The sequence below is a fragment of the Bombina bombina genome, chromosome 12, assembly GCF_027579735.1.
Source record: "Bombina bombina isolate aBomBom1 chromosome 12, aBomBom1.pri, whole genome shotgun sequence".
In the NCBI taxonomy this organism is placed as follows: domain Eukaryota; kingdom Metazoa; phylum Chordata; class Amphibia; order Anura; family Bombinatoridae; genus Bombina; species Bombina bombina.
This window is the reverse complement of record NC_069510.1, coordinates 36,707,502-36,779,590: the sequence shown is the minus strand read 5'-3', so window position 1 is coordinate 36,779,590 and position 72,089 is coordinate 36,707,502. Positions and strand designations below refer to the sequence as shown.

Here is a 72,089-nt window from a genome sequence, read left to right as displayed (position 1 = left end):
ATCCGTCCAGAAAACAACATTCCTATTAGAAAACTGTTGTCCCCATAGCTCGATCGCCATGACTATGGGGAACAATTCCAGGAGTGTGAGATTACGGGTTAAACCCCTACTCTTCCAATCTGCAGGCCAAGGGCCCGCACTCCACTCCCCCTGAAAGTATGCCCCATAACCACCGGATCCCGTGGCATCAGTGAACAGGTGAAGTAGCTGACTCGAGATAGGTTCTGAGCGCCAGAAACGAATGCCGTTAAAATGCTGCAGAAAAGACTCCCACACCTTTAGGTCGGCAGTCATTCCCCCTGAAATATATATTTTCCCCGTTGGTTTGGTCCTGCCACATAATTTACTTTCGAGCCTGCGATTAAATACCCTCCCCATGGGAATAACACGGCAAGCAAAATTCAATAGGCCAAGGATTGACTGCAACTGTTTCAGAGTAATGTATTTTGAAGACACGGCCGCTTTAACCGCTTCTAACATGCTCTGCACCTTGTCAATGGGCAACCTGCAAATCATTTGCACCGTGTCAATCTCTATGCCAAGGAAGGTTAAGCAAGTAACTGGACCTTGGGTTTTTTCCTCGGCAAGAGGAACCCCCAAAAAAGCCATAAGCTTTCGCATTATGTTCATTGCTTCTAAGCAATCCTACAATCAAGAAGTCATCCAGATAGTGCGCAATGCAATCCCTACCCACTCTATGAGCTACGGCCCAGTGCAAAACGTGCTGAATTTCTCAAATAAGGCACAAGAAATGGCACAGCCCGTAGGCAGGCATCGATCAACATAGAAACCACCCTGGAACTTACAACCCATCAGCGGGAAGGTAGAAGGATGTAGGGGCAACAAACGAAATGCGGATTCAATATCTAATTTCGCCAATAAAGCACCTCCACCACACCCCTGGACCAGCTCAAGAGCGCTATCAAAAGATTGATACCGCACTGAGCTAAGCTCAGGATCAATAGCATTATTCACTGAGCTTCCTTTAGGGTAGGAAAGGTGCTGTATCAGCCGAAATTTTCCCGGCTCTTTTTTTGGTACTATCCCTAATGGCGAGATGACCATGTTAAGAAATGGAGGGGACTGGAAGGGCCCTATCATGCGTCCAAGGCGTATTTCCTTGTCTAATTTTTCTTGTACTACTTGTGGGTAATCATATACTGAGCGTAGGTTTCTATGTTTGACTGACCCCCTAACAATCGCATTAACTGGAATAACGAAGCCGCTGCTGAAACCATCTCTTAATAAATTTGCAGCTTCGCGATCGGGGTAACAACGCAGCCATAGATCAAGCGCGTGGGCCCTCACTGGGGAGTGAGCATTTTTGGCCAGCAAGGGTTCTATTTTGGGATCTGCTAACTGTGGTATCTTTCCCTAGTGTTACTGACTCACTATATGTATACCAACGCTTATTATCGCACCTATTTAACTTTGATGTTGGTTATATAATTCTAATAACCCAGGTGTCACAATATATGTGGCTACTTTGAACAACCAAGGCATAAGCAGCCTCTCATACGGTTTTGTGAGGCTAACCTCGATGTAGCCGCTGGTGGTTAATGTGTAGAAAATCAAACAGACTGTGGCAGTACTACTACAGACATACCCTACAGGGTGTCATATTATAGCCTGTTTTACTCACAAATTTATCTGGAAATATAACCCAACCACACGACTATAGATTTAAGCCACATAGCAATTGGTTTTTGTTCCCCTCCAGTGACCAATCTTATAAGAGATGATGCAATAGTTCCTCATAAATAGCTAATAGCAAACTTGCAAAAACATTGTGCTTGATTTGGAGAGAAAGGTGGTTTCAACAACAACACATACAAAAACATTTTGGAAACTATAAATCAATTCGGTTGATGAATTAGATACACATTCCAAACTGTTATTAACCCTATGAGATACTACTCAAATATTTGATGATAAGATACCCAAGTATGCACCAAACACACTGACTGGTAAATTTGTTATGTTATTTTGTAACTACCTCTAAATTCAGAGGGTGCGAACGCATCCAAATTTAGTAATGACATCTTACCATTTTTGGAATACATAATAAATAATTGTAGACCGTTAAGTTTGGTACCGGGTTGAATAAATAATTACAAATTTAGCACCAAATCAATATGAAACTCATTATGCTGATTCTTTAAATCCACGTGTCACTAGACACTATAATACTAGTATAACCTCATAGAGGTATAATATTATTGCCTCTATTAGAGGGCTAATAATTAACCACTAGTAGTGGAAAACTTAGAATTACCCGATTGATTCTGTGCTCATATCCATTCAGAACACGGAATATTGAATACCCAGGTATCATCATACCTAGTATACCTTTATATTTTGCTACTTAATTCCACAATTAAGGAATAAATTACGTATCTCATCACCCTACTATGAGTTTTTTGTTTTTAATTTGCACATCCCTAAATTTTAACTCTGATTTTATGTGTATATAATAAAAGTTATGTTTTATTAATTCTAATGAGACCTCTCTAACCATTTGGTGTTCACTTTGAACACAGTTACCTCATGTTCCACATGCCTACTAAGAGTGCTAATAGTGTATTCTAAGATGGGTTCTTAACCCATCATACTTTGGTTGTGGTTTCTTTCCTCATGCAATCGCAACCTGGGTGCAACCCCCCCGCAGAACTTGCAATTATGCTTAAATCCGCAAGCGCTTCCTTTTTCGCATTTGTTATCTTGAAAGGCCCAACAGAATCCACCCCTACGCTTTCCTTTCTGGTTCCGAAAGGACTGAGGCACTGCAGAGGTGGACGTGGAGGAAGAACACTGCGGGCCCAGGCGCTGCCAAAGATGGGAATCCGTACAATCAAATTTAAGCACTGGATTACCCGCCATTTTGCGCCTGAACTCAGAGTCATAGTCCCGCCATGCCCCCTCACTGAATTTCCTTTGAATCCAGTGGATTGAGTCTGTGTATTTTAGAATGGCGAGGTTTTGATTCGGGTATATCTCTAGATAACAGGAAGAAAACACTCTAAAACAAATGAGCCACTCCTCAAAAGTTTCGGGGAGTTTAAACCTCTTAGGGCCAGTTCCATCAGAGCTTTTCTCCTTCTGCCTATAAGCCTCAGAGGATAGTTAAAAAATATTGACGTATTTCCCCTGCTGTATTTTTTTAACAATTTTGGGCTTTAAATGGGCATGCAGCGAAGGCATATACGAGGGTATAGTGTCCCCATGCACTGCAACCTTTCTCTCTGGGATAATAGTAAATGGGGAATTCTGCAACTGACTACCCTGCGGAGCTGACTACCTGAGTTTGATTCGGATAAGGATGAGTCAGCCGAATCAGATCTATCATGTGTGAATGTAGGTGTACTATGCTCATTATATACATTTGCACATGACTTACCGGTGGCAGAGGAGCATGGTGGAAGCTGAGGTGATGTTTGCTCCGAAGCCGCTTGAACTGGAGCAGTAGTTGCAGCATGCTGAATTTGAGTAGAGCTCGGCGCTGTAGAGCTTGCCACAGACCCTGATCCCTGCTGCGAGGTGGAAGGCAGGATAGATGTTTCCTGAAGAGAACTCCTGCCTGACTCCTGGTTTTGCGGTTGCATGACCCCCTGTAAGAGAGAAAATAACTTGCGAGCATTGCGAACTTGTGGCATGGCAGGAGCTGCTAATGGTACATTTTGTGAAACTTGCTGCCCATGCATACGATGATCATGAATTATGGGTATGTATGATGAATGATTATTGACATTACCAACATCACTCACCCTGCTAGGGTTAGCTGACACATTCACCCCCCCCAGTGTTATCAGTCACATTCATTCCAGAACAATGAGCCTGTGAAGCATTCTGCAAAACATTCACTCTAGAACAATGAGCCTGTGAAGCATTCTGCAAAACATTCACTCTAGAACAATGAGCCTGTGAAGCATTCTGCAAAACATTCACTCTAGAACAATGAGCCTGTGCAGCATTCTGCAAAACATTCACTCTAGAACAATGAGCCTGTGAAGCATTCTGCAAAACATTCACTCTAGAACAATGAGCCTGTGAAGCATTCTGCAAAACATTCACTCTAGAACAATGAGCCTGTGAAGCATTCTGCAAAACATTCACTCTAGAACAATGAGCCTGTGAAGCATTCTGCAAAACATTCACTCTAGAACAATGAGCCTGCGAAACATTCTGTAAAACGTTAGCTGCTTGTGCTTGAATCAGAGTTGCTGAATTAGCCCTACTATGCTGCAAATTCATAGCTACATGTGCAGATCCCTGCCCATCTATTATTCTATGCTGCGTATTCATAGCTACATGTGCAGATCCCTGCCCATCTATTATTCTATGCTGCGTATTCATAGCTACATGTGCAGATCCCTGCCCATCTATTATTCTATGCTGCGTATTCATAGCTACATGTGCAGATCCCTGCCCATCTATTATTCTATGCTGCGTATTCATAGCTACATGTGCAGATCCCTGCCCATCTATTATTCTATGCTGCGTATTCATAGCTACATGTGCAGATCCCTGCCCATCTATTATGTGCTGCATAGCGCTAATGTTATGCGCTGCAGTGTGCTGACCATCCCTGTTATGTTGTATATTATGCGCTGCAGTGTGCTGTGCATCCCTGCTATGTTGCACATTAATGGCCATCAAACCCTGCGCATCTACTGAATTTGCGTGTCCCTGTGCATTTATTGATTGTTGCATATCGCCAACATTAAGTGCTGCAGTGTGCTGCGTAGCTCCTGTATAGTGTGGCATATTATTATTAGGCCCAGGCCTCTTGCCCTGTGTTTTTCGCAGCGGCGCTTTTCCTTTGTCAATTTTTTTCCCAGTAAGCTGCCTAGTTGCGCCACGCCCTCTGGCCAAAACTCTATTTCCAATATGCCCCCGTGAAGCAAATACCCCCCTAACAATATTGGCCCTGAAGCGACATTGCCCCGTTGCATATTTGCCCCTGATTGCCCAGGTCCTACCAGGCCCAAAGCTCTCTCGTGATGCTCACTTGCAATCCGAGGAGTGATGGACCGTTCACGGCGAGGACCGCTTGCCAAATGACTTCCGGTGACGTAACCGTAAGGGGTGGGACGCGCGATGACGACGACTTCCGGTATCGCGTGTGGACCAACCGGAATGGAGGACGAGGACGCCATTGCTGGAGTGGAAGATGAAGAGGCCATCGCTGCTGCAACCGACGCTAGGAAAGCCGAAACCGCCGACGCTGCTGATGGAGGTACAGACACAAAGAGGGATTCGACCGAGGAGGCAGGTAAGACAGGGGGCAGTGGAGGGGGCTGCAAGCTAGGCCCTGAACCACCAATGACGTCACTGGGCTGATACGTGCCCTGTACAGAGTGGGAAATGGCGGATTGAATGCGGGGGAAGCCAGACATTTGTGCCCTCACATTTTGCTCTGCGCCACCAATGTTTTGTACACTGATAGTAGCAGCACTACCCTGCGCCAAATTTGAAGGCCCTGCAATACACGGCGCCATATTTGAAGGCCCCGCATTTACCCTGATGGTATTAGCACTACCCGGCGCCAAATTTGGAGGCCCTGCAATACCCGGCGCCATATTTGAAGGCCCAGCATTTACACTGCTAGTAGCAGCACTACTGGCGCCATATTTCAAGGCCCTGCCATGCCGTTTGCGCAAATATGGATGTGACAGACCCTTCTGTCAGGACTGAAGGAGTTAACTGTGTTTAGCTTTAAGAATCTAATTTCTAAAGACAGGTTTTCTGGCCTCAGCTATTGTGTGCTATAATTACATTTAAGTAATAAACAGGCCATTGTTTAATCACCCTCAGAGAGCAGACGCTAGGTGATAAGACAAGCCAAATGTGTTTAAGTTGTTATCTGCCTAAGTAAAGTATTTAAGTAATGTAATTCTACTGTTTCATAAAAGGGCGTCTTTCCCTTTTTATCTAATGTACAAGAGTCTTTCAACCCCCCCATCTGGGGTCAAAACCTGTATAAATACTAGGCATCTAGCCTTTAATAAATGACATTCTGTTTTAAACCTGAAACTGGCTGGGTTGTGAATTGCTGATTCCCTATGCAGGACATTGTTCATCTGGTATTAAACCTTGGTACACTGTTGGTACCGTAACATTGGTGGCAAGCGACGGAATGAACCTTATCGCCCAGAAGAGCAACTACACAAGCCAGTAACCTCAGGAAGAGGGGGATTATTACAATACTGACTAAGATGGAAAGAGTACCAGGGACAGAAGGAACCAATGGGCCCAGCATAGCAGACAGAACCCCCGCAGAAGCAAGCTTTGATCGGGCGGTTAAAATAAGACTGGCACATTATGGCCCCAACCCATCTGCGGAAATTATCGACCGGGTCATAGCAGCTGTGGAGGCCAACCTACTTCGCCAAAGCGGCGCTGCAGCAAACCCAGTGGAAAAGAGAAAAGTAAATTTTGCAGCTTTTAAAAACTTCCTGGAAACAGAAGGAGAGATTGATGGGTACCTTGCGGATTTTGAGAGGCAATGTGCACTACACAAGGTACCCGCAGAGGACTGGGTCATGATATTATCCGGAAAATTATCCGGCCGGGCCAGTGAGGCTTTTCGGGCCATTCCAGATGAGGAAGTCGGGGATTATAATACTGTAAAAGAGGCTCTGCTCTCCAGGTATGCGGTTACACCGGAGGCATACCGGAGGCGGTTCAGAGACACTGTTAAATTAACTGGAGATTCCTACCTTGAGTGGGCATGTAAGGTGCACCACACAGCAGCTCACTGGATAGCGGGGTGCCAAGCCGTGGCTGGGGAAGAGGTGCTGCAGCTATTCCTGTTGGAACATTGCTTCGACAAGTTACCCGCAGGAGTTCGAGAGTGGGTTCGGGACCATAAACCCTCCACCCTGCATGAAGCGGCTCGCTTGGCAGATGAGTATACGGATGCCCGCAAACTGGACACTTCTACCACTAAGCCCCCTGCTAGAGTGGAGTACAGACCCCCAGTCACCCCAGCAGCTGCCAGTTACCAACCCCCGGCGCACCGCTATACCACACGGCCTCTGGCCACGAACTACCCTCAGAGAGCCCGGTTCAATTCGCGGGGCTACTCACAACCGATTCGGTGCTTTGGATGTAAGCAACTAGGGCACAAAAGACCAGAGTGTCCCCTAAATGCAGCGAACCAAGCACAGTCCTGGAGAAGACCTGCCGGCGGAATCACACGTAACCCTCAGCCTGCGGCCCGCTACGTAGAGGCGCAAGAATGCTGGGGCATCCTACATGAGGCAGACCTTGTGCAAGCTGCCCACCGGAATAACCGGCAACTGGTTAAAGTGAATGGGAAGGAGGTCAGTGGTCTACGGGATACTGGTGCTACCATGACCTTGCTTCGAAAGAACTTGGTGTCTGAGAAACAGCACACAGGAGACACTGTGGCTGTGAGGGTAGCAGGGGGCACTGTGTTCCGCCTACCTGTTGCCAGGGTGCATTTGGATTGGGGAGGGGGCGCTAGACCTGTGAATGTGGGGGTCATGAAGGATTTACCAGCTGATGTTCTCCTTGGAAATACCTTGGTCCCCCTTGTTTCTGCCTATGCTCCCATGGGTCCCGCTGATGTTAACCCTGTGACTACCCGTGCTCAGATCCGTGCAGCAGAGACTGACCCCCCTGCTGCTAAGCCCCAGGATGCTGAGCTCAGTAAATCTCTATCCGCTATTGATACGTGGAAGTCCCGTTACAATGCGCTGATGAAGGAGAAGAGTCACGTAGAGGATGAAATGGTCACGTTAAATAATCATGTAACAGTGCTAGCAGGAGAGAAGAGGAGTGCAGAGGAAAAAGCACGTTTAGAACAGGAATCTCTGCTAGACAGGCTGCACCGACAGACTGCAGAAAACACCAGCTTGAGAGTGGAACATGAAACATTAAAGACAAACTTAGTGACACTGGAGGAGAAGCTGACGCTGGCTCATAGTGAGGTGCAGCAACTCAAGGGCACCCTATGTCAGTATGAAGGGATTGTGGATACCTATAAAGAGCAGGTACAGAAAACTCGTAAAGAAGCTGATGAGATTTTGAAGGACTGTTTAGCCCTAGTCTGGGCACTGAGGAAGTTGAACCCTTGTTTGTATGGACAGGAATTCTCTCTCATAACGGGAATACAGATGGATTGTCCTGGCAAACTGACATGCCTACCACCTCCTAGTCCGGTCATCCCCAGGTTGACCCGCAAAAGGGTCAAGCCGGGTCTGCCGGAGTGTTCCACAAGGGGGGAGCTATGTGACAGACCCTTCTGTCAGGACTGAAGGAGTTAACTGTGTTTAGCTTTAAGAATCTAATTTCTAAAGACAGGTTTTCTGGCCTCAGCTATTGTGTGCTATAATTACATTTAAGTAATAAACAGGCCATTGTTTAATCACCCTCAGAGAGCAGACGCTAGGTGATAAGACAAGCCAAATGTGTTTAAGTTGTTATCTGCTTAAGTAAAGTATTTAAGTAATGTAATTCTACTGTTTCATAAAAGGGCGTCTTTCCCTTTTTATCTAATGTACAAGAGTCTTTCAACCCCCCCATCTGGGGTCAAAACCTGTATAAATACTAGGCATCTAGCCTTTAATAAATGACATTCTGTTTTAAACCTGAAACTGGCTGGGTTGTGAATTGCTGATTCCCTATGCAGGACATTGTTCATCTGGTATTAACCCTTGGTACACTGTTGGTACCGTAACAATGGAAAGGGGCCATGCCAGGATGCCCCAATTCCCCTGACCCTGAACCATCAATGCATAAATTATCAGCCATACTGGTGACTATGGCTGCACTAAAACACAGACCTACTGACATACAGACCTACTGACCTACTGATATACTGACATACTGACATAATGACCTACTGACATACTGACATACAGAAATACAGACCTACTGACATAATGCCCTACTGACATACTGACATACTGACCTACTGACATACTGACAAGCTGCTAGAGAGACCAGTAGAGTTGTAATACCCTGATCATTGTACCTGAGGCTCAAAGCAAGTCCTCCCTCCAGCTTCCCCTCTAGACTATTCCCAGCCTACACCTATAAAAAAAAATATAATAATCCCACCAGTTCATATAATGCAAACTAAGAAATAAGGATCTTTGGGAAAATGAATCTATGCTTCCCAATCCAAGCTTGAGTCTGCAGACAACAAGGCTAGCCACAGTCATTTTGTTAGTATAAAATGCATTTGTTCTGGAGTGATCAGTTAAATCCATTTACTGACTGATATGAAGCCAGGTTAGCCTTGAGATGTGAACAGAGAGTTTTCCAGTTCTGAGAAATAGAAAGGTCACAATTTTCAGAGCTAAATTACATGAAAATGAGGCAAAGTCAATAATGAAAGTGAATTGCAAGTTGCAAGTTGTTTTACTATTTATAACTAAACATTTTATATATTAATATCTCAAGGTGTTTATTGTCCCTTTAATAACTGAATGGGACAATCTTTTTCCAAAGCCGGTTAAACCTATCCAGAGAGTGACAATAATTACACAAGACTGTGCTTCTCTTTAAACAGTGATTTTATTAGCAGAATATAACCATGTAAATTAATACATCATTCATTTCAGTGCAAGTCATGTGATGTGAAACCATTTGTTTTAAATTCTCTACCAATCCTATTTGGTCTGGGTTAAATTTACACATATTACCGGGATACATGTGATTGGATAATGGCTAACAAGACATGTTGTCATGGTAACACAACTTATCACAACTTATTTAGGAAACTAGAACTTTCATTAATTTCCCTAAATGTTGACATTAATTGTACTATTTATTTTTAGTGATCTTTCTAAAAACTTTGGTAACAAATGTACTAAAGTCCTTTTTCATGATTTTTATACAAAGAGTTATTAAAGTCCTGTCAATCAATATGTTGTTTGAGATAGAAGCTTTAATTATAATAAATATTGTACATTGTTGCTGCTACATCCCCTGATCTCAGTAACATTAAAAGCTGCAGAATGTTTTATGAATATCAGGAAATTCAGAACAAACTTGTAAAATGAGACACAGTAAACTAATTAATCCAATGCAGAATAATATGCAATATTTTTATTTTTTCTATAACAAACTGAAGTTACTACTTTGGAAAAAAGTTACATTATTTTGTAAGTAGAATTGGGAGAAGAAATCCTTACTTGTGAAGTCTCTGCCGATAATAAAAAACCCAAACAGGATAAAGGCATAGAAGCCACTTATGGAAGGCTGAGAAAAGTGACAGAGGCAGCAATGCTTTTGGTGCTTTAAAGGGCAGAATGTAAGAACTTTTCAGCCAAGTAAGCACCTTTTTTTTTTACAATAGATCTTTGTATTATAGGAACATTTCTATTTATTTAATAGTTTACATTTACATTCCAGGGTTCTGGTAGTAAAAGTCTCACTGACAGTGGTGTCACCATCCTACTTCTGCAAGTCTCAGCAGTGAGGCAGCAACTAACTAATGCTATGAGCCAGCACCAGGTAAGCAGTGTCAGCAATTGTGTGCATGTCAGTGGGTTGCCTCCATTACATGAGCTGCACACTGAGATCAGCATGTATCCTGTGCTGTTGCTGGAAGTCTGCATGTGAGGTTATCCAGCAACAGTGCAGTAACAGCCAGTCACAGACTTAAAGGGACACTGAACCCAAATTTTTTTCTTTCGTAATTTAGATAGAGCATGACATTTTAAGCAACTTTCTAATTTTCTCCTATTATCAAATTTTCTTCATTCTCTTGGTATCTTTTGTTTGAAATGCAAGAATGTAAGTTTAGATGCCAGCCCAATATTGGTGAACAACCTGGGTTGTCCTTGCTGATTGGTGGATAAATTCATGCACCAATAAAAAAGTGCTGTCCAGAGTGTGAACTAATAAAAAAGCTTAGATGCCTTCTTTTTCAAATAAAGATAGCAAGAGAACAAAGAAAATGTGATAATAGGAGTAAATTAGAAAGTTGCTTAAAATTGCATGCTCTATCTGAATCACAAAAGAAACAATGTGGGTCCAGTGTCCCTTTAAAATGGAACTACATACTGGCTTGCTGCGATTCTTGCTGGATCAGGCTCAGTGGGCTGTCACTAGAACTTCAGGAGGGAGGGAGACCAATAAATAATAATATAGAGAGGGAGTTGATGACCAATAAAGTGTCCCCATGGCCATATGTAAACAATGGCTTATTTTGACAACTCCCGTTCTCTCCCTGTCAGCACCTATGACTTACAAATAGTTCAAATTTATTTTTATTTTTTTTATTTTTTTTAAATAATTTTTATTGAGGTTAACTACACATTACAATACAGCTGTGATACATCAAGATATGCATGAATATAACACAATATGTACATGTGGAACACATAAAGTCTTTTCTGTTTCATCACAGAGTAATCCGATCAAATAAGAAATAAACTGAACCTCTTTTTTTTTTTTTCAATTTTAGAACAGAATAGAGTATAAAAGTACTGACGTATGAGAATGGACAAATGAACAGTCTAAATTGTTGAGAATAATGCGAATATTAATATCCATCATAAAACTGAATAGTCTATTCTTCTATTTCTTTACCTTATTTTAACAGTACTCACATTGGATGGCCAGTTAGTCACCTATGGACCCACTGAGCCAAAAGCATTTGAGAAATATACCTTTATAGTTAAATGTATCCAGAAAGACCAACCGCAGAGTAGCTAGAAAAGGGAGAGAAGAGGGAAGAAGAAGAGAGAGAGAAAAAAAAAAAAAAAAAAAAAAAAAGGGTGGAGGGGGTTGGGTGGGCAGGGGAGGGGGGGAGGGGGAGGAATTAGTTGGTGCATGGTGCCTACAGCTATTGCTCCCCTTAGCTGCCCTGCAACAGGGTCAGTTTATGTGCTTCCATATTTCCCAGATTTCCGAATGTAAAAGGACTTTGTTGCGTTGAGTAAAGATCGGACTCTCCATTATTTCCAGATAGGACATGGTTTTGACTACTTCTCCCCATGTAGGTGGTGTTTGCTGTCTCCAAAGTCTTGCTATAGCTAGTTTGGCTGAAATAAGTATATAAACTGAGAGTAAGGCCTTTGGGAGTGAGGCTGTGTCTAAGTTTAAGTGCAATAGAGCTGTTTGCGGGGAGTTGTGTAAGCAGGAAATTAGGTTTCTACATTTGTGTGAGACAACTTGCCAAAAGGTGGCCAATTGCGGACATTCCCACCAAATATGGGCCGGCGAACCCACCATCCCACACTGCCTCCAGCATAATGGAGAGTTAATCTGAGAAATTTTGTATAATCTCAGTGGGGTGAGATGCCACTGTGTACAGATTTTAAGATATAACTCTAGCAGTGTAACGCAGTGAAGTGCTTGTTTGGTTAGGGCCACCGCTTGGACCCATTCGTCCTGTTCCGTTCGGAAATGAAAAGCCTTTTCCCAGGCTAATGTGTAAGCTGACCTGTAGAAAAGGGGGGAATTCATCAAGTCTTTGTAGGAAACCGATAGCGACCTAGGTATCCTCACGTTGCTGCTCCATCTTTTTTCCCACATAGTGGGTGCTCTGGGAGTTTGGTTTAGAAATCCCCAGGACTTTAATAGGCTTCTAAGCATCCAGAACTCAAATAGAAGAAGTTGGGGCGGGTTATAGTTATTGGCAAATTGTGTGGTCGTGATGAATTGGCCATTGGGAAACAAATCTGCCATACAGTAGATTCCGTGCTCCTGCCACAGATGGGGGTGGGAGTCTCTAAGGGCCGCTAGCAGGCCCGTTAAAGAGTGAACGGGAGAAGGATGTGGGGCTATCTGAGGGAGTGAGCGTAATCTATCCCATAGCCGGAGGGCATGAGAGATTATTGTGTTCTGGATTTTGTAAAGCGACCTGACATGCTTGGGCAACCAAATCAGGTCGTGTAGGGTAAGAGGACTAGGGAGCATTGCTTGCTCTAGTATTTGCCATTTGTTTTTGCCGTCAGTGATCTTCCATGCTAGGACTTGAGAGAGCCTTGAAGCTTCATGGTAATATGTTATGTTAGGGGCGCCCGCGCCCCCACACAAGAGTGGTTGCTGGAGTATTCTAGTAGCAACTCTAGGGCACTTATTTTTCCATATATACTTATTGCAAATTTGCTGAAATTTGCCAATCAAAAATTTAGGAACAGGGATAGGGAGTGACCGGAACAGGTATGTGAGCTTGGGAAGCAGGAGCATCTTGAATGCAGCAATACGTCCCAACCAGGAGATACACGGAACACTCCACCTATCAGTACAAGATTGGAACTGCTGGAGGAGAGGATAAAAATTAGACTCTATTATGGTGGGGATGTTCCAAGAGAGATAAACTCCGAGATGTTTGATCCTCTGCTGGGACCAATTGAATGGATACCGTTGCTGAAGTTTTGTAAGATCAGTGCCTGACACGTTAATGGAATATGCCTCCGTCTTGTTGATGTTGAGCTTGTAGTAACTAATCTGTCCAAACCTATCCAGCAACTTAAAAAGGGCGGGGAGGGAGTGGAGAGGATCGCTTAGGAATATGGTTAGGTCATCCGCGAATAAGGCGGTTTTTTGCAAGGTGCCCTCTAGTTCCACTCCCCGGACATCAGGACTACCTCTGATCGCCTCAGCCAGCGGTTCCATGACTAGGGCAAAGAGCAGTGGGGAGAGGGGACAGCCTTGGCGCGTCCCATTGGTGATCGGAAAGGTCGGGGAGCGGAATCCCAGACCTCTAACTGAGGCCGAGGGGGCCGAGTAAAGAGCTCTAACACAGGAGCAAAATCCCTGAGGGAAGCCAAACTTATCAAGGACCTCAAATAGGTATGTCCAGTTGACCCTATCAAAAGCCTTTTCGGCATCTAAGGCTAAGGTCGTACAGGAGAGATTACGCTGCTTGGCTTCGAAGTATATATTGAGGATCCGGCGAGTATTATCTGGCCCTTCCCGACCTGGGGTGAAGCCTACTTGGTCGCCATCCAACAATGACGAGAGGACTTTATTTAATCTAAAGGACAGAAGTTTCGCCATGAGCTTCACATCAACATTGATCAGCGAAATGGGGCGGAAGTGTTCGCATACGTTAGGGGCTTTACCCGGTTTCGGGATGGTCACTATGGTCGCCTCTAAAAGCTCAGTTGGTAGGGAGCCGGAATGTCTGGCCAGGGAGCAGACTCTATTAAGAAGTGGCGATAGCTGGAGTCTAAACGTTTTATAAAACAGAACTCCAAAACCATCAGGACCTGGGGCTTTGTGGGATTTTAGGGTTTTAATGGCATGTAAGACTTCTTTGATACTAAATGGAGCGTCAAGCAGGTCTCTCTGATCTGCCGTCAAGGTCGGCAAAGATATGGTGTCCAGGAAGTCCTGAATAGACTGTGTAGTCGGGACACATTGGGTGGGGGAGCTCGCCAGGTTATATAATGCAGAATAATAAGAAGCAAAGGCTTTCCCTATGTCTGCCGGAAGCCGGACATTTCCCTGGGGTGTTTTGATATATGGGATACGGGCTTCTGCAGTCCTTTGCTTGAGTTTATTGGCCAGTAGTCTGTCTGCTTTGTTTCCCTTGGCATAGAATGTTTGTTTGAATTTCTGAACCTGAGACTGTTGTCTTTTTAATTGTTCAAATTTATTTTAATAAGTGCATTTTTATCATTTTTTTTAACCCTTATTTTTTAGTTTCTCCCCTTGGTGGTAAAATGGTTCATTTAAAAGTGTTAAATGCCTCTAGATTAATACCCTGGGGTGTCTACTTTCTACAAATACATACTTTTGTATGTGTTTCTATTGGATGACAGATATTAAACCAAAAAGTTTTCTTTCATGATTCAGATGGAGCATGCATGTTTAAACAACTCCTATTATCTAATTTGCTGTGTTCTCTTGGTATCCTTTGTTAAAAATATACCTACCTAGCTAGGCTCAGGGCCGCAATGCATTACTGGGCACTAGCTGCTGATTGGTGGCTGCCCATATATGCATCTTCTCACAGGCTCACCCATTGTGATCAGCTAGCTCCCATTCTGCTACTTCAATAAAGGATACCAAGATAATGAAATAAATTAGATAACAGAAGTGAATTAGAAAGTTGCTTAAAACTATAAGCTCTGTCTGAATCCTGAAAGAATACATTTGGGTTTCTTACAGTCCAAGCATAGCAAATTTTAGCAATTCGGAAGTCCATCCATGTGGTATTTGCCCATAAATTATATGGAAACCTAGACATTCTCAACTCAGGACAAAATACTCTATGTTAAGGTATTCTTTAGCTACACTATTTTTGTAAAAAAAAAATGATTATAAAAAAAATTCCATTTTATTTTATTCTACCCCCTCACCCTGTTTAGTATTAAATTCCTATTTATGGCTATTTTATGGACCATATTGGGTATCAAAATAAATCCCTGTTAAAAATGGTATATGATAGGGAAGAGAGCAGATAATTATTAAGAAACCGATAAGGGAAAATGACAAAATTGCCTCTATCATTTAAGCACAGAAACTGGGAAAAGCCACCTTCCTTCAGGGGTTACGGTATAATATTTAAGCAAGCATTAATCATAAGTCTTAAAAGGAAATTCCCTTGTTTGATACCTTGATACCTCTGATTCTTCTAAACAGGTCTAATCTTCATTTCAGACCATTTGTAGGAGTAATTTATCCCTTTTCCAGTCCTCCAGTTGATGCCATCTGCATTACTACTGTGTTGTCCCAGATGGTACAATGCATTTAGGTTTGAAGAATGGCAGGCACCGTACCACCAAGCGCCCTTGTATATTTCAGCACAGCTGTTTGGATGCAAATCATTGTCTTGGTCCTTGGTGCTAAATGGTTTGTTCTTGTGACTCGACAAGGAATCCCCTGAAATTACACAAGAACTGAGATAGACCAAGTACCTTCTATATGGCTGCATGACTTATTTGTATATTCACTAGATCCTAATGTCTCCAGTCCTAAAAAAATGCAACATATTAGCACATTAAGACAAGATTTTCAAAACACTGATATTCTTTATACTTTTTATCATGTTCAGTTTCCTAAATTGAATAATATATATTAAAGCATTATTTTATGAATCATGTGCTTGTTTATAACCCTTAGTTTATACCTTGTAAAGGTTGGTGAACCAATCAGAAGTAATACACAAATACAGCCTTTAAACAACCACTGTGTAATACTCAGGAACAGCACAGAAGAATTTATGGTGTATCAGTTTAAATGAACATAAAACTCAAAATGTTTCTTTCATGATTCAGGTAGAGCATTCAATTTAACCCCTTAAGGACTGGGCATTTCAGACAAAAACTTCCCCAAAAGACCAGAGCATTTTTAGCATTTTTTTGTCATCACTACACAGTTAAACAGAAATAGAGCCTTTTTCATATTTACCTATCAAAACTATATTTTTTTTTTAGTAGACAACCCAAAGTATTGATCTAAGTCCATTTTGGTATATTTCATGCTACCATTTCAACACCAAATGCGATCAAATAAAAAAGTGTATTAAATTTTTCACAAACTATAGGTTTCTCACTGAATTTATTTACAATCAGCTTGTGCAATCATGGCACAAATGGTTGTAAATGCTTCTCTGTGATCTACTTTGTTCAGAAATAGCAGACATATATGGCTTTGGCATTACTTTTTGGTAATTAGAAGGCCGATAAATACAGCTCCGCACCACACTTGTATTATGCACTGTAGTGAAGGGGTTCATTAGGTAACTTGTAGGGTTAATTTTAACTTTAGTGTATAGATTACCCTCCCACCTGACACATCCCAACCCCTGATCCTTACTCATGGGGCAGTGCAGAAATAGTGTGATCTCGCTAGTTTTAGCAAAATCGCGGCAGAGAGGCCCAGGACAGCAACATCATACAGAGTAAGGGGTTAAATAACTTTCCATTTAACTATCCTTTGTTGAAAACCAGGGAGGTAAGTTCAGGAGTGTTCACGTGTCTGCAACTCTATATGGCAGCAGTTTTGGAACAATATTATACAGCGCAATTTCCTGTAATGTAATTCTCCAGACATGTGCACGATACCTATCTATATATCTACCCAGAATAACAAGAGAACAAAGTAAATTTGATAATAGTAGTACATTGGAAAAATAAAATTGTATTCACTGTCTGAATCAGGAAATAATTTTTTTGGGGTTTCATGTCCCTTTGTCCCTCTGTGTGTTTAAAAGACCATTAAATACATACAGTAGAATTACATAATCAACGAGTGCATAATAAAAAAGGCAGAGCAATAGAAATCACTTCATTTTAAATGAGCAGCAGAGTCTGAAAATTTTCAAAATTCAGCCCCCTGCATCATGTGACAGCCATTGGCCAATCACAGACTCATATACATATATACTGTGGACTCTTGCACATGCTCAGTAATAGCTGGTGCCTCACTCTGCATATATAAAGTCTGTGCAAAAAATCATGATGGAAGTAAATTTGAAATTCAATTAAAACTGCATCCTCTACCTAAATCATGAAAGTTTAAAGGAACAGTGAAGTAAAAATTAAACTCGCATGATTCAGATAGAGTGTGTCATTTGTATTTACCTCCATTATCAAAATGTGCACAGACTTTTGTTTTTAATTGGCTGATGGCTGTCACATGATACAGGGGTTCGGCCAATTGAATTACATTTTGAATTAAATATTTTATTATTATTACCTTGTACACTAGAGTTTTCTTTGCATGAAAAGTTTTGTAGATGATCTATATATATAGCCCATTCGTTAGTGTTTTTGTTACAATGTATAGTTTTGATTATTTTTTAACAACATTGTGCGCGTTTACAGACTACTGCTGGTTCCTGTTTGTTATCTGCATTTTATATGCAGGAGAGGTGGGTGTCTGTGTTTCTTGTTTTCCCAGCCACTTTCATTGGGTGTCCCAGACTAACCTCATCATCAACAGAGCTAAACTGGGAGCTTCTAAGCAAGTCTTTATAAGGTTTTATACTGGATTTTTACATTAGTATCTGTTTATATTCTTCTTTATAGTTGTGTCTATTAATGCAGTTATATGAAAACTGGTGTATACTGTCCCTTTAATGATAGAAAGAAAAATAAATAACTGTTAAAAAAACACAATTTCCATGGTTTTAATAACACTGCAACTCCATTTTCAATAGTCTCACCAGAATCTGTACAAACAGAGAGCAACAGAACTATAAAATGTATTTGCATTACATTAAAATTGTGATTTCTGCATTTTCAGCCTGATGCATTGCTGCAGCATAACCTTACCCTATCACTTACCAGCAGTGCCCCCCTTGAAGTCTCCGAGCAGTAATTTGTATTTCTCAGACTCTCCCAGGATTTTGAAGGATCCGTATTTAGCAAAGTGATTTTTGTTCTCAAAGTCCTGTAGATCTATACGCAGCTCCCATGTACCTGTAACAAGGGGGAAATAAAGTTATTTTATAGCATATAAATAAGCTTATTTTATTGCTGTATATTCTGCCAGTCAAGAAGGAAGCCATAAAGACCACGACCTGATGATGTTATCTTGTGAATATTCTCATTTCCCAACCAGAACTCATTCAGGCGGCTTCCGAATCCTGTCTTGTATGATTTCCAGTCACGGAAGAAGTCAACAGAACCGTCCCAACGCCTCTGAAACACCTACAGCAAAAAGGCAGACCAACAGAAAATGAATTTTCTTATACTAAGGTGCTACCCAAGAAATATTTTAAATGTTGATAAAGGGGTTTATTATATTAGAGAAAAAAAATCTGATTTTTGTTTAAGGAAACCTGGTGGGAGGTGTCAGGGCGGAGGGCAATCTCTACAGTACAACTAAAATTAACCTTACAAGCTACTTGATTAACCCCAGCAATTTCAGAAGTGTGGTGCACAACTGCAATTAGCATCCATCTAATTACCAAAAACCAAGCATGCCTGCTATTTCTTAACAAAAGGGATTCTAGGGAAGCTTTTACAACCATCTGTGTTTATGGCTGCACAATTGGTATTTAAATAATTTCAGTGAGAAAAGCAGTTTGTGAAAAAGTTAATTTTCTTTAATATGATCACATTTGGCTGCAAAATGGTCATTTTATATGTAAATAAAAAACAACACCACAAAAATCTTTTGGTCAAGTTTTTCTCTGAAATTCACAGTCTTTAAGGGTGGAATCCTTGATCCCCTATTGTGTCCAATAAAAGACAGATGTAAATAAGATTATGCTCTAAGTTAATCAATCACTGTGTGGAATGCTGAAGGCTGTTTTATTTCCCTTAAAGGGACACTCAATCAAAATTAAACTTTCATTATCAAATCTACTGTGTTGACTGGTCCTTTAAATGTTTTATATAGATAAAAATGCTAAGTTTAATGACCATGTAGCCATCTGAAACCTTCAAAAGGTAGAAATAATGTTAAAGGACCACTAAACACAGTAGAAGTGCATAATCAATAAAGGCATAAGAAAAAGACAATGCAAAAGCACTTAGCTTACATTTCAAATGGTGGGCTTGTGAGATTCTATAAGAAATCTTGCCAGTACCATGAATCTGCTGTACATTTTCTAAAAAGACAGTTTTTTACTTTGAGAATAGTTTGTCTCACAAGGGGTGTTATCTGCTTTTAGGTATACGAAGGCGATGCATAGGTTACAATACAATACAATACATTACACGTTTGACCAAGCAACATTTTTATAATGGGGCCCCATTTCTCTAAAAAAAAAAATATTTTAACAAGTTTCAAACCACCCTACTCCAAAACAAGATGTTATGGTGTCAGGTATCATTTACATATGGTGTCAGGTATCATGTACATGTTGTTATTTGTACCTTATATTTTGCTACAGTGTTTCCCATGTTATAGTGAACATTTTTTATTTATTTTAAGATTAGAATGTTTAGTTACATAAAGAGCTGAAAGCAAAGTCTACAACCATATTAAATCTTAAAGGCAATTTCAAATGTACTCACAATCCAGCCTCCTCCCTCGGTGTGCATATCACACAGCACCTTCAGGGGTCGCTCACCATCTGGATATATTGTGTACCAGTCACTTAGGACCTCTCCCTGATCCAACAGCTCCTTACAGTTCCTCGCAGCTAGAGCACCAAATAAGAAACATGAAAAGTGCTATTTCTACTGATTTTTTCTTGTTTATAATAAAATTAAATATTAATCTTATATAAACATCCAACAGGACCAAACGTAACTGAAAATATGAATCGCTATAGTCTAATATTTATCCAGATATATTTTACGTGGACTGGTTTACCTTGATCCTAAGATTGGGTGCTCCTCAATCAAACTGATAAAATTACTAATAAATGTTACTATTTGACTTGTGATAGATTTGCTAAGATTAAGAGCATTCAGTTCAGTAGAATCTTGTTCATGTGAGCATTTGGTTAGGCTGAATATTGGTTTCAGATTTGTTACCATTATTTCAAATAAGAGCAATGAATTTTAACAAAAACTTAAAATAAATTTGAACAATTAAAATAACCTATATTTCAATGCCAACATTTTTTTTGTAGCCTACATTCTCCTCTCTGACCCCCTGGCTTAGTGACCCTTTATAAAGTGATTGAAAATGATTGAGCATCATTGGTCTGCCACCTCTGAACAGGTTAAGCCTTTGGACAATCAATTGGTTGTTCTTCTACTCATATAGAAGAAAAATCAATAAATTTGCATAGATTTGAATAAATTTGTGTTTGATGTCTGAATTCCCATCTCTTGTCACTATTCACAAGGATCTCTAATCTTAGAGTAATAGAATAAGAAGACTTTTGATATTAAAGTTTTACTGTTTTATCAGTTTTCTCTAAACTGTTTATAATAAGGCATAATCCAATTATTTGTAGTTACATATAGCACCTGATCTGTAGACTCCATACTTAAGGTTCTTACTCACCGTACAATGGCTCCATTTTTCCAACATCTCCTTTTTCTCCTATTGGACAACATATATATTTATTTACTAAGCTATGTAGATCATGCTATGGCAAGAGGACATTATATGAAAATATATATATAATATAGTTCAGATGCTTATATTGATATAGTTTACTAACAGGAAACTAACACAAAAGGTTAAAAAAAATCCCATATCCATAAATGAAAAATAACAGAAGTTGTAGTCTCATGTTCCTCAGTGAAACAGATGAGTAGTCACGTGGTGGCATTTCTTCGTGACATTTTTTTAAAACAAATAGACCTAGACCCTAAAGGAAGGATAATTAAAATGAAATATTGTGCATATCAAAATGACCAAAAATATATTAATCTGAACAATGAAACTGGAATGCAAAAGCAGCCCATTGTTTACATTATCTTGATCGGTTAATTATTGTTCTATAATGACGTATACCTTTTTATTGACTATCATTTTTTTATTATTATTTTGCACTTATGTTTGCTTTTACATAAAAAAAATCAATGTTTTAATGTTTACTATTTTACAAAGGATACCAAACAATGACTTTTTTTTTGGTAATTTGTGGAAATCTCAACGGTTGATAGGACTCATTGAATTTAATATCTTATGTGCTAATAGATCCATGTAACTGGTTAGTGAAGAAGGAATGTAATATTCCTGTAAATGAGCAATAATTAGTGCAGGTCTTTACCAACTAACTCTTAAATGTCCTCTTTAAGAATTAAAGCTTACCTTTTTCTCCTGTTCTTCCTGAAGAACCAGTCTCACCTGTGAACGTAAAATAGAAAAAATAAAATACACACACACACACACACACACACATATATATATATATATATATATATATATATATGTGTGTGTGTGTGTTGAACTGAGAGATAAGTCTCTTGATACTAGAACGTTTCATTTTAAACAATTGGGATGAAAAACTAAAAGTACTTTTGTTCCCCAGGTATATGATTCAGCACAGTTGTATTTTCTAATTGAACTTTATATAAATATATTGCAGATTTTTTTCTTTTAAGTTTTTTTTTTATCTGGATAAAGGAGTAGTAGGACCATTGAGAGATAATGAACAGATAATTAAGCAGGTTGATAAGGGTGGTGTTATATTAGATAAGGATTATTACATCAATAAAATTTGAAGTCAGCTGGCTGATAAAAGTGTTTATTAATTGTTACTGAATAACCCTCTATTTAAAATTGAGAAAGCAATCAAATATTTTATATCTTTTAATCATGGTATTATTCTTAATGAGGAAGTGATATATTTGTAAATATCCTAGGATCCTAGTGCTGTATACTTTGCCTAAGGTGCATAAAATTCAGTTAAGCCCCCTGGTTTTATATGCTCTCGTATTTCTATTTTTTGTAGACTATGCTTTATGAAAACAACTCAAGTTTATCTCAAAGGACTAGAAAAGATTATAAATACATAACAATTATCCATATTTCTGGGTTAGGTGATAACAGTATTTCATTTAATTTGGATTATTTAGACATTGTCTGAAGCTGCAAATTTTTTTTTACAACTTGGGGTCCTGCTATGGGATCCTCCCTACCCAATAAAATCATTGTATGTTTAAAGAATATTTTTATATGGCACTACCTGGTGGCATTATATAGATGATATTTATGGTATATGGTTGAGCAACATTGTACCCTACAGGGATTTTTTTTACCTGATTTGATTATTACTTTCATACTAACTTAATTTGATATTACGTAAGAATAGTATAGATTTTATTTTTAAACGTAATCAAATATAATCACATTTTAGTTTAAAAACAGATATTTTTAAAGGAATATTTATGAAATAAACTTCTTTACCTAAGAGACTCTCTTTGTGGATCAGATGCATTATATCAAGTGAACAATTAGTGGTAAAGAGACAATAGGAAATATTGTGTCAGTTTATTGAAAGGGGTTGTCTTTCAAAATTGATCAAAGTCAGACAGTCGTGATAATTTAACTATAGTAGATGTGTGCCCCAGTGAGGTATTGCAAAATACATTTTTTGCCTTTAAGAAAGATCACTGTTACTCCTATGTAGGGTATTTAAATTGTAATAATATAAAAAAAAAAAATGTTTCTATCATCCTATGTCTGATAAAAATGTGAGATAACTGGTATTTTTACATGCAATACAGATTTCACAATGTATATACTTACATGTCTATGTGGCCACGCTACGTAGAGCAGACTACACGCACTGTTAGAGAATGTATTAAAGAATAGAAATCTAAAAATAGTAAGTTACCTGTAGCTCATTATTGTTTGGAAGCTGGCCATAATGTCAGTCAATTAAAAATGTCAAATTATTAATAAGTGAAGGTTTAAGTAGAAGGGGTAATAGAAGACATTTTAAAACAGTGTCAGTTACATTGGATATTCAAATTGAAAGCTCATATAACTAAAAGGATGAATAAGGATTTTGATTTAGCTATATGTTTGTGATATGTTAGCTTTGCATTTAATTATTTAACTATGTAATTCTTTACCCTTTTAATTGAGTAGATATATAACCAAATTAAAGGTTTTTTTCTGTTAAAAACTATTATAAAAACTATTATGTGAAATATTTAAGTGAGAGACTACCTCTTAGGTACACTAGGTGGCACTAGGTCACAATGTAGTGTTGCAAATATAAAGAGTTAATCTTGGTATGTGAATAGTTAAAAGTATAATTGGAGAATTATTGTGGATAGTTAAAAAGTGGTTTGTACATTATTTGTATTTGGGTATGATTGAGAGCTGTTGCCTAAAACGTTGTTATTTTATTCTATCTAGAACTTAAATAGAAAAATATTTCTCTTTTTTTATCCCAGATAAAAAAAAACTGTGTGTTTAGTTGCAAGAATAAAACTAACCTTTTTGCCCAATTGGTCCAGCTTTTCCTGGATTTCCTGAAAGACCCTTTAACCCTACAAAAAATACATAAATATCTGTCTCTTATTTAAAATATTTTACACACAATTATTTACTGTTCAAGTTGAGGTTTTATTTTATTGACATTTAACCCTTAGGTAATTCTGCATTTTAAATCTAAAAGCCGCACTAACCTTTCTCTCCTAGTGACCCAGCTTCTCCCTTTTGTCCAGGAGATCCTGGAATTCCAGGACAACCTCTGAGGATGGTCAACTTGTCTGAGTTTCCAACTCCCACAATCTTTACATCTTTACCAAAAACAGAATACCAGAATCAAACTTAATAATTAATTAGGCAGAGACTGAAAGCAAAAAAGTTACCTTTAGAAAATAAATAATAGTTAATAATAATTATACAATCTTAACTTTATACACATCAAATTAGTTTTCAATAAAAACTCAGAATGTAACCATGTTTTTTGTTGATAATCACTAGATGTGTTTCTTTATAGGATTGTGATAAACCCTATTTTATAAATGATCTTGGAAAGCAGAACATTAATGCATTGTACAGAGGATGAAAAATGAATAATTCAGAACTCTTCATCAGAATTCTGCTACTGGATGTTGTTTGGAAGAGATTCCAGAAGTCCATAACAAGGTAGTAATGGTGATTTGGTAATAGGCAGGGACGGAACTACCATTGGTGCAATAGGTGCAGTGTCACCTGGGCACTCTCTTGAGTAAGTCTGCTACTGGTAATAGGTGGCCCAGGGGCAGTGCATAGGGTAGGTAAGGTTATAAGAGAAGTCAATAACAAAACAGGCAGAGGAGGAATACTAGTGAGCAAGTGGTTAATAGGAATGAATTTGTTCCAATTGAAAATATTAAATATACAGATCCTACACTTTCTATAAATGGTCAGAATATTACATTTAATTTATGTATGGCTACCTGCAAAATGTATGAACATCAGAAAAATATTTCCTTAAAGAATTGATTTGAACATAAATGTGTGAACCTTTACAAATTATACTAATAAATATGTTACATTCGGAACAGGCTAGTATATAAAAAGGATAATTTGTCAGTATTAAAGAGACATCAAAGCATTTTAGTTCTATATTAAATCTAAAATTGGTTATTTAAAAAATGTTTTATAGCTTTTCCATAGAGTAGCAGAGAAATGAAAATGAATACTGTTTGTACCCTTTTAAAGGGAATTATCCCTCAATATTATCCAATATGAATAATGCTAATTTATTATTTTGCACAAAACCACCTACTTATTGTTAATATTACAATATACATAAGTTAAACTGATACAAATCTTAATGTCTATAAAATTATAATTGTGATCTTTTAAATAGTATTGAGAGAGTTACATTTAATGCAACTGGAGTCATTTGTTAACATATTTAAAATTATAGGTATTGATACAATTCCTAAACATGCTCACATGTTTATTGGTCACTTACCTGGGCAGGTGTCAGCAGCATCAGCCAATGAGGTCACTAAACAGAGCACTGTGCGTACTGAAGCCCATATGTTTATTGGTCACTTACCTGGGCAGGTGTCAGCAGCATTAGCCAATGAGGTCACTAGGCTGAGCACTGTGAGTACTGAATACCACATGTCTGTAGTTAGGTGCTTGCTCCTCTCAGTTTTCTGTCTGTGAATGAGCTTAATAAAGGATGTCAGTAGCTCCTCCCTGTTTGTAAATGTCAGTTTTTTGTATATTGTTACTCCTTTTAAAGGAGTTTTTTTTTTTTTAAATGTGGTCATGCAATATTGTATAGAAACAACCATCTTTGGAAAACTAAAACAATATTTAGTAAAATGCAACTACAGATGTTCCCTTTATCTACAGGCCTTCTTCTAATACTGAATTATGAATTCCACCCTGTGTGTGTTTAAGACACAATTAAAATTAAAAAAAGAGCATAATAAGGATTTTTTTTTATTTCATTAACCAATCAGAATAGTGGGTAGGTTGTGTAATATTTTTTTATTGGTAAGCAATTATGATTAATAAATCAAGATTGCTAAAATAAGATTCATAAATAGAGAATAGCTACTTCTTAAATTCACTTGAAGGACATGAAGAATAAAATGGTAAGGTAAAGGATATTTTTTTTTGTTAACAACAACAATAATAATTATATAATACAAGTAAAGGAACTCTTACTATTTCATTCCAATGCTACTTATTAATGGTGTTTATATATTTATACAATGCAAGAGTGGTCTGCGTTAAGTATGGGTTAGTGATAGGATTATTTAGGAGTGGATTGCATAAAGTGTGGGTTACTGATAAAAGGATTATTTAAGAGGGGATTGCATGGAGTATGGGTTAATGATAGAAGTAATATTTAAAAGTGGATTGCATGGAGTATAGGTTAATGATAGGATTATTTAAGAGTGGATTGCATGGAGTATGGGTTAATGATAGAATGATTATTTAAGAGTGGATTGCATGGAGTATGATTTAATGAAAGAAGGATTATTTAAGAGTGGATTGCGTAGAGTCTGGGTTAATGATAGGAAGATTATTTAAGAGTGGATTGCATGGAGTATGGGTTAATGATAGAATAATTATTTAAGAGTGGATTGCAGAGAGTATAGGTTAATCATAGAAGGATTATTTAGGAATTGTGTTAAAAACGTGGGATCACATGATGGATGTTGATAGTTGGGGGGATTCACATGAGGGATTAAAACATGAGGGTTATATATGTGTCATGCCGCTCAGTCTTAGCTGTGAACTGGCACTCTCCTCCAACGGCTGTTGCCATGGTTGCGGCGGTTGTTGTGGCATGCGGAGATGACTTCATCACTACACGCCGGGTCTTACTCCTAATGTTGCTCACCTGTCTGCTATGCTTGGCCCGAAACCTGCGCCTATGTAAGTACCTCCTCACTTTCTATACCTTGCCCATCTATACGTTGTCTTGTGCTCCCTGGGTGCTATTGTTATTACTCTGTTTGCTTATTCTGGATTGCCTTACTGTAGCTGAACTCTCCCTGTCTGTGACCACTCTACTGATTAACCCCTGAACTGCTGGACTGCCTTACTGTTGCTGAACTTTGCCTGTCTGTGACCATTCTACTGATTAACCCCTGAACTGCTAGATTGCTTTATTGTTGCCAAACTTTGCTTGTCTCTGACCTCCCTCCTGTTTTAACCCCTGAACTGCTGATTCCTTGGATTGCTTGCCTGTTGCCAGACTTTGCTTTTTTCACCACTCTCTGCATTACCCTTTGGTACCCTGAAGGATTTGACTGTCGCCCTGGTGCCTTGTCTTCCCATCTCAACTGTGAGTATTGGATTGCATTTATTATTTCTTCTTTGTTCTGGGATATTTCCTTATCTTGCCACTTGACGTCAGCATAAGAAGACTGCTGGCCAGGATTGTTCTGATAGGGAAATATCCCACTAGTATTATAATTGGCAGTTAGTAGTGGTTATGATTTTTTTATGGTAGATTCAAGTCAGCAAATTTATGGTCGGTTGTGTTGGGAGTATCAGGGTAACTTGGTTAGGGCTAATTGATGAGGGAGAAAATAATCAGCACAGTTAGAGGGAATCAGGTCAGTATAGATAGGGTTAATTATGGTTGATGGATCAGGACAAACATGTTGGCAATAGAAGATGTACAATGTCTTAATAATTTCTATTTGGTTTCATGTTGCTGTCCTGTGTATATGTATGCAGGACTCCCTACTCTCATAGATGTTGCAGGACAGACACAAGATGGGGCTTCAGTGTCCCAGACCATCTTCCTCATAGTATTTCCCAGCTACAGACTAGTTGTTAGAGAGGTTGAACATGCTCTGATCACAGTCTGCTCCTATTAACAGTTAAGCCTCCACACACTTTATACATAGGTTTAGAAAGGAGATAAATATAAATATGTACTGGCTATCAATTAAATGGGGCATACTATTCAAGATAGGACTGCTATCCTACAAAGCTCTGCATTACCAGGGACCAGGCTATTTAAAAGAATTACTGGTGCCCTATGTCTCAACTGGCACACGTTGATCAGTACATGCCCAGAAGCTAAAAGTGCCAAGATTTCACAAAAAAATGTGGTTTGCGAGCTATTAGCCATGCTGCCCCATCTCTATGGAACACTCTACACAGCACAGTGAAATAAGCAACTTCCCTGGATATTTTCAAATTAAGACTCAAGACCTTTTAGTTATCAAATTTGTAACCTCTAACCATCTTATCTAAATATCCCTTGTGTAAATTCCTTTGAACCCAACCAATCCAAAGTAAAGGCACTCACTGGACAGTAAATAAAATATAGCATTTATTTTACAAGTTTAAAACTAACATAACGTTTTGGTGCTCCATTTGCACCTTTGACGAATTGGTTCTCTATGCTACTATTTAAGTGCACCCTGGCAGTTGTTACAACAGTAAGACTGTGCTTGTGCTTACCCTATTTGGAACTTTTTATGTTTATTACTTTTGCGATTTAGCACTCCAACATTGGAACATTTGCATGTCATAATTATTGGAAACTGAACCTGGAGTTTGCTTTGGCGTTTACATGGTACCCAGTTTTTCTATTTTTTTGACACAGACATAACGGAAATGGAGGACGCAACACCTAATATGGACAGTCTGTATATAAATGATTATTTGAACACAGGTCCATTTGTGTTCACCAATGAGGGCGACTGATGAGTTACAGGGTGATACCCCTATCAATATTTATCATAAATTATTGAACTTGTGTAAAAAAGAAATAGACTACCATCTCCATGCAGTGTATCTTTCTGGTTACCATTGGAAGAAATATATACCAAGAGGGTTTATAGTAAAAAATATACCTTCTATAGGGAGGTAAAATATGGAATTTTGTAGAAAATGGTGCTTGATTCTCAATGTTCCTATGACTTAATTTTATTAGTCATAGACAAGTTTAACAGATTAGAAAATAAAATAAAAACGGAGATTGATGCCATTAAACTGCAAAATTACCACATTCTTGAGGAAGATAAAACCCAGGAGTGGCTATCTAAGCTTGATAGTCTGGTTATCAAATATAGAAGTGATTTAATTTCTTTTAAAAATAAAAAACTAAACATGGTTGAAAGCGATTACAGAGACAAAGGTATATACAAATGGCTATACAGTAAAGATGAGGCCCCTCCTAATAGAAGACGCAGAAATATGCACACAAGGAACACCCTAAGCATTATAGACAGTAGTGGTGGGGATTCATCTGAAACAGATGCTCATGATAATGATATTAATGCATCCAGTGCTTCTAACCAATCACAGTCTTTTTCAGGGTTTACAATATGATCCACGGCCAAGCCACCAGACGCACCACTAAATACAAAAGGGTCACAACTGCACATTAGGTGAGGTGGAAACAAAAACATTTTTTAAAAAAAGCAGATATATTTAACCTAAGCAGCAGACCCCTTAGCGAAGCAGAAACATCAATTCTGAACCATGGATTTTCCTTTGTGCCTACCCCTAAAAATGATACATTTGACACTCTGGTCGATATACATAAGCTGCAAAGACAGCTAAAACAAAAGGATCATTTTAGAGATAGTGAACCGGGAACAATATCTGTGTTCAAGAAACCATCCAATTTTGAGCCTTCTACCACGCATACATCCATAAAAAGCTTTATATGTATGTTGTGTAATGACATTAAACACACACAGCCCCATATCACTTATCCTAATCTCAGCAAAGATGAACAGTTGGCTATTAGAAACTTGAGTAGTGACAATATCATCATCCGGCCTGCAGACAAGGGGGGGGGGGATCTATAGTGTTTCAATATTATACCAATTATAGAAGGGAAACCTTGAGACAACTCTCTGACACATCAGTGTATGTTAAATTAAGTGGAAACCCCACGGTGGGAATTAAGAAAACAATTGATGAATATCTTAAGAGGTTTTGAGGCCAGCATACTTAATGAACAGGAATTAACATTTCTGACTACTCAATTTCTCAAGACACTGGTTCTATATTTATTACCCAAAGTACACAAAACTTTAATTGACCCCCCAGTAGATCAATTGTGTCTAATAGGGACTCCCTGCTATCCAATTTAGCGATACATATAAAAAAAAATCTACAACCTGTAGCTAGAGGTACTCCAGCATATCTAAAGGATTCACCTAGCCCGAATACAATGGGCTCCCAGTCACCATGGATGTTGACAGCCTGTACATTGTTATCCCCCATGTGGGTGGGGTCAGAGCTATCAGATTCATGGTGACTGGGAGCCCACTATATACGGGTCTACCATTAGAATTCCTCTGTGAACTTCTTTTGACTCCATTTGACTTGAAAATAATGGCCCCCCACATATGCAAATCTCTATATAGCATTGTACGAGCGTGAGATTATGCAACCATTCACATGATGTATTATACACAATACTTCAATGGTGTGTTTTTGGTGTGGAGGGGTGGTATTGAGGAATTATTAGAGTGGGTGGCATGTTTGAATTCCATGGATAGTCCCATACAATTCAAATTGGAACATACTGTGCATTTTCTGGACCTTAATATTTATAAGGTTAATGTCTGAGATGGATGTTACTTTGGAACCTCACTTTATACGAAACCCACAGATCGTAATTCGTTATTAGAGGCTACGAACTTTCATCCCAGGCACCAAAAAACAAAGATTATTACCTCGCAACTAACAAGGGTCATCTGAAATAATAGCGAGGTACCCACTATGATGCTTCAACTCACTGTAATAGAAGAAAAATTGGTATAAAGAGGCTATGAAAGAGAACTTATTAATAATATCAAAGGAAGGTCGTTGAGCTCCATGGATAATAAACCAGTGGAGAGGAAGGCGAACTCCAATGGAGGAAGAGAACAATTGAATTTTGTTACTACTTATGTTCCCACGCATAAGGCTCTGGCGAATTCAGTGCGATGACATTGGTCAATAATAGAATCTGACTCATATTTACCATTTCAACAAATGAGAATGGTATATCGTAGAGCGGACAACCAAAGACATATTCTTGTAAAAACAGACCCGGTTCGGTGTTTTTAGAAGAAAACCTAGCTCAAGTCACCTTAAAAAGGTTGCTTCAGATGTGGCAGTTGTGTAACTTGCAACAGCATGCTCAGGGGCCCTTCATTTCAACATCCACATAACAGGAGGTATATAATTAATCACAGGCTGACGTGTACAAGTACATATGTGATTTACATTCTTACTTGTCCATGCTCTTTGGTCTATATCGCAAAAACAATCACCTCCTTTAGGGACAGGATGGCCAACCACCGGGGTGCAATTAGGGAGGCATTGAAGTACAGAGATTTGGAACAGTCAGTATTGCGACACTTCACTAACTGTAAACACAGTGTTTCCAGTCTACGCTCAATGATAATTGATCACGTAACCCCGCTGGCTAGAGGGGGCAACAGAGCAAAGAAGTTTCTTCAACTTGAAACAAAGTGGATATATATGATGTATACGCTGGTGCCAAGGGGGCTCAACACCTTTTAGGACTTTGGATCATTCTATTAAGGACAAGATGCTGTACACAAAGTGACTTTATATATATCTGAGAACTAATGAAAGAGAAACCAATGTACAGCCACATGAACGCCCACTCTAGTGGGTACCCACGGGTTTCTACCTATGCTTTAAGAGTCAATGAAGGGATTTATATTTATCACTATTAATGAATGAATCTGATCAGTGTTCCCTCTAAGGACAGTTTTGTGTGCAGCCCAGCAGTGAAACAGTTAACAAGAGAACCATACCTTGCCATCTGCATTGTGCAGTGTTTGCTAATTGCAGGGTGTGGTTACCTAATTAACTGTTTCACTGCTGGGCCGCACACAAAACTGGCCTTAGAGGGAACACTGAATCTGATCCTTTTCCACTATGTCTGTGCCATTTAAATAGTATCTCACTCTACTGATGTATATGTGAGTTCGTATCCTAATGTATTTACAAATGTACATAAAAAAATGTTGCAATGACACTGCTGCAAATTTACATCTGTTTATTTATATAGGAATGAATCCATAATGTTCTCATAGTGATATGTCGATGTTTAGTTTAAACAAGCTTATTTCGTTATGTTTGGCAAACATTTAGCTTGGTGATAGTAATACCTTTTACATATATGGTGTTGCGGTCACAATAATGAGGTCTTACCTGGTGGATGATAACCACATTTGAATGTTTATATCCTATCCAGTATAACTATACAAATAAGATGCAGTATATTTCAGATTACAAGCTGTGATCTTGCTTGATTGCCTCCTTATACATCAATTCGGCTGTTACGATGTTTTTGTTTATCTGTAACCGTGGCAACTGACAGCACACGCCTGTCATTGGTGACGCGTTATTTGGTGTTGGCTGGTGATGACATCATCAGTGGGGGATGGCATGGGTCTCACATTGCCGTTCTTCCAGGTATATAATGCGGGTTGCTTTGTAATATGCCAATTGTTTTTAGGTTTACCCTGTTGAACCCTTGCATAACATTTGACAAAGGTGCAAATAGAGCACTGAAATGTAAAGTCAGTTTTAAACTTGTAAAATAAATGTTATATTTTATTTAAAGTCCAGTGAGTGTCTTTACTTTGGATTGGTTCTCTATGCTACTATTTAAGTGCACCCTGGCAGTTGTTACAACAGCAAGACTGTCCTTACCCTATTTGAAACACACACACACACACATATATATATATATATATATATATAATAGCCAAAATGAAGTGCACTCTCAGGTCTTTCACAGCAAAAGTTACTTTATTGATGTAACGTTTTCGGAGGACTTGCCTCCTTCATCAGCATAGTGAATTAAACACAAAACACAAAATAAATAGTGTCATACTTACAATTAACATTCAAAACCATTCCCCTTTCCCTTGGCGCCAAACTGCCGATATTGGAACGCATACTGCGTTCCACCGGCGATAAGAACCGGAAGTGGTGTGCAACATCACTTCCGGAAGACAAATATTACTAACAATGTTGACGATATTAATAGAATGAATTGTGTGAAGTGAAACAAAAATTTCAAAGCGTGTCCACAGGGTGTTACCTAATAACAACATGTGTGAGTGCAGATACTACTAATCTGAAAAATCAGAGCCTGTACCGCAAATAAGTGTTATTCCACAACTGGTTGCGCGTTGTCATGGCAACCTATATACACAAATCGTGCCCCACTCGCAGACTGAAAAGACTTATTCAAAAGCTGTTTGTCCTAAATTCGTGTGGTAACCTATGAACTTTGAACAGTGCAATATTTAATCATACACATATGTGTTTAAGGAAATAAAAAAAATAATAAAATACATTGCTTACTTTAGTAGCGTGTAGTTTTAAATTTAAGCTGAAAATTTAAAGTTATACACTGCTGCATTAAAATGTCATCCCTACTTCTTTTGGGTGAGGAATACCTTTAAAGATTGCTAGATTACACCTACATAATGCGGACATATTCCTCAGGATTGCAATGTATACCCACTTTCCAGGGTGATAATGTATATTGGTATATTGAGGGTAGGAGATCCCTAATCATATAATTATAAATTATATGTAAGAACCCTAAGCTTTGTAAACTCCTAGTTATATCAATAGGCAACCCAATGATAGAATCCCCCCAGTTATAGTTGACTAGCTAGCTGTACACATTCCACACTTAACCCCTTATTGAATATTGCTACTTCAATAAGGATCACAAAAAAAGGTAATAAAAATTTAAATAAACTTAAATTATGGTTCCTGCATTCAATGCAAAAGTCCCTCTGGGTGATGGTATGGCTCTATAATTCACAGGATGTATCATGTCCTTCTTGTCACAGACCCGACTGTGGTTTTGTATTACTCCCATATTTCTTCAGGATATTATTTCACATATTTTTTCCATATTGTATCACTCTACTGCCTCTTGTAACTGTTCTAGGAACAACATCGCATCTTTACTTCTTTACATGATCTTTACATCTTTGCTGGATTTGATACACTCCATATGGTTTTATAGGGCATTCGTTGTATGCTACATGGATGTTTAGCCAATTCAGTGAGCCTTGTAATGATACCAAGATACCCATACTATACACAATCCCGAAAGTGCATAAAAATGCAGAGAGACCTCCAGGACGCCCCATAGTGTCCGCTGTGAATTCCCTATGCCAACCGGTGTCGCAGTTTATTGATCTGCTGTTACAGCCGATTGTTAAGGGAACACGGTCCTTTTTGCTAGACACTAGCAAATTTATTAGATTGTTGGGGTCTGTTCACGTCCAGCCGGAGGATATTTTGGTCACCATGGACGTGAACAGCCTCTACACAATCATTCCTCATATAGAAGGACAGGAGGCAGTGAAAGCACATCTAGTGAATAACCCCCTATACGAGGGACCGCCTATTGAATTCTTACTGGCATTGATCAATTTCTGTCTTAGTAAGAATTATTTCAGATTCGAGGACAAATTTTTTCTGCAAATAGCAGGTACAGCCATGGGGTCATCCATGGCCCCCTCATATGCGAACCTATTCATGTCCCACTTTGAGAATCTGTACCTATGGGGTAAATGTGACTCATCTATCATTTTCTACCGTAGGTTCATAGATGATATTTTTTTGATCTGCAGAGGGGGCATGGATGAACTCCATGGCTGGTTTGATCTGTTTAACAACACACCAACCACGGTTCGGTTCAAAATGTGTGCTGATTTACACTCCATCAATTTTCTTGATCTTAAGGTGTATAAAACGGCACAGGGACTGGGGTGCACACTATTTAGCAAACCTACAGACAGGAATTCCCTGTTGAGATCAGATAGTTGTCATCCCCCAGCACTCCTGAAGGGTATATTAAAATCACAATTAATCAGGACAGTGAGGAACAACTCTGATCCTATGAAGGGAGCCTCCCAGTTGTTGGAAATGGGTGCAAAATTTGCTGAGAGAGGGTATAAGTCACAAGACATCAAACAGATGATGGAAGAAGTATCACAGTATACACAAACACAACTGTTAACAAAAAAACAGAGACAAACCACAGATGAAAAACTCATAATGGCTACCACATTTTCTCCCAGTACTAGAAAAGTGGGATCGATTCTAAGAACACATTGGTCGATTGTGGCATCTGACCCAAAGCTACGCTTTAGTAACCACCTTACACCTATGGTGGGATACAGGAGGGGCACAAACCTGCGGGACCTACTGGTCAAAACGGACCCAAGGGCAAGCTACAGATCCATGACATATACTAACATCAAGGGATCGTACAGATGTTTGGGGTGCACCACCTGTAATGGTCTTATGAACACGAAGATATTCCATCACCCACACACCAATCGACAATTCAATATTCGTCACTCTATTACCTGTACAACAACATTTGTCATATATCTGTTGGTGTGTCCTTGTTCTCGCTTTTATGTCGGCAAGACGACGGGCACCCTCAGAGAAAGAATGGCAAATCATCGTCATGCTATCCGGGCAGCTTTGAAGTCTGGAGATTCAGACCAACCTGTGGCCAGGCATTGTGCACAACATAAACATCCGGTGGCATCAATAAGATACACACTCATCGATCATGTCCCCCCTTTGGACAGGGGTGGGGACAGGGGCAAGATACTCCTACAGTGGGAAGCACAGTGGATGTACCGATTGGGCACGGTACACCCGGGTGGACTTAACACAACTCCCGATTTCAAAGCCTTATTGTAATGTGGCACTAAGGTGTAATACATTCTAAGGGTACGGTACCTAGACTACTATGACTCTGTGAGTTCTGGGCTCGACTGATCCCGCTATGGGGGGTGGACTTGCTCAGATACACTCGCAGCACCAGGTATGGGGGACTTTGGCACTTCCAGTTCCTGAGTGGAAGTCAGGTAGTGGTGCCTTGGAGTTACCATGCACTGCTAAACACACATAGCCATTCCATCATTACAAGGCTCACTGAATTGGTTAAACATCCATGTAGCATACAACGAATGCCCTATAAAACCATATGGAGTGTATCAAATCCAGCAAAGATGTAAAGATCATGTAAAGAAGTAAAGATGCGATGTTGTTCCTAGAACAGTTACAAGAGGCAGTAGAGTGATACAATATGGAAAAAATATGTGAAATAATATCCTGAAGAAATATGGGAGTAATACAAAACCACAGTCGGGTCTGTGACAAGAAGGACATGATACATCCTGTGAATTATAGAGCCATACCATCACCCAGAGGGACTTTTGCATTGAATGCAGGAACCATAATTTATGTTTATTTAAATTTTTATTACCTTTTTTTGTTATCCTTATTGAAGTAGCAATATTCAATAAAGGGTTAAGCGTGGAATGTGTGGTAACATTGTTTTTAGCAAACTAAGATTCATGGAATGAATGACCTAGTTACAGCTAGCTAGTCAACTATAACTGGGGGGATTCTATCATTGGGTTGCCTATTGATATAACTAGGAGTTTACAAAGCTTAGGGTTCTTACATATCATTTAGAATTATGTGATTAGGGATCTCCTACCCTTAATATACCCAATATACATTATAACCCTGGAAAGTGGGTATACATTGCAATCCTGAGGAATATGTCCGCATTATGTAGGTGTAATCTAGCAATCTTTAAAGGTATTCCTCACTCAAAAGAAGTAGGGATGACATTTTAATGCAGCAGTGCATAACTTTAAATTTTCAGCTTAAATTTAAAACTACACGCTACTAAAGTAAGCAATGTATTTTATTATTTTTTTTATTTCCTTAAACACATATGTGTATGATTAAATATTGCACTGTTCAAAGTTCATAGGTTACTACGCGAATTTATGACAAACAGCTTTTGAATAAGTCTTTTCAGTCTGCGAGTGGGGCACGATTTGTGTATATAGGTTGCCATGACAACGCGCAACCAGTTGTGGAATAACACTTATTTGCGGTACAGGCTCTGATTTTTCAGATTAGTAGTATCTGCACTCACACATGTTGTTATTAGGTAACACCCTGTGGACACGCTTTGAAATTTTTGTTTCACTTCACACAATTCATTCTATTAATATCGTCAATATTATTAGCAATTTTCGTCTTCCGGAAGTGATGTTGCACACCACTTCCGGTTCTTATCGCCGGTGGAACGCAGTATGCGTTCCAATATCGGCAGTTTGGCGCCAAGGGAAAGGGGAATGGTTTTGAATGTTAATTGTAAGTATGACACTATTTATTTTGTGTTTTGTGTTTAATTCACTATGCTGATGAAGGAGGCAAGTCCTCCGAAAACGTTACATCAATAAAGTAACTTTTGCTGTGAAAGACCTGAGAGTGCACTTCATTTTGGCTATTATTTGTTGTTTAAAGTTGCACCCAGGCAGTTTTCCACTTGTGGGTAAGATCTGGAATTTTGGATATCTATATATCTATCTATCTATATATCTATCTTTCTATATATATATATATATATATATATATATATATATATATATATATATCTTTACATTTTATTTTGGTGAGCATTCTTGCTCTTATACATCATAATACTTATAACAAATTAATTTATTGATGAAATTCTGAAATGTCATAGAATTAGATATATCCCTTTTGAAATTGCAAGACATTTCTGTAATAAATCATTCAACACACTCTAATTATCTCTGACACGCGGATTCTACTATTTCTTACCCGCAGTGCAACTCAGCCCTGAGGAAGTCCCTCACAAGGAAGGGGATGAAATGCACGTAGTTGTTTGTGTTGAGGAGACACTGGCTGTACGGGACATATTGCCATTCTATCTGTGAGTGAAACGCCAACTCTGTGATGGTCTGTCTTTGGTGGAGCACTATTTTGTATGTGAATTACTCTATATGCCACGAGAGGGACAAAAAAGATGTTGAAGATCTTATAAGTAATAAATAAATAAAATAGATAGGAGCGCCAAAAAATAGGCAGGGTCTTATGTGATTGATAATTGCAGTTTAGGTGCTAGACCCTGGGTTAGGGTAGCATATATTCGGTGTTTTAGAAAAAAATTCTTATGTGGAATCAGGTGTTATAAGGATAGATTTAGAAGTTAGGTATGATGTATTTAACAAAGAATATTTATTAAAATTTGCACAAAATATCATACAATAAAAACAACCGGGTATAATTCACAGAGTATTATATGGTTAAAACAATTAAATACATGGATCCATGTTAATAAAACCCTATTACATATAAATGTGTCCTAAAAATTGATTAAAAATGAATATGGCTGTCTGGATGCAGAGTATTGTGAGTCTCACATATACAGTATAATGATGAGGTTGTATGAGTGACCTCCCTCGTATCGTAAGCACAAGAATTGTGATGAAGAAAGTGCAATAGTACTGATATACCAAGAAGATGTGGACGTTTGTGAAAAAAATTATGTATAAAAGTATTTAGAAATAGTCTCCAAAAAAGAGATCTACAAGAGCAATTATAGTTAGCATGTGAATAAAAACGGATGTGATCCACAAAAACATATATGTGTATATCAAAAACAAATCACAAACAAATCGCCAAAAAAAGGTATTATATAAAAATATTGGAAAAAAGTGATGAAAAAAACTTTTGTGAACAACAGGTGTGTACTCAAACTAGTTGGTGTAATTGGAACGTTATTAAAAAGTCATTGTTGGAGGTGTGGAGATTCCTGAATTTCAGTCCATTGGTATAATGATCCTTTTGAGATCCTTTGTTTGTAATCCTAAAAAAGCATTAGAAGTCCTAAAAAATGTTGGAGATCCAAAAGTGTAAAAATATCCAAAAGTGTAAAAAAATTTTTAAAAAAATTATACAAAATGTGTAAAAGTGTGATCGATGTATAGAAAAAATACAGTAAAAAATGATAAAAAATGGTGAAAAAAGAAGATAAGGATACTCTGGAAATTTCTCAAGACCTATAAATAAAAAGATACTAACATAGTGTAATACTGTTTAGGTATTTCAGAATTAGTAGGAATAAAACTCACCATATATCTGTCAACGCGTTTCGGCCTGCCAAGGAGGCCTTTCTCAAGACTAGTAAATGGTGTTGGTGAGCTAGAACTTATATACCCTTACTTGACCAATCAATTCTATGTTGGTGGCGCCAAAATTTTGCGCCAAAAACGTCAAACCGGAAGTGGTGTACCGGAAGTGATTGGTGTACCGGAAGTGATTGCTTATTTCTCCGAGTGTTTATTTCGTTTTTGTCGATTTTTTATCTTAATTGATATCATTTTTATTATTTAGGGGTAGTGACTATCGATTATTCCACAGTGTCTCCCATTAGTGTTTCTTTATCCCCTATTGTGATTCCACTATATTTATCTGATGCCGTAGTTTCTAAGAACCGGAAGTGTTCAAAGCGATGAGACTTCCGGTGTGGTTCTCTATAGCCGGAAGTGTGGGAAGAGAGAGTTTCCGGTTCCTTCTAAATGTTCATGTTATAATTATATTATGTTTGCTCATTGTATGTTTATTATCTATCTTAAATATGTTATATAGTTATCAGAAGTGGCTATTTTGGTTTCCGAAAAAACGGAAGATTTGTGGGCCAATTCACTTCCGGTACATTTTACTAAGGCCGGAAATAGAGAGCCGTATCTCGGTTTCTCCTGGGTATCCATCCCATGTTAGTGTAGTGAGAGATAAATTGATCAATTTATCTCTCACTACACTAACATGGGATGGATACCCAGGAGAAACCGAGATACGGCTCTCTATTTCCGGCCTTAGTAAAATGTACCGGAAGTGAATTGGCCCACAAATCTTCCGTTTTTTCGGAAACCAAAATAGCCACTTCTGATAACTATATAACATATTTAAGATAGATAATAAACATACAATGAGCAAACATAATATAATTATAACATGAACATTTAGAAGGAACCGGAAACTCTCTCTTCCCACACTTCCGGCTATAGAGAACCACACCGGAAGTCTCATCGCTTTGAACACTTCCGGTTCTTAGAAACTACGGCACCAGATAAATATAGTGGAATCACAATAGGGGATAAAGAAACACTAATGGGAGACACTGTGGAATAATCGATAGTCACTACCCCTAAATAATAAAAATGATATCAATTAAGATAACAAATCGACAAAAACGAAATAAACACTCTGAGAAATAAGCAATCACTTCCGGTACACCACTTCCGGTTTGACGTTTTTGGCGCAAAATTTTGGCGCCACCAACATAGAATTGATTGGTCAAGTAAGGGTATATAAGTTCTAGCTCACCAACACCATTTACTAGTCTTGAGAAAGGCCTCCTTGGCAGGCCGAAATGCGTTGACAGATATATGGTGAGTTTTATTCCTACTAATTCTGAAATACCTAAACAGTATTACACTATGTTAGTATCTTTTTATTTATAGGTCTTGAGAAATTTCCAGAGTATCCTTATCTTCTTTTTTCACCATTTTTTACTGTATTTTTTCTATACATCGATCACACTTTTACACATTTTGTATAATTTTTAAAAAATTTTTTTTACACTTTTGGATATTTTTACACTTTTGGATCTCCAACATTTTTTAGAACTTCTAATGCTTTTTTAGGATTACAAACAAAGGATCTCAAAAGGATCATTATACCAATGGACTGAAATTCAGGAATCTCCACACCTCCAACAATGACTTTTTAATAACGTTCCAATTACACCAACTAGTTTGAGTACACACCTGTTGTTCACAAAAGTTTTTTTCATCACTTTTTTCCAATATTTTTATATAATACCTTTTTTTGGCGATTTGTGATTTGTTTTTGATATACACATATATGTTTTTGTGGATCACATCCGTTTTTATTCACATGCTAACTATAATTGCTCTTGTAGATCTCTTTTTTGGAGACTATTTCTAAATACTTTTATACATAATTTTTTTCACAAACGTCCACATCTTCTTGGTATATCAGTACTATTGCACTTTCTTCATCACAATTGTTGTGCTTACGATACGAGGGAGGTCACTCATACGACCTCATCATTATACTGTATATGTGAGACTCACAATACTCTGCATCCAGACAGCCATATTCATTTTTAATCAATTTTTAGGACACATTTATATGTAATAGGGTTTTATTAACATGGATCCATGTATTTAATTGTTTTAACCATATAATACTCTGTGAATTATACCCGGTTGTTTTTATTGTATGATATTTTGTGCAAATTGTAATAAATATTCTTTGTTAAATACATCATACCTAACTTCTAAATCTATCCTTATAACACCTGATTCCACATAAGAATTTTTTTCTAAAACACCGAATATATGCTACCCTAACCCAGGGTCTAGCACCAAAACTGCAATTATCAATCACATAAGACCCTGCCTATTTTTTGGCGCTCCTATCTATTTTATTTATTTTTTATATTCTACTAACTCAGTGGGCACTTGGGGAACCCACACTAGACAGGAGCAAGAGGTCACCAAACGCAGCGCTGTAGGATACCAATACTTCGAAGATCTTATAAGTACCCTGAAATGTTTACACAATACATAATGCTGGTGAAAAAGTTTACTTCATGTATTGCTGCTATTCCTGTTTCTACTATCAAGAAGTTGTAATTATATGTGAATGATCTGCTGCCAGCTGTGTATTGTGGATGCCATTGCAAACTGTGTCGGCTTGTTACTTTTTTACCTGTGTTGCAGGATTTGAAAGTACGGACTACAGGCTGAGAGGGATTTGAGAAATGAAATGACCCTTTATAAGCCACAAACTAACAACAAGTGTTTGCTGATATCTATACATATTGTAAGTCTCATAAACTGGTCCATAGTAACAACAAGTATCTAACATTTTGTAAGGAAAAGCTTTATCAGGTGGAATGATTGTATCCTATACATGTAAAGGATGGTCTTTGCTGTTTCTTTAGGTTACTACATAGATCCTTATATTGGTACCATGGTAGCAGTTCCCTTCTATGGCAGTTGGGGTTACCATCTGGTAGAGGTGTTGTAGGTTTCCTTTAAGAAACTTGTATTTATATCTAACATTCCAGATATTTAATTTATATTGTAATCTGGCTGATATAGCAGATGTCGCCCTGTACTTTTAAATGCTAAAGTATAAATGTTTGAAATTTGGGTCCAATTGTGGCTCTTAAAGGGATACTGAACCCAAATTTTTTCTTTCGTGATTCAGACAGAGCATGCAATTTTAAACAACTTTCTAATTTACTCCTATTATCAATTTTTCTTCATTCTCTTGCTTTCTTTATTTGAAAAAGAAGGCATCTAAGCTATTTTTTTAGTTCAGAACCATGGAAAGCACTTGTTTATTGGTAGGTAAATTTATCCACCAATCAGCAAGAACAACACAGTGTGTTCACCAAAAATGGGCCGGCATCTAAACTTACATTCTTGCATTTCAAATAAAGATACCAAGAGAATGAAAAGAATTTGATAATAGGAGTAAATTAGAAAGTTGCTTAAAATTGCATGCTCTATCTGAATCACGATAGAAAAATATTGGGTTCAGTGTCCCTTTAATTGTTCTAAAAGCACTTGTGGAATTATTTTTCCTAATGATAAAAATAAATTAATTTTGAATCTTTTGAGTGCTGAAGTCCCTGTCTTTTTGGTAAAGTATTATTGTTCCTTTAAATCTGTCTTCAATATTTTTGGTTATATTATTTTAAGGGTCTGCACCAAGAATATAAAATTTATTAATTATATAACAACAAAATTATATACAGTTTCCTTCAAATATGGTAATATTCCAAAATGTGGATGCTTAAAAAAAATAATAATAATATATACACACAATTGCACAAAACAATATAAAATGTTTAACTGATTTCTACCATTCATAAGACAAAGTGTTGTTTGAAAAGCTAAGATATCGCTGATATGACGCGTTTCTTACAGTTTTTGGTATACAATTTCCTAATCTTAATATTTTTTATTGATTCAAACTACAGCTCTTCTAATGCAATAGATTGGCTTAGAAAAAAAATAACAAAATAACCAACCAAGCGGTCACATAAGTTTTGCACAGACATTTTGATGGGATAAAAAGTTCCCTTGTTGTGTAAAAGAATCTCCAGTTCATCCAGCATTGAATGGTGTTAATAATTATACAAGACTGTGGTTTGCTGAAGCTATTTTTATTTTCTTGAAGTAACTGTATATAATATTAGTTTCTTCTTCTCAATGCATGTGATATGATCAGAAATAATTCCTTGTATATTTTATATTTATTACCAATCACGTTTTGTCTAGGTTCATTGCGGCCGATTCATGTCCGCTGTCGGCATTTAACATTGCAAAATCATTTCTTGTGAAATGCTTGTGCAATGCCGCCCCCTGCACATTCACAGCAAATCAGCCACTAGCAGGGAGTGTCAATCATCCAGATCGTATCCGATCCTCAGAGGTGGCGGATGAGTTAAGAGAAGCAGCGGTCTTACGATCACTGCTTCTTAACTTTTGTTTCCTGCGAAGGCTCGCACGTAGACAGCTGCATCCGCAGCTTAATAAATATTACCCCATTGTATTCACCATACAGCAAAGTTACAGGAGAAAGAGATGATTGGCTAATTGGACATGTTGTTATGGTAACACAATTAGCTTATAGTAACATTAAGTTTCATTCTATGTGATAAACAGAGATAATGAAATATATAATTATAGCTTTCAACACTTTTTATTCTCTGAACCTTTGACAGCACCTAATGTACTTTATATGTTTAGTAGGCAAAGAACATTTAATAAAACCTTGTACCAAACTCAAGACAATGTTTTTTTTATAGATTTGTTAGCAAAGCCCTGTGTATCAATAGGTTGTTGTCAGGGAAGGAAGCTTTTATTTGTCCTTTGTTGCTCTTACAACTCCTGATCTCAGTAACAGATTAAAAGTTTTCTAAATATCCGGGAATTCAAAACCAACAATAACAAAACAGTTGTAAAATGTGACACAGTATGGAAAATACATTGTGTGCAGCTCATGAAACAGTAAATTAATACATCTGTAGAACTGTAAAGAGAAGATCTCATATCTGCAAGACTAATAGCAATAAAGTATTAATATGCAGAGGGAGCCTGAAATATGTAATGGGACATTACACTGTTCCCTATTAATTTGTTCCTAATGACAAATTGGGGTGTATAAAATTGTTTGCAAACAGCTCCTATACTTTAATTTTGCCTGTTAAAAATCCAACCTATACTAAAAACATGAATATTGTTATATTCTCTGTAAAAAATAAATAAATATGCAAACAGGAGATAGCAACATAAATTAACCTACCAGTGGGGGGATGGAAGAGAGATATTTTTGTATTTGAAATAACTGGTTTTGCTCATGAAACTCCCCCAGCCATAATTAATATTTAAATACCTATTTGGTTTTATGTATAGAGAGAGCATGAGCAGGTCTGCTATTTCTGCAGTGTTAACCCATTTTAATGGGCATGTGCCTTAACAATAGGTGATAGTTTTAACATTCCCATAACCAGCTATTTTAAATAAAAAATAAACATGAAGGAACTATCTCACAAACATTTAATACTCTGCAGCTGGTATAAGAAGTAATTTGGAAAACAGTTGCTGAAATACATTTTAACGTATAGAGTCCCTTTAAGGTTCTATCTTTAAAATGACATTAGAAATATTTTCTGTCATACTTATAAAAACACAGTAACTAAATATATTAAAATATTTTGCACTAAAAATGAAAACTGAGATAAGTCCCCTAGAATAACAAAACAATGTAAACAGTTGTATTTATCAACTTGTTATCAAGAGCCCAAACAGGAATAGAGCATAGACGTGCACAACCGGAGGGCAGTGGAAAGTTACAGAGGTAGCAATGCCTTTGGTGCTTTAAAAAAAAAAAAAAAAGTACAAAACAACTTTTCATTTATTTAAGCACCTTTTTATTCTTCTCACATTCAGTGCTTGGTTTGGTTTTATAGGGACCTTTAAATCCCTTTAGTTAGAAGTTGTTTAAATGCATATCGAATCAGGAATGAAGTGCATGTTGCATACTGCAGTATTCAATGCTAGTGGCTGATGGGAGCCACAGTTGTATTTGTGGACTGGGGAAAGCCTTGCCTGTTTGAGGTTTAATATTTGTTCATATATCATTCACATGTTAGAGTAAGATATTTTTATTTGCTTGATAACACCCTCTGCTTCTTTTACATAGGTCTTATCTTCATTTCAGAAACTTTGTAGGAGTAACTGTGGCCCCTTCCAGCGTACCAGTTAATACCATCAGCGTGACTGCTGTGTTGTCCCAGATGGTACAATCCATTTAGGTTTGAAGAATGGCAGCCTTGATACCACCACCCTCCCTTAAACAGTTCCGCACAGTTGCTTGCGTATTCATCATTGTCTTGGTCCTTGGTGGTGAACCGTTGGCTGCTGTGACCCGAGAGGGAGTCGCCTGAAATGAAACATTAACTGAGGTGGAGCAAGTTACAGTTCAGTATTATTACATCAATATCTACCTCTATATGGCTGTGTGACTTTCATATATTCACTGCATCCTGAGCTTTCCTTCATTCATTTAAGAGGACTTTTTATTACCCATTGCTTTTGTGTAAAAATAGTGCTTTCCCCACACTCCCTTAAAAGGTCAAAGAGCAAATTGTGTAACCTAGGATTCCTTCCCAAGCAGGGAACAAACTTATTTACAACAAGCCCTAATAGGCCACAATTAAAGGGCCATTAAAATAAAAATTAAAGGGATATGAAACCCATGATTCAGATAGAGTCTGCAATTTTAAGCAACTTTCTAATTTACTCCTAATATAAATGTTTCTTTGTTCTCTTGGTATTTATTTGAAAAGCAGGAATGTAAACTTTGGAGCCGGCCCATTTTTGGTTCAGCACCTGGGTAGCGCTTGCTAATTGGTGGCTAAATGTATACAATTTCCTTAATTAATACAATACTCTATAGAAATAAAGCATTATTGCAATCGAATGTTCTTTTAAGGATATAAAAAAATGCTTTGTTTATTAATCTCTTTTTTTTATTTTTTTTTATTTACTAAGCAACATTTTTAATAGTTCATGTTTCTGGCGGACATGATCCGCTGTAGAGATCATGTCCGCCAGACATCGATAAATGCAGACAGCATAGGCTATCTGCATTTATCATTGCACAAGCAGTTCTGGTGAACTGCTTGTGCAATGCCGCCCCCTGCAGATCCACAGCCAATTGGCCGCTAACAGGGGGTGTCAATCAACCCGATCGTATACGATCACGCGGATTGTTGTCTGCTGCCTCAGAGGCCTGAAGACTTGCACCAAAACAGCGGCTTTTGGCGCCATAGTCTGTTAAAACTGGATGGCAAAAAAAAACAAAAAACATTTTAAATGTATTCACCTTAGTTCAAATGTTATGTTGTATAACTCAAAATTTCAGTTCTTTTGATATACTTGCATTTTAGCCAAAAAGTGCTGACTCATAAATAACTCCACAGTAGTGAGCACAATGCGATCTGACACACATGAACTAACGCTGTCTAGCAGTTTAAAACTGTCAAAGTGCACTGAGATAAGAGGCAGCCTTCAATGGCTTAGAAATTAGCACATGAGCCTTCCTAGGTTTAGCTTTTTGCAAAGAGAACAAAGCAAATTTGATGATAAAAGTAAATTGGAAAGTTGTTTATACTTTCATGATTCGGATAGGGCATTCAATTTTAATTTGAACTTGACTGTCCCTTTAATAAGAATTGTATGCTTCCTATCTGACACATTACAGTAGCACAGAGCTGCACTATCACTTACCTGCATTACCCTCCTTGAAGGCTCCAATCAACAACTTGTACTTCTCAGCCTCTCCCATAACTTTAAAGGATGTGTATTTGGCAAAGTGTTTTGTGTTCTCAAAGTCCTGGAGGTCTATACGCAGTTCCCATGTGCCTGTGACAATGGGGGGAAATACAATTATTTCACAACATATAAGAATGTCTACAAGAGCTAGTATTATTGGTGCATATTCTGTCAGTCACGAAGGAAGTCTGGGAGACTATGACCTGATGACGTTATCTTGTGAATATTATCGTTTCCCAACCAGAACTCATTCAGACGGCTGCCGAATCCTGTCTTGTATGATTTCCAATCACGGAAGAAGTCAACAGAACCGTCCCAACGCCGCTGAAACACCTACAGCAAAAGGTAGAAAATAAACAAATAAATGTCCTTTGTCCAAGGTGGTCTAGATGAAAGCCAACGTATAGGGGCATTGCCTTGAGTTGAGGGAGTCAAACAAAAGATGTTCAAGTGTAAATCACTTTAATTTTCTACATGCACATGACCTATCAATTTAATTTTCTACATGCACATGACCTATCAATTTAATTTTCTACATGCACATGACCTATCAATTTTATTTTCTACATGCACATGACCTATCAATTTAATTTTCTACATGCACATGACCTATCAATTTAATTTTCTACATGCACATGACCTATCAATTTAATTTTCTACCTGCACATGACCTATCAATTTAATTTTCTACATGCACATGACCTATCAATTTTATTTTCTACATGCACATGACCTATCAATTTAATTTTCTACATGCACATGACCTATGAATTTAATTTTCTACATGCACATGACCTATCAATTTAATTTTCTACATGCACATGACCTATCAATTTAATTTTCTACATGCACATGACCTATCAATTTTATTTTCTACATGCACATGACCTATCAATTTAATTTTCTACATGCACATGACCTATCAATTTAATTTTCTACATGCACATGACCTATCAATTTAATTTTCTACATGCACATGACCTATCAATTTAATTTTCTACATGCACATGACCTATCAATTTTATTTTCTACATGCACATGACCTATCAATTTTATTTTCTACATGCACATGACCTATCAATTTAATTTTCTACATGCACATGACCTATCAATTTTATTTTCTACATGCACATGACCTATCACTTTAATTTTCTACATGCACATGACCTATCACTTTAATTTTCTACATGCACATGACCTATCAATTTAATTTTCTACATGCACATGACCTATCACGATCTATTGACAATAGAATTTACAGGTATCTTGAATGTGATGTAATGAATAAGATAACCCTTCCTCTCAGTGTATAGGTGCTATGCTTGAACCAATGCTTATAAATTGTAGTAGGGATGTTGAGATGGGTGGTTGCAACAGAGTGAGACTTTTTTGGGGTCTAGAAAATATTTATATAAAGAAATAAAATGTAAAGAATAAAAGCAGTTTTTGCCAGAGTTTAAGGTCTCCTTCAAATGAAAGAAAAAAAACATAACAAATTCCTAGTTTCAGCTTTCAAATAATGAAACCTTAATAGGACATTAAACACAAAATAAATGCTATATAGAATGTTGCTTTCCGTTTTATTAGTTATTTAAATAATGACAAAATATGTGTAAGGTTTTAGTGTCTATAAAACAGTGGGAGCTGCCATGTTGTAACTTAGGTTTCTTTATCTGCTAAGGACAATTAGAGACAGTTATAATTAGGTCACTAGCATGTGAAGCCAATGGCTGTGTGGAATATAATGGTGTTCTGCACTTTCATTTCTAACAGTTTTTTAGTATGAAATTATGGGAGTAGAAGACAAAATAAATAATGAAAGTATATTGCAAAGAAGTATATATATATATATATATATATATATATATATATATATATATATATATATAAAATATATACACACACACAAAACACAGAAGGGGACTGCACTCCCAGACTGGACTGGGTACACATCCTATGACCCTGCAACATGCTCAGCCCTGGGAGCTCAATAGCACTCATAGGAAGCTGTGCTGTCCCCATAGTCACAGGCAGTTTACCTCAGACAGGTCTGGGTGCAAGGCCCATAGGGTCTCAGTCCAATCTGTGGCCTCTAGTTATCAAGCCATCAACCGCAAATACACTGGAATTCCGCAGCGTATTTGTGGCGAGGCTGATTCGCCTTAGTTATCAAAGGCTAGAGACCGGCAAAAGTAGAATATAGTGACGTAAGCTACGATCCGCCGGTCTCAGTCCGACACAGATCGATTCTTACGTCACTACAGATGTGCCAAACGCAAGTTCGGCACAATCTGACTACTTTTGCTAGTTATCAAATAACTAGCAGGTACGCTCGGCAATATTCCGGCCCAGCGTACCTGGTTTTCAATCCGCCGCCCTGGATGCGGCGGATCCCATAGGACACAATGGGAGTCTGACAGCAGCGAAAGCTCATGTTCGCTGCTGCCCGATATCTCATTGATCCCTATGGGAAGTGTCTGCACCTAACACCCTAACATGTACCCCGAGTCTAAACACCCCTAATCTGCCCCCCCTAATTAAATTTATTACCCCCTAAACCGCCGCTCCTGGACCCCACCGCAACTATAATAAATATATGAACCCCTAAACCACCGCTCCCAGACCCCGCCGCAAATATAATAAATATATGAACCCCTAAACCGCTGCTCCCGGACCCCGCCGCAACTATAATAAATATATGAACCCCTAAACTGCCACTCCCAGACCCCACCGCAACTATAATAAATATATGAACCCCTAAACTGCCGCTCCCGGACCCCGCCACCTACATTATACCTATTAACCCCTAATCTGCCGCCCCCTATAATTAATAATTATATTGTAGCTATTTTAGGATTTATTTTTATTTTACAGGCAACATTGTATTTATTTTAACTAGGTACAATAGCTATTAAATAGTTAATAACTATTTAATAGCTACCTAGCTAAAATAAATACAAAATTACCTGTAAAATAAATCCTAACCTAAGTTACAATTACACCTAACACTACACTATCATTAAATTAATTAACTAAAATTACCTAAAATTAAATACAATTAAATAAACTAAACTATAGTACAAAAACAAACACTAAATTACAGAAAATAAAAAAAAATACACGACGTTTAAACTAATTACACCTAATCTAAGCCCCCTAATAAAATAATAAAGCCCCCCAAAATAAAAAATGCCCTACCCTATTCTAAATTACAAAGTAATCAGCTCTTTTACCAGCCCTTAAAAGGGCTTTTTGCGGGGCATTGCCCCAAAGTAATCGGCTCTTTTACCTGTAAACCCTCCCCAACATTAAAACCCACCACCCACATACCCCTACTCTAACCCACCCAAACCCCCCTTAAAAAAAACCTAACACTAACCCCTGAAGATCTCCCTACCTTGAGTCGTCTTCACTCAGCCGAGCCGAATTCTTCATCCAAGCGGGGCAAGAAGAGGTCCTGCATCTGGTGGAAGTCTTCATCCAAGCGGCGTCTTCTTTCTTCAATCATCCGGAGCGGAGCGGAGCCATCTGCCATGCAGCTGACACAGAGCCATCTTCTTCCAACAACGTCCTAACACTGAATGAAGGTACCTTTAAGGGACATCATCCAAGATGGCGTCCCTCGAATTCCGATTGGCTTATAGGATTCTATCAGCCAATCGGATTGAAGTTCAATCAGATTGGCTGATCCCATCAGCCAATCGGATTGACCTTGCATTCTATTGGCTGTTCCGATCAGCCAATAGAATGCGAGGTCAATCCGATTGGCTGATTGGATAAGTATTTAGTTTTAAATAGGAATAATTTAGTTAATAATAGTAATATGTATTTAGATTTATTAAAATAATATTTAAGTTAGGGGGGTGTTAGTGTTAGTCTTAGGCTTAGGCTTAGGGGTTAATAAGTTTAATATAGGTGGCTGCGGGGTCCGGGAGAGGCGGTTTAGGGGTTAAACATTTAATTTAGTTGCGGCGGGGTCCGGGATCCGCAGGATAGGGGTTAATAACTTTATATAGGGGGCGGCAGATTAGGGGTTAATAAGTATAATGTAGGTGGCGGCGGGGTCCGGGAGTGGCGGTTTAGGGGTTCATATATTTATTATAGTTGTGGCAGGGTCCGGGAGCGGCGGTTTAGGGGTTCATATATTTATTACAGTTGCGGCGGTTTAGGGGTTCATATATTTATTAAAGTTGCGGCGGGGTCCGGGAGCGGCAGTTTAGGGGTTCATATATTTATTATAGTTGTGGCGGGCTCCAGGAGCGGCGGTTTAGAAGTTATTAACTTTATTCAGTTGCAGGGGGCTCAAGGAGCTGCGGTCTAGGGGGTAAAAAAGTATAGTATAGTGTGGGTGCTTAGTGACAGGCTAGCAAGAAAGCTGCGAAGAAGCTGATGAGCAGCGAGATCGATGAGTGTCAGTTAACAACAGTCCGCTGCTCATCGCTCCGTACTTGGTGCGCGGCTTCTTGACAGCTTTCTTGATAACTTTGGCGAATGTATTCAGGTCCGCGGCGGCGATGGTAGGTGAGCTTAGGCGAGCGTATTGGGCCGGCGAATGCAGGAAAGTAGACAGCTTCATAACTAGAGGCCTGAGACTGAAGTCCCCTTCCGTGTTTGTATATGTCTAGGGTGATTACATAAGTCTGTGAACCCTTGACTTGTTCCCAGTTTGATTGAGAGCTTGCATTGTATGGCTGTATTACAGACCCAGGTTTTGGGAGATACCTTGATGTGGTACCTGTCCTATTTGGCCAGATGCGTTAACTAACTATTCCAGTTTTGCTTTAAATCTTATCTGAGAGCTTGTAAGTGAGTGCTGGACTTCCTCTGTGTGTTATTTATATATATACTGTATACATATATATATAATATATGGTGTGTGTGTGTATAATTTATAATTTTATGTTACCTTCTCAATTTGTTTAATGTCCCTTTAACCCTTTGAGTGCTAATGATGACTCTGAGCCGTCACAGAGTTCCCCATTCTGGTGCTAATGACGGCTCAGAGCCGTCACTAGCACAGTCTCCCACCTTGAGGGAGATCTGGGGGCTCCCAAAGGCTCCGACCCCTGCGATCATGCCTGTAGAGTGACAGGCATTGCCAGGGCTTCCCGTTTTACATGATGACGTCACTGCGCAACTTTATTTATACTTAACAATGTTAAGTATAGGAGCAGGGGGCATGCTGCTTAGAAGCCTGTATCTCAGGCATCTAAGCAGCTACAGACCCCCAACACCCACCATTGGAAAGGTAGTCGCCTAACATTTCCAACAGTGTAAGTCTTGGGGGTCTGGGAAAAAAAGTTAAAAAAACTTTGTTAAAAACCCCCCCAAAAAAACAGGTGGGAAAGTGCTTAGCACTTAAAGGGTTAAACTTTGTGCTTTGTTGTATGTTATGTACAAAATTTGTATACAAAAGTGACTTTATAAAAATGACTGTGCCACATAACAGAGTACCTCTCAAATTAAAAAAATAGAGAAACAAAGTGGCTAAATACATAATTGCCAAAAAAAAATTATGATTCCAGAAAGAAAACATTAGAAATCGTTGTTTCCGCTCCTTCCTACAGAAAATTTAAACTCTGCTTTAAAAAACTTTGAAATTACTTTGTTAAAGATAAACACACGGGGCCTCTCTTTATCCCATCTACAACCAGAAAAGCACCCAATATACCTCGGCACAAGCATTTAACCAGTCACTGCCCAAAGTTCTCTAAAACAAGACAAATTACGCCTCTACTTGGCCGAGGACAACAACGATATCTTCATAAATTAGATCCATCGACTGCCGCAATTATCCAAAGTTTTCTTTACTTTGCCAGATAATCATGTGATACTATATTTACCAATTATTTGCAATATCAGCCATAGTTTCATGTTTTTCAATATAAAGGATACAATACAGCTAGGTTTCCACAGATACTATTCAGATTTCAATTGTAATTATAAAGATGTCTAAAAAATATGTAAAATTTTCAGGCTCTTTATTTACAAACTTGTCAAATGATGTTACAAACTGAGTCCTTTTTATATATTGCAGTTGTGCATTTAATAAAATAAAATAAATAAATACTTAAATGTATGCGTAAATTGTATGGTTGATGGCATCAGTGATATAAGATTTATTATCTAGATTTGCAAATTTTTCCCCTGTGCCCTATCTATTAATTCACACATTTTATCAGCTGAGGTCTCCACATTTATAGGTTTAGGTGTAATATCATAAAACTCTGTTTATGACACATTCCTAATATGGTAAACGTAAATCCCAACAATGATAAACCTCTATGTACCTATTTATACCGGTAGACAGTCTATTGTTTACTCTACCAGACTTGTTCCCCTTGACGCTTCTCATCAATGTATTTTCAAGCTCAAAGATGGCGGATGTAAAGTCACATGTGTGACACGGTTTGAAAAGTGGACTTCTAGAAGGTAGGATAAGTTTTATATCTGTAAGACCATCAGTACTATAATGATGCATTTGTGTTAATAACTCTGTAATTAATCCCTGTCAGTTGTACTTTGATGCTGTATTGGATTTGACTACATTATTATTAAGATGGCATCATAATACCTTAAGTTGGTCAGATACGCATTTGATTTGATGTAGGCTATTTTACAGTTGAAGGTTTGATTAATGGGGGACAATAAAATGCCATTAACTATTTACAGTGAAGTTACTCAAATCCAGAACTATATACATATAAAACATGCACATAAACAACTATCCTGCCTGATTTATAAGTCTTTTTGAACGTCTTGGTCATTTCTATATATGTTACACCCAAAAGCAGTGCCTGCGGCGGGTCCGGCCCCTATCTCTGAAGGTACAGCACTGCTGAATCTAATATAAGGCATGTAGGAAACAAAGTTGGGCATCAGTGTAAAAGGCCTTAGTGGCTAGCTAGCTGATGCTTGGATATTGCACCTGTTTAAGATGATCACCTAGGGTTTCTGTCTCCCGTTTGCCTGCTGACCCTAGCTTTGTTTTTGGCTTCCCTTCTGTTTCTTGCTGAACCTTTGCAAACTCAAACGGCTTAAAGGTACTTGACCCTGGCAAAGTTACTGGCTAACCCTCTGTGTGCTCCCTGCTGTACTTTTGCAAACTTGTGCTGCTTAAATTGAATGTTATCCTGGCTTGTCGCGTGCGTGCTCCTTGCCATAAAATTGAAGGCATTGACTGCTTACAGATAGTTGATCCTGGAAAAGTTTGACTTGTGACCTGTGCGTTACCGGTTGTATTACTGTAAGACTGGACTGATAAAAAGTATTTGACCCTGATGAAGTTATTGGCTTATTTCTTGTTTTTTCTATCAGGGTACTTTGTTGTAGTTTATCAATTACTATGGATCACCTATCTATATCTCAGCAGGACGTAATCCAAACTATTATCACCCTTGTACATTAGGTTCTTAATAGGAATCATGTTCCTGAATCAGCCAATTTACCCCAACAAAGAGTCAATGTTCACTTGCAGCTCCATTTTCTCCTGTAAAGTCACCACTAGTCAACATATTTTTATATTAAATTCTGAATTTCTATAGAAGGCGGTTAAAAGATTAATCAATTTGAAAAGAGCTGTCAATCATAAAGTGCTCATATGAGAGAGAAGCTGTGCTAGCTGACTACTCAGTACTCACAATCCAGCCTCCTCCATCGGTGTGCATATCACACAGCACCTTCAGGGGTCGCTCGCCATCTGGGTATATTATGTACCAGTCACTTAGGACCTCACCCTGATCCAGAAGCTCCTTACAGTTTCTTGCAGCTAAAACATCAAATAAGAAAAGTTACAGATTCAGATTCTCATAAATTATTTTCAGATGGGTTTACAATCAGATGAAATGTTTTGTTTAAAATACAACCTTTATAGACTGATAATATTAACAGTACTAGAATAAGATTCAACCCAAATTATCAGTAGTTACGGCTTGAGCCATAATGTAGATCACTCACCATATAGCGGTTCAGCTTTGCCAATGTCTCCTTTTTCGCCTGTTGGCCAAAAATATGCTTTTTAGCAAGTTGTGTTTTGCATAAACCCAAAAGTAATATATATTGTAAATTAAATGTTTAATCTAAATATTTAGCTGGGAAGAAATAGACATAGCTAAAAAAAAAATAGAAAATAGTTCTAATTGATAAGCGGTAGCAAACAGGTCCATATGTTCCTCTGTGTCTGAACCTTATAGACACTGTATGACATATCTTATAGGTGAAATTATCAGCAGTAGACCATAGATCTGTAATCTATTTTTTTTTTTTTTAATAGTTTACACTTAATTTGAGGTTCAGAAACATATATTCATAACATGATAAAGGCTAATGTACATAACTCTGGGCAGACCAGGTATGCTCCTATTAACCTGTACGCCGGACATCACAGCAACGCTGTCTCCTGCTCACGTCTGGCCAATCATGCTGGTTGGAATAGTCCAGGGTGATTTCAAACCACCAGCTCTTGCTCATTCAAGACTGCACTGAAATCCCTCTAAAACTAATCCTAATATATTTGTGTACTTTGCTGCCTTCAGAACTTGTAAATCTAGGTCTTTTCATTAGACTACACAAACAAACAAAATAAAATAAAGCAACATTAAGGTTATATGTTTTATATTAATGTACTTTTTTTCTATTTGTCAACATTTAGCACTCTTGTTAGATTATGTGACTACATATTATTGTATTAGTATGTATTTCTACTGTGCAGGCTTACTGTCCCTTGGGCTAGATTAATAAGGATGAAGAGGTGGCTCTTTGTGAAGGTGAAATTATGTTTGAATAAAGTTTTAAATTTATTTAATCACTCCATTGGTTCCCAAACTTTCTATACCCTGCCCCCTAGGTTCCATAAACTCATCAGCACATCCCCCAGCTTACCCATAAAAATTGTAAACACTTCTGCAAAACTTTAATTATTTTTTTGTAATTTCATTAAGTAAAATTTTTATTATCTTGATATTGTAATACAATCTTTTTAAAGTTTATAGTAATTGTGCAAGATATCAGTTTTACTAAGTCTTATAGAAAGACTGAAAAGTAAGAATAAACTCATTGTTAAATCAAATTAGTATCACTAAATGTTTCAGATTAAAATTGACCTTTTATTTTCATAATTTAAATGAATTATGTTCTGATAAAAGATACTCATACACACCATATTCAACATAAAATAAAAACACATTGCACTAGCAGCTTATGAGAATCAAAGGGACCTCATTTTTAAATAAAATGTTTAAATAATGAATATAGGACTTATGCTATTAATTATACTAGATATAAACACCAGTTAGGAGAAAGTATTCCTGGATATCAATAATGGATATAAAAGATCAATCTAGAATGATGTATTACATTTATAGCTAATGCTAGACTGATATATAAGCTCCTGCTATATGGGATCTAATTTACATGTAGCATAGTCTATTGATGTTCTAATTACAAATTGTAGCAAACACAAATAGCTATAATGTCCTTAACTTATGTTAGTTCAAGCAGATTAAAAATAGGGGGACAGAGCTCCCAATGCGAAACGCGTGTCAGGGGCTCTTCAGGGGGATCTTCAGGAGATCTTATTGGGAGTTCTGTCTGTCTGTCATATTAAAAAAATCAACCATTATTACCGATATCTCATATTGATACGTTGTTTAACAGATGTAACTGTTTTCACAGTATACTCTGTATTTAATACCCCTTAAATTAAAACTCACCTTTTTGCCCCTTGATTCCAGAGGTGCCGGGTTCACCTGTCCACAAAACAAGAACAATTTATTGGATTAAATCCTTAAAGTACAAGATATATTACAAGTTGTAAATTAAATATTGACCTGTTTTCTGTTGAAGTTGGAAATATTCCAGTTTATAGTTTTAAAGGGACATGAAATCCATTTTTTTCTTTCATGATTAATTTTAAACAATGTTACAAATTTGATAATAGAAATAAAATGGGAACTGTATGCTCTGTATGAATGATGAAAAACGCATTTCATGTCCCTTAAAGAAAATGCTGTAAAAACATTTATAAACTTACAGAGAAAAAAACATTATTGAAAAGGACTTAACACTATTTAAAGGTACAGTCTACACCAATGTGTTTTTGTTTAAAAATAGATAATCCCTTTATTATTCCCCAGTTTTGCATAACCAACAGTTATATTAATACATTTTTTACCTTATCTCAGTTCTTTTGACAAACTTGCATTTTAGCCAGTGTTGACTCTTAAATAACTCAATGGGAGTGAGCACGATGTTATCTATATAGCACACATGAACTAGCACTGTCTAGCTGTGTAAACTGTCAAAATGCAGGTGGCCTTCAAGGGCTTAAAACTACCATATGAGCCTACCTAGGTTTCAACAAAGAATACCAAAAAAACAAAAAAAAAAAAGATAAAATATAATTGGAAAATTGTTTTAAATTGCTTGCCCTATATGAAAGTCAAAATGAAAGATTTATGAATGAGATATAGGTGTTTAAAACAATCTTTCCCATTTAGAAATATTAGTTGTAAATGGCATTTGTCCCTTTACACCTATTGAAGAATATTGAAAATGTATCTGTTGCTGAGAAATTACATCTAATTTTTAGTTTTTCAGCTGCCATTAATTCCAATGTGCTCCTAAAACAACTTTATGATGTTTAAAACTGGCTATTCCAAAATAAAACCCAACAGCTATGTTATAATTACATGATGCCCTATTACTAACACTGTGCAGATAGGTTCTGCACTTGAGAATCTGTGCGCACAGCTGAACATTCGCTGCCCTTATGTACCAATAAACACTCGCTTGAGTGTGTAATGCCAACTAATAGTGCAAGAGAAGGTCCTGTCAATCACCTGAGCAAGCTTGTTCAGGGTGATGTCAATATCACTATCAATGAAGATTTGAGTATGACACTTACCACAGACTGACCTATCTAAATTACAGAATCAACAAGGGCCAATGTATAGTTTAATTAGCTAAATTAAATAAGTTTCAATTTTAGTTTTAGTAGTTTAAGATCAAATTAAGATTTATTTTTGTAACTACTCAAAGCAAAATGGATTTTTCTTAGTAGTCAGTTGCCTATTTGAATGACTGTTTAATTGACAACCTGCAGAATTGTTCCTGTAATATAAGTGTGTGTTTTATTCCAAATATCCCAGATAAAATAACTATATATGTGTAGTGAAACCAAACCTCTCCCACCTGGGGGTCCAGTCTTTCCTGGTATTCCAGCAACACCCTTTATTCCTGCAAAATAAATTTAAATAGTTAAAGAAACACTAAAGTCAAATTAACTTGATTCAAATTAAGCATGCACTTTAAAAAAAAAAAAAACTTTCCACTAATTCTATAATCAGAATATGCAGTTTTTTATATGTACGCTTTCTAAGCAATCAGCTTCTACTGAGCAAGTACAAAAGTTCACAGTATATATGTATATGTGCTTTGTGATTGGCTGTCTTGTGATACAAGAGACAGGGAAAATAGAAGTAACGTTTGAATTTGTCAGAATAAAATCTACGACTCATTTGAAATTCAGACTAAGGGCCCCATATATTATTGGGCCCTTTAATGTGGGAGACAGGCAGCAGACACTGTACTATTGCATAAGAATTCACACAAGAGCAGGGTGATTTATCTCCGTAACCTCATGGGTGGAAATTAGGTTACAAAGCAGCGGTTATATGGCCACTTGCAGTAAGCAGGTTTGCATGAGTTAGCCTGTCCTGAAAGGGCTCAAAATCAGTATCTGTTGCTTAGTACATGGAACTCAAAGTGTTATTGAATTGTCTTTTAACTATACATTTGTTGATTTTGTAATTATGCTGTATGTAATGGTCCTTATATTACTTAAATGTACTTAAAAACAATTTCCAGCTCAACCCTCCAAGTCGTTAACAGCCTGGGTGCAAGGATAAAAGTGCATATGTAGACAAAAGATGCACTCACAGGACTTTCTCAAAAAAAAATATTTAATGTTGGAACGTTTTTGGGGTTCACAACCCCTTCGTCCTGTGAGTGCATCTTTTGTCTACACACACATATATATATATATATATATATATACACTATAATTGCGTTTGTAATGTCCGTCGCCGTCGGCAGTTGCGCACGCATCCTCAATGGAATGTTGGCAGCGCAAGGACAAAATAATTCTCCTGGGGGTTAGACTTAGGATTTTTTAAGGTTTTTTTTTTTTTGGGGGGGGGGGGGGGGGATTTGTTTTATTTAGATTAGGGATGGGCAGAAAAAGAGCTAAATGCCCCTTTAAGGACAATGCCCAAACACATGCCCTTTTCAGGGCAATGGGTAGTATAGGTTTTTTTAGTGTTAGGTTCTTTTATTTTGGGGGCTGGGGGCATTTAATGTTAGGTGGGACTTTGTATATTTTTTGTAAAAAAAGAGCTGATTATCTTGGGGCAATGCCCTGCAAAAAGCCCTTTTAAGGGCTACTGGTAGTTTATTATTAGAGTAGGGGGTGTTTTTATTTTGGGGGTCTTTAATTTAATAGGGATTAGGTTTAATTTTGTTAAATTTGGTAATTTGATTTTTTTATTTTCTGTAATGTTATCATTTTTATTTTTTGTAACTTTAGAATGTATTAGTTTAGTTAATTTGGGTTTATTTAATGGGGTGTTAGGTTAGGGGTCTTAGGTTAGTGTACTGTACATTAGACTGCCCTCTGGGTAGGCTTATCGACTAGTATATTTCTAAAAAGAAAATATATAGTTTTTAAGTAATAAATAAAAAGAAAGATATTTGTATTCTTTGCTTATATACATCTTAATATTCTGTATTTCGAAAACAACCAAATATAATCCATAGAATTCTTTCTTGAGACAAATAAAAAAAAACACAAACAAACTCACTAAATTATCTTTCTGTGCTCCTGGCAGCTTGTAGCAGCAGCACTAGTTACTACTTTAACTTTAAGTTTAAACTACATATCTAACATGTACTGTGCATATATAAAATTATATGCATACAAAATAAAATTAAATATCCATCTAAAAAAGAATGTTTACAGTTTCCTCACATCAAAACTCTCTCACTCTACAGTGTGAGAAAAACTCACGTTTTAGCTCTATCATTAAAATATTTGTGCACTTGACTTTAGTGGATATTTCTTCTGATTTTACACAGTTCTGCCCTTTGGCCAGGGCAAGAGGGGCAACTGCACCGTGTTTTGGGGCCCCCTTAATGTTAGGGGTGAGGGTATGAGAAGGTGCAATGTACATCCTGTATTTAGTTTACGAAGAAGTGTTTGTAATTTCAGGAGGTGTAATATATAGTGTTATTCTTTATATAGGACACAATAATTGTTGGGACACTGATGGGTCATTCAGAGCGTTAGGGAATAAGGGAGTTAGGCTGAGGGCCTAGAGCCCCACAAACGCCAACAATAGACCTGATTTTACATTCATACAAAATGAATTATGTTTTAAACCATTAGTAATATATTGTGCATTAGCGTGGGTACTCATAACGAGCTGTAAATCCAAGGCTTAGTCAATGTTCATCATGACTTTTGGATTAATGGTGAGAAGAAAGCTATGTGTGGCCCAGTGAGCTTTATTCTCATGGGACGTACAAACTAGTTTATAAAGCCCTATATCTATAAAACTTTACTATAGACTTTCATTATATTTGTTCCCTTAACTTTGAATATTTAAATCTATTTGAAAATCATGTCTATATATTGTTAATATGTTAGTTAACTTGTTGGTAAACTAAATGGGCATTCATACTCCCGGCAAGGCCTGTTAGCCAAACTGTAGCAGCAGTTATATGACCGGCTACTAACTGTTTACTCTGTGCTTGAGGATAAACACATTACCAATAATGCATAACTTAAAAGCTCTAATGTTTTACAGGAAGTAGTTTTTACATTATCTCTATAAGATAGATTAAAACTTTAGCTAATTAGATGTATTTAGTGCAAGATCCACATTCACCTGTCTCTCCCGGTGATCCAGCTTCACCTTTATGGCCAGGAGGTCCGGGATTCCCAGGACAACCTCTGAGGATGGTTAACTTGTCCGATTCTCCAATTCCCACAACCTTTATGTCTATGAGAAAAGTAATTTATGTATAACTAAAGAATTTAAATTGTAGTCCAAAATAAAAAGGGCAGAGGAGAAAACTCTGGTAAATACAGGCATGTGGGTCTGACCTCATTAGCAGGAAAATTAATGCATTTGTTTTATATAGAAAAGAATGCTGTCTTACATAAAGTAGTATAGGTTGTAGCGTCAGAAAAGCAAAGTTCATGAAAGATCATCCTGGCCTAATCTGGTTGAATTGTTTGACAACAAAAGTGATAAACCAGAGAGAACGAGTAGATACAGCTTATCTAATACTGCAAAGCATTTTACACTAATTCTGTCAATAAACAAACTCATATACTGTATTGTTTTCTATACAATATAGTCATTAACTATAACTGTGTTCCCAGGTAACATATGCATTAGCTGCTATATCTTTGAGAAATTACTATGTGGCAAATATTTAAAGTGGCAGTAACTAGTGTGACTTTGCCTACACTATATTCAAATATACACTGTGTATGTCAGATCACAAATATCTTATTTAACTAATTAATCTTATCTTATACTATTGTACAATCCAAATCATAAAGGTACTGCTATTACATGAACAGTTAGGTTTCTTAATGTTCCATCCCAATTCTAAAAAATATCAAATAACTTTATTAGCAAAAGTCAATCACATCCCTTCTATATTCATAACTAGTGGTTTTCCAAATCCTTAAAGTAAAGATCCAAAAAGCCTCTTGTTTAAAGACAGCCTTCATCTCATCGCCTCCCCTAGGTTTATTTTTACTAAGTCTATAATCATCCAATGAAAAGATTCCCCTTTCTCTTGATATTGATAGATAAAATATTTAGCAAGCCCTGCACAAGGAATCTCATTATATAAATGATCTCAAGTCAAAAACATATTAACCCTTGTTCTGCTGTTGCCTTTTATTGCAAAAAAGAATCATTTCCATATTAACTATTAAATTCCTTAATATAGTTAATGGGACATCAAACCTATTTTTTTTTTTTTTCATGACTCAGATAGAACATACACATTTAAACAACTTTCCAATTTACTTCTATTATCATTTTTTTAATGTTCTTAGTATCCTTTGTTGAAGGAGAAGCAGTGCACCACTGGGAGCTAACTGAGCACATCTGGTGAGCCAATAACAAGAGGGATATATGTGCAGCCACTAATCAGCAGCTAGCACCCAGCTACTGAGCCTACCTAGGTATTCTTTTCAACAAAAAATGAAGTGAATTAGATAATAAAATTAAATTGGAAAGTTGTGTAAAATTGTATGCTCTGCCTGAATTGTGGAAGAAAAATGTTGGGTTTCGTGTCCCTTTTATGGTTTATGTCATATCAACTATTTCCTTTCTCTTCTCTAAGTTATAGATATAGATGTCTCTGTAAATAATTAGACCATAAGCCATTGCAGTAGGCTGAGTATCACTAGTTTATTTTCATTCTTCTGGATAAGTCCTCTTCAGGGTTGCACACAATATTCATGATCTGACTAGTGATATTTAAAGGGATTTATTTTACATCTAATACAACTCTTTATACAAACAAGTATCCCAGTAGCCTTATCTGCTGCTCCGCTGTATAGTTTAATGTTTATCACATGTAATTTTGTCTGAACAATGATTAATTCCAAAGTACTTTTTCTCTTTGTGGGCATTTGCACTCATTTTTTGGTTTTAAATTTTCCTACTAATTGGTTAAATTTCTCAAATGGTTTAAAATATTACTACTCTTTAGACCTAGAGTGTCAGCTGTAATGCAAATTATTTTTCCTTTTATCAAATGGTGCAAAACTCGGAATATAAAATATTTCAAGTTAAAAAATTTAATATAAAACCACTTCACTTGCTGTGTTATTTTTATTGATTGTGTTCATAAACACTGTATGTGTATGTATATAAAGATTAAATGATCTGCAGTTTTAATGTTCTTAAGTAACATCCATTATTGTTAAATATTGATTATCCAAACTTGTCATTTCATACATAAAATAATTAATAAACAAACAATGTAAGCCCCCGCCTCCCATGGATAATCAAAGAGAAACACAGAGTTAACTCCACTCATAGTGTTATTCTGCATAGCCTATATATATTGATGAGTTTACAGTTGCACAGTAAACATATATTAAAAACATTTTTCCTTAAGAACATAATTTTCATTAAACCTAAAGAAAAAGGCAAACAAATCCTAAACCTGCCTAATGATTATTGGTTACGTACCTGGACAGGTTTCAGCAGCATTAGCCAATGTAGTCAGTAGCCAGAGACCTGTAAGTGCTGAAGACCACATGATGGTAGTTAGACGTTTGCTTCTTTAAGATTTTTATCAGCAAATGACTTTAATAAGGGACGTTAGAAGCTCCTCCCTACTTGTGCACAGATATGAGGTCATCGATGTTTATGCCAAACGTTTCAATAGAGGGGCCGGACTGGATTATGTTTAAGGTTTTTTTTTCTGGTCTGCTGATTTGATTATTGAATAAAACAAACATAATTGACATCTCAAACTATTTTTAATTAAAATTTTCTAGTAAGAGAAGTGCCACAAACCTCATTATACACAGTCACAGGAACTTGTACAGCAGATCCAGAAAAATACACTGAACCAGAGAAGAGCTCAAATAGCCAGTAGTGAAGATGAAGTTGTTCTACAGCTTCAGCTGTCAAATGAATGGATGAATTATTATATGGAGAGACAATATATGTCTGTAAAATAGAAGACAGATATAGAACCTACTCTAGCGTTTCTCTCTGTCACATGCTGTGTATAAACAGCTTTAGGTGAAATGGATGAATATTCCTTTATGTCTTATACACACACTTTATGCAATTTTGTAAAGTGAAGGAACCACATAAATTATATAAATGGGCCACAATGTACCCAAAGCCTTAGGTTGAAAAACCAGGAGTAAATAAAACTCACCACACTGTGTCCATTATTTAAAGCAAAATTAAACTCCATAGAGGTTCTCATTTAAAGGACCACTCAATACACAATAAAGAGACAATACAATAACACTTACTATGAATTTTAAATAAGCAGTAGAAAATATTCTGGCAAATTTCAAAGTTATACCAATTTTCCCAAACCCTGTATCATGTGACAACAATCAGCCAATCACAAAATAGTTATTGCTTGATCAGTTCAGTCCCTAATTGACCACAGCAAAAGAGATAAGATAGACAATACACAAAGGGACATTGAACTTACAATATGATTAAAAAATAATTAAAATAACTTTGCAAAGAACTTTCACTTTTTATTTTTCCTGTCATCCTGATCCTTACAACTTTGATGTTTCTACTACCTCTACAGAGTGTGTGTATTTCAGAACCCTGCCCCAACTACATGCTGCTCAGTGATTGGCTGATATGGTCAGGAGGTTGTTTATATCTGTCTCTAATAGGCCACAGAAAAAGAAGAACCATAAACAATATACAAGAGTCTAACAGAGGACTAATCAGTAGTCAGACCAGGGTTCAGCAAGGTAAACAAACAGAACCAAACATTACAGTCCACAGATTAAAGTACAGACAAGGGTGAGACAAGGTGCATAAAGCAGTAAACATGCTAGGATTAAAGGTGCAGGCCAGAAACAAACTCCAGGAATTCCATAAAGAATAACCAAGTACAGAGTGGCTTTAGCTGGGGCTTTTTAACATTTCCCCCAAAGGTCTTGGTGCCAAAACACCTGCAGGGTCACTTACGATGCCATATGCTGGGTATCTGGAGTTGCATCATATAGTTGGTAGATTATATACACTTTATGCTCTCAGTCTGTTGCGCATGTGCATCGCTGGTGGTACATTAGGATATAAGCAAGTAGAACTCTAGGGGCTGCCTTACATTTGTATATAAAAGATTAGCCCTGGTGCAAATTCAGAAAATATAAATAGTGTAACATTATACTCTGAAATGTGCCAGGTAATGCCCACAGCACTGATAACAAACATTCACCTAGATTAGGAGTGTTGCGCCAACTGCAGCGCAAGTGCGATATTGGTTTTTGTTAGGCTCCCTAGAGTGCATAATATTATAAGGACTGGTGAGGTTAAAGAGGGTGAAGATGCTCTAGGGAGCCTAACAAAAACTGATATCGCACTTGCGCTGCAGTTAGCGCAACACTCGTAATCTAGGCGATTGACAGTAAAGTGTCATCAAGAAATATTACATATATAGTATTCCATGATAGAATGTGACAGCTAAAATCTTTCATTCCAGAGTGTTAGGGATGGGCGACTGTTGTGCAACATTCAAGAAATTAAACAAATTTTAACACATTTGTTCATTCGTTTCAAATTTTGAATGTTTGTACAACATTCTAACAATCGTTTAATGTAATTGTATTTCTAATGTTATCTTTAAATGTAATATTCCAGTAATATTCCAGCTATGCAATATTCAATATTTTGAATCTAAATATTTATCTATTAGGTATCATTTTACTAAATTCCCTACCACGTGAACTGTTGAACTAAGGAATATTATTTGTTAAATTGAATGTTACATTTGATATTTGTAGATCTGCATCAGTAAAATGGAACATAAATATATATATATATATATATATATATATATATATATATATATATATATATATATATATATATATAAATATAAAACAACTTATGTTGTTCGGGCAATATTTGCATGTCATTATAGATGCAACCTAAAAGCAGTTTTATATATTGTTTAATAGTTTTATATACACACAGTACCATCAGAATGATAGTACAGTACTAAAATGAGAAAGGTATAACTTTCTCATTGTTCCTGTTTCTTATCTGCATTGCCACTCTTAAAGGCATCAGATTGTAACTTGCGCTTTTCAAGACGTGGGACGGATATGTGTTTAGGAAATACCTTTGTGTTGTCTGAGTCCTGGTTATCAATATACTGACTCCAAGGAAGGAAGCTTCATTCAGCTTACAATAATTATCATTCCTAACAGAACTAAACTTCATTATCTGAGAAAAACATTTATAGGTTCATCAAGATTAATGAATATCCGGGAATTCAGAGTTCACAATAATGAAGGAAACACACTGCTAGATGTAACATTGTATGGGACAAACATTTAGTTACAGGAAATGGCATAGAACTGGGAAAAAGATAAGAATTAGATTTCCATATTTTTTTTTTAAATAACATTTTTTTATTGAGAAATCGGTTCATAAATACATCAAAACATTACCAAGACATGACATAATATATAAAATATGAACATACAGTTATTAGTTTCATTTTACAGTCTTGGGTGAGCTATGTAGTAGAACCCAATATCTCAACTGATTATTTTTTTTATCTAGTGAGAATTAAGTGCTGTCAAAGCTGTAAAAAACAGAATTGCGAGTGCGTAAGACTATGTCCCTGCAACCACTTTGTCTCCCATTTGGAAAGAGATCTCAAATCTTGTCTGGGGAATCCCCAGGATTTCAGCCAAGAGCTAAGTTGGAAGGCTTCAAAAAACGTAAAGTAGTAGGGATATCAAATTTCAAACAGAATTGCGAGTGTGTAATCCAGTGACCCTGGTCATATAAGTCCGCGACTAAAGCAGGTTGTAGCTTCTGCCAGGACTTCAAATGAGAGTCCGGGAGACAGTAAAGGACTCCAGTCAGGTTGAGAACAGGAGAGGGGTGGGGCGCTAGATCTGGGTTATGTCTGATGTGATCCCAAAATTTTAGGGTGTCTAGAACAATTGGTGGTAAGTTATCTAGCTTTCCTCTATAGTGGGTAGGGATCCATGGTAAGTCAGATAGTGTGAGCCCTGGGGGTAGGGCAGTCAGTTCAGTATCAGCCCAGCGTGGGCAATCAGTAGTGATTGACCAGCCGTGTATGTGTGACAACCTGGCCGCATTATAATACAGAATTATATTGGGTAGGGCTAAGCCCTGTGCGTAGTTGGTCTCTGCAATGTGGTACTAGAAGTCAGAGGCCTGTGATCTTTCCAGACATAGTTTGTTTTGAGGCTCTGTAACCTATTTAATAGGGGTCTGGGGATGTTATATGGTATGCACCTGAATAGATAGGTGAGCTTGGGTACAAACGACATCTTTATGGCTGCTATTCTTCCCGTCCAGGAAATTTCTTTGAATTCCCAAGTGCGAAGAAGGTTCTTGAATTCTGGGAGCCTCTCTGTGTAGTTTTTAGCTATTGTGAGCTCCGTGTTGGGATTTAAATATGTGCCTAATACCTTGATTGTGTAAGGGTTCCATTGGAGAGTCCGGGAGACAGTAAAGGACTCCAGTCAGGGTGAGAACAGGAGAGGGGAGGGGCGCTAGATCTGGGTTATGTCTGATGTGATCCCAAAATTTTAGGGTGTCTAGAACAATTGGTGGTAAGTTATCTAGCTTTCCTCTATAGTGGGTAGGGATCCATGGTAAGTCAGATAGTGTGAGCCCTGGAGGTAGGGCAGTCAGTTCAGTATCAGCCCAGCACGGGCAATCAGTAGTGATTGACCAGCCGTGTATGTGTGACAACCTGGCCGCATTATAATACAGAATTATATTGGGTAGGGCTAAGCCCCCGTGCGTAGTTGGGCTCTGCAATGTGGTGCTAGAAGTCCGAGGCCTGTGATCTTTCCAGACATAGTTTGTTATGAGGCTCTGTAACCTATTTAATAGGGGTCTGGGGATGTTATATGGTATGCACCTGAATAGATAGGTGAGCTTGGGTACAAACGGCATTTTTATGGCTGCTATTCTTCCCGTCCATAAAATTTCTTTGAATTCCCAAGTGCGAAGAAGGTTCTTGAATTCTGGGAGCCTCTCTGTGTAGTTTTTAGCTATTGTGAGCTCCGTGTTGGGACTTAAATTTGTGCCTAATACCTTGATTGTGTAAGGGTTCCATTGGAAATGGTATTTTTTTTGTAGAAGAAGAAGTTCTTGAGGCGGAATGTTTAAGTATAGGGCCTCTGTTTTATTAATATTCAATTTATAGTAAGATAAGCGGCCAAATTCATTAATAAGCTTGAATACAGCGGGGAGACAGGTAGTTGGTGAGGTGAGGAATAGAGTTATGTCATCTGCATATAAGGAGATGGAGTGTGATGATGTTGTGAATTGTGCCCCTGTGATATGCGGATGAAGTCTAATCGCTTGTGCTATGGGTTCTATTGTTAGTGAAAAAAGAAGGGGTGAGAGCGGGCAGCCCTGCCTAGTACCATTGGTGATTTGAAGAGTATCAGATCTGAAGCCTACTCCTTTTACCCTAGCTGTAGGTGTTGAGTAGATAGCCTTAACTGCGCGTATAAAGGTGTCCGGGATATTGAAGGCTTCCATCATGAGCCAGAGATATTCCCATCCCACCCTGTCAAATGCTTTCTCAGCATCCAGGGACAGGGCGAGAAATGGGACCCCCTCCTGTTCATAATTGAGAGAATATTGAGGATTCTCCTAGTTGCATCCGGTCCTTCTCTATGTGGTACAAACCCTACTTGATCAGCAGGTTAATAACTGTCGAGAGACGTTCGGCTAGAATTTTAGTGTATAATTTAGTGTCTAAATTAAGAAGTGATATGGGCCGGTAGCTACTACATTAATAAGAGGGTTTCCTAGGTTTCAGAATAGTAGTGATGGTTGCTTCTAGACATTCACTGTTGACGGTGACTTTCTGAATAATCTCGACAAATAGCCTACATAGTATCGGGACTACTATGGATTGAAAAGATTTATAAAAGCGAGTAGTATAGCCATCCTGGGCCAGGTGATTTCCCTAGTTTCATGCTTTGAATCACTTTTAGAACTTCCTCTTGTGTGATAGGATTGTTCAGACTGGTGGCGTTCTCTACTGAGAGGAAAGGGAGATGGAGAGAGCCTAATAATGTTTTAATGCTGTCCGTATCAGGAAGGGGGTTGTCTGGATTCTCTTTTATATTATAAAAGGAGTGATAATAAGTTTGGAAGGCTTTACCTATATCTTTAGGAGAATAGACCAATTTGTTCACTGTGTTTCTGATTGATAGGACTTTGGCCTGTGCTGTGCGGTGCCTGAGTTTGGCTGCTAGAAGTGTGGAGGTTTTGTTACTATGGTGATAAAAAAACATAATTTATGTAAGAACTTACCTGATAAATTCATTTCTTTCATATTAGCAAGAGTCCATGAGCTAGTGACGTATGGGATATACATTGCTACTAGGAGGGGCAAAGTTTCCCAAACCTCAAAATGCCTATAAATACACCCCTCACCACACCCACAATTCAGTTTAACGAATAGCCAAGAAGTGGGGTGATAAGAAAAAAAGTGCGAAAGCATATAAAATAAGGAATTGGAATAATTGTGCTTTATACAAAATCATAACCACCACAAAAACAGGGCGGGCCTCATGGACTCTTGCTAATATGAAAGAAATGAATTTATCAGGTAAGTTCTTACATAAATTATGTTTTCTTTCATGTAATTAGCAAGAGTCCATGAGCTAGTGACGTATGGGATAATGACTACCCAAGAAGTGGATCTTTCCACACAAGAGTCACTAGAGAGGGAGGGATAAAATAAAGACAGCCAATTCCTGCTGAAAAATCCACACCCAAAATAAAGTTTAACGAAAAACATAAGCAGAAGATTCAAACTGAAACCGCTGCCTGAAGTACTTTTCTACCAAAGACTGCTTCAGAAGAAGAAAATACATCAAAATGGTAGAATTTAGTAAAAGTATGCAAAGAGGACCAAGTAGCTGCTTTGCAGATCTGGTCAACTGAAGCTTCATTCCTAAACGCCCAGGAAGTAGAAACTGACCTAGTAGAATGAGCTGTAATTCTCTGAGGCGGAGTCTTACCCGACTCAACATAAGCAAGATGAATTAAAGATTTCAACCAAGATGCCAAAGAAATGGCAGAAGCTTTCTGGCCTTTTCTAGAACCGGAAAAGATAACAAATAGACTAGAAGTCTTACGAAAAGATTTCGTAGCTTCAACATAATATTTCAAAGCTCTAACAACATCTAAAGAATGCAACGATTTCTCCTTAGAATTCTTAGGATTAGGACATAATGAAGGAACCACAATTTCTCTACTAATGTTGTTGGAATTCACAACTTTAGGTAAAAATTCAAAAGAAGTTCGCAACACCGCCTTATCCTGATGAAAAATCAGAAAAGGAGACTCACAAGAAAGAGCAGATAATTCAGAAACTCTTCTGGCAGAAGAGATGGCCAAAAGGAACAAAACTTTCCAAGAAAGTAATTTAATGTCCAATGAAAGCATAGGTTCAAACGGAGGAGCTTGAAGAGCTCCCAGAACCAAATTCAAACTCCAAGGAGGAGAAATTGACTTAATGACAGGTTTTATACGAACCAAAGCTTGTACAAAACAATGAATATCAGGAAGAATAGCAATCTTTCTGTGAAAAAGAACAGAAAGAGCAGAGATTTGTCCTTTCAAAGAACTTGCGGACAAACCCTTATCTAAACCATCCTGAAGGAACTGTAAAATTCTCGGTATTCTAAAAGAATGCCAGGAAAAATGATGAGAAAGACACCAAGAAATATAAGTCTTCCAGACTCTATAATATATCTCTCGAGATACAGATTTACGAGCCTGTAACATAGTATTAATCACAGAGTCAGAGAAACCTCTTTGACCAAGAATCAAGCGTTCAATCTCCATACCTTTAAATTTAAGGATTTCAGATCCTGATGGAAAAAAGGACCTTGTGACAGAAGGTCTGGTCTTAACGGAAGAGTCCACGGTTGGCAAGAGGCCATCCGGACAAGATCCGCATACCAAAACCTGTGAGGCCATGCCGGAGCTACCAGGAGAAAAAACGAGCATTCCTTCAGAATCTTGGAGATTACTCTTGGAAGAAGAACTAGAGGCGGAAAGATATAGGCAGTATGATACTTCCAGGGAAGTGATAATGCATCCACTGCCTCCGCCTGAGGATCCCGGGATCTGGACAGATACCTGGGAAGTTTCTTGTTTAGATGGGACGCCATCAGATCTATTTCTGGAAGTTCCCACATTTGAACAATCTGAAGAAATACCTCTGGGTGAAGAGACCATTCGCCTGGATGCAACGTTTGGCGACTGAGATAATCCGCTTCCCAATTGTCTACACCTGGAATATAAACCGCAGAGATTAGACAGGAGCTGGATTCCGCCCAAACCAAAATTCGAGATACTTCTTTCATAGCCAGAGGACTGTGAGTCCCTCCTTGATGATTGATGTATGCCACAGTTGTGACATTGTCTGTCTGAAAACAAATGAACGATTCTCTCTTCAGAAGAGGCCAAAACTGAAGAGCTCTGAAAATTGCCCGGAGTTCCAAAATATTGATCGGTAATCTCACCTCCTGAGATTCCCAAACTCCTTGTGCCGTCAGAGATCCCCACACAGCTCCCCAACCTGTGAGACTTGCATCTGTTGAAATTACAGTCCAGGTCGGAAGCACAAAAGAAGCCCCCTGAATTAAACGATGGTGATCTGTCCACCATGTTAGAGAGTGTCGAACAATCGGTTTTAAAGATATTAATTGAGATATCTTCGTGTAATCCTTGCACCATTGCTTCAGCATACAGAGCTGAAGAGGTCGCATGTGAAAACGAGCAAAGGGGATTGCGTCCGATGCAGCAGTCATAAGACCTAGAATTTCCATGCATAAGGCTACCGAAGGGAATGATTGTGACTGAAGGTTTCGACAAGCTATAATCAATTTTAAACGTCTCTTGTCTGTTAAAGACAGAGTCATGGACACTGAATCCATCTGGAAACCCAGAAAGGTTACCTTTGTCTGAGGAATCAAAGAACTTTTTGGTAAATTGATCCTCCAACCATGATCTTGAAGAAACAACACAAGTCGATTCGTATGAGATTCTGCTAAATGTAAAGACTGAGCAAGTACCAAGATATCGTCCAAATAAGGAAATACCACAATACCCTGTTCTCTGATTACAGACAGCAGGGCACCGAGAACCTTTGTAAAAATTCTTGGAGCTGTAGCTAGGCCAAACGGCAGAGCCACAAACTGGTAATGCTTGTCTAGGAAAGAGAATCTCAGAAACTGATAGTGATCTGGATGAATCGGAATATGCAGATATGCATCCTGTAAATCTATTGTGGACATATAATTCCCTTGCTGAACAAAAGGTAAGATAGTCCTTACAGTTACCATCTTGAATGTTGGTATCCTTACATAACGATTCAATATTTTTAGATCCAGAACTGGTCTGAAGGAATTCTCCTTCTTTGGTACAATGAAGAGATTTGAATAAAACCCCATCCCCTGTTCCGAAACTGGAACTGGCATAATTACTCCAGTCAACTCTAGATCTGAAACACATTTCAGAAATGCTTGAGCTTTTACTGGATTTACTGGGACACGGGAAAGAAAAAATCTGTACCCTTCTGAAACAATGCTCTGAATCCAAAGATTGTGAACAGAATTGACCCAAATTTCTTTGAAAAAACGTAACCTGCCCCCTACCAGCTGAACTGGAATGAGGGCCGCACCTTCATGTGGACTTAGAAGCAGGCTTTGCCTTTCTAGCTGGCTTG

At 37.7% G+C, this 72,089-nt stretch overlaps 2 protein-coding genes across 2 annotated transcripts; both read right to left on the bottom strand.

Moving 5' to 3' along the window:
* Positions 1-15,562: 15,562 nt before the first annotated feature.
* LOC128642830 (ficolin-1) lies at positions 15,563-25,390 on the bottom strand. The gene is made up of 9 exons (XM_053695672.1): positions 25,304-25,390; positions 23,934-24,047; positions 23,742-23,795; positions 21,604-21,639; positions 20,848-20,886; positions 19,905-20,032; positions 18,461-18,590; positions 18,225-18,359; positions 15,563-15,816 (listed from the first exon to the last, which is right to left on the bottom strand). The coding sequence occupies exons 1-9, from the start codon at positions 25,371-25,373 to the stop codon at positions 15,569-15,571; spliced, it is 954 nt and encodes a 317-aa protein (XP_053551647.1). The 5' UTR covers positions 25,374-25,390; the 3' UTR covers positions 15,563-15,568.
* Positions 25,391-44,606: 19,216 nt separating this feature from the next.
* Positions 44,607-62,916, bottom strand: LOC128643170 (ficolin-1). The gene is made up of 9 exons (XM_053696142.1): positions 62,816-62,916; positions 60,479-60,592; positions 57,726-57,770; positions 56,246-56,281; positions 54,492-54,530; positions 54,176-54,303; positions 46,739-46,868; positions 46,491-46,625; positions 44,607-45,141 (listed from the first exon to the last, which is right to left on the bottom strand). The coding sequence occupies exons 1-9, from the start codon at positions 62,883-62,885 to the stop codon at positions 44,894-44,896; spliced, it is 945 nt and encodes a 314-aa protein (XP_053552117.1). The 5' UTR covers positions 62,886-62,916; the 3' UTR covers positions 44,607-44,893.
* Between the last annotated feature and the right edge of the window lie 9,173 nt (positions 62,917-72,089).

What these genes read in the sequence shown, in the direction of transcription:
- LOC128642830 (XM_053695672.1), bottom strand. Translation starts at nt 25,373, where the DNA reads ATGTGGTATTCAGTACTCACAGTGCTCAGCCTAGTGACCTCATTGGCT. An exon ending in TGCTGCTGACACCTGCCCAG is followed by an intron (nt 24,048 to 25,303) that starts GTAAGTGACCAA and finishes TTTTTGGTAAAG; the next exon opens with ATGTAAAGATTGTGGGAGTT. An exon ending in TGGGTCACTAGGAGAGAAAG is followed by an intron (nt 23,796 to 23,933) that starts GTTAGTGCGGCT and finishes TATTTTTTGTAG; the next exon opens with GGTTAAAGGGTCTTTCAGGA.
- LOC128643170 (XM_053696142.1), bottom strand. Translation starts at nt 62,885, where the DNA reads ATGTGGTCTTCAGCACTTACAGGTCTCTGGCTACTGACTACATTGGCT. An exon ending in CAAAGCTGAACCGCTATATG is followed by an intron (nt 54,304 to 54,491) that starts GTGAGTGATCTA and finishes TTGATGTTTTAG; the next exon opens with CTGCAAGAAACTGTAAGGAG. An exon ending in CCGATGGAGGAGGCTGGATT is followed by an intron (nt 46,869 to 54,175) that starts GTGAGTACTGAG and finishes CTTTTGCTGTAG; the next exon opens with GTGTTTCAGCGGCGTTGGGA.